The sequence below is a fragment of the Saccostrea cucullata genome, unplaced genomic scaffold (genome assembly GCF_032062105.1).
Source record: "Saccostrea cucullata isolate Sc308-1 unplaced genomic scaffold, CSIRO_AGI_Scuc_v1 ctg297, whole genome shotgun sequence".
NCBI classification, from domain to species: Eukaryota; Metazoa; Mollusca; class Bivalvia; order Ostreida; family Ostreidae; genus Saccostrea; species Saccostrea cuccullata.
Window position 1 is genome coordinate 745,208 of NW_026929962.1, and position 50,746 is coordinate 795,953.

The window sequence follows — 50,746 nt, forward strand, 5'->3', positions numbered from 1 at the left end:
TATCGTTTTTATGGTTCATTTATGAAATATACAATCCGTTGTAAAGATTTTATCACACTGTCGAGATTTGTATTCGTTATGTGCATTTTAATCATGCAAGTCCTGTTACGAAATGTGGAGTGATATTTTCTCTTCATCGATATTGGTGAGTACTAGAGGCTTTATGCTTTTGACAAATTCTGAATTCGGTATTAAAAATAAACTCCGGTTAGAGACGGCAAAATTACCCGTTTTCATAATGGCACCGGTTCTGACGTTTTACTGGCACGTTAAATTTGAAAATCATAAAATAAAAAAAGCCTGGAAAACGTCAGATATTTCGGACTACATGCATACATGTACGAAGGTTGACCGGTAAAATCGTGGACAAGTTGTCTAGTGTGAAAAATAATCATCACTGAAATCATTCTGAAATTCTCACTACTCTTTTGTACATATATTATGAATATACACAGCAAATTTCAAATAGATATATGCATAAATAAACAAATTATGAGGTTTTACGTTATTCATTATATCGACCTATGTCGCACGGATGATAACGTCAAAATGTCTAAAACAGCGTCACGTTTCATCTTTGCTAAAAATAATCCCTTTGATTCACATACTTGAGTTTCCATAAACATTTCCTGATGAACCAATCTGGCACAAACATGCGATCTTTCAAAAGAATTTGGTAAGAAATTTTTATAAAGACAAGTTCAAAGAGAATTATTAATTTTGCAAAATTTCACAATAATCCTAAGTTTTTGGTCTTAGTCGTAAGTTCTTTTGTAAAACGGGCCCTGACGATTTATTAGTAAGTTACGGACAGTATTCTCACCATCATTTAACTGATAGAGAATCTTATATCGACAGGCGACAGCGGCTTTTGCTATAACAGTAGCAGTTTGTCCGTATGTTTTGTACTACCAGGGTACCCGATCAAAGGAAACTTCCATTTCATTCGTATACTAAAGATCTGGTGATATTATATATATATTTTTTCTTCTGTATTCATTTAAAGTCTCTTAAGGTGTCATTACAACATCTAAATCAAACGTCGCCATTTTTCGTGTATTGAGTTTACCTTTTTCCCATTTCGAATGCTCGGGAAACTGCTTAAAACCAACCAAATGCCTTTGAAAAAGACGACAAAATTTATTGTGGAATTGAATTAGGATAATTTTCATCCCAATCTTATGTTTTTAAAACTTTTAATTCGAATTAATACTTGTGTATTCTCTAATATAACCTTGGTTTTCTGACCGTGCGCCGTAGGACCGTACCCTGTGCACATTCAAGCATAATAAAATCTTTATTTTTGTCTACGGAAGGGTAAATGGCTCTACACTTGTTGTGTTATAGCTTTGTATATTGTCTTGTAGTTTATCGACTTATCAACATATAAAGTGTTATACCTCCTTATTTATATACATATTTTAAATTGTTTTAAGATTTCTTAACATAATAGAAGGCAACTTCTTTTGTTCAATAGATTTTATTGCTTTAAGTTTTATCGACTGAAATAATATATTGATTTTCAGATATTGATTAAAACAAGATATTTAATCATATCGATATAATATTGTTGATAAGATAAAATATAGATATAGTTATATCAATTTTAATTAATGAATATCTGCGATAAAGAAGTCAGAATAAAGTGTTTTTGAATTATTTTGGCGGGGGCGGGAATTCCAATGAACCTTCACTTCACTCAGGATTCAGTGAAAGCTTATGTATCATGTCAGCATGTACGATTAAAGGCTGAATCAAATTTAAAAGTATAATAAAAAAGGGAGATGGAGACAAATTGAAAGTTATAGATCCATAGTGGGCTATTGCATCGATCACCACTTTGAAGAGGGGGAGACAAGAGTATCTTTGTGCCCTTCATCCAGCTATAACTCCCCCCCCCCCCCCCCCAAAAAAAAAAAAAACAACTGAGTACAGCAGAGGAGGTCCACTGATATGTCCCCAAAGTTAAGAAAATTCTCGCAGTTAGATTATTAAATCCCTTGGGTGTTTTTCTTGTTATAAATTTATTTTGGCTGAAACTACACTTTCCTCCTTTAAACTTTGTGACTAAGCTTAAACAGATTGGCTGAAATCACAAATTATTTTATATTATTTAAAGCAATAAGAAGTTAGATCTGGTGTTATTATATTTTTATGCAGGGGGGGGGGGGGCTGGGAGGTTTCAAGACTGTGGAGGTTCGCATTCATGAGTCAGATCCTATGTATATCACAGAGTGAAACATCAAATATTTACAAAGTACATATATAATCAGTGTTACTTTATAATAGTTTTACCCGGTACTTTCTATTTTCGCTTCATTAGCGATTTACAATCCCCATTGAAATCAAGAGATATAAGCAGTGAACCATGATAGAATATATCAGATTCCCTCTTCAAAATGATGGGTACAATAATTTCCTATGACAATGCATATAATTTAATTGTTGATGTCTCTCCATCTCCATTTTTCAAATATTTTTGAATTTTGTTTCATCCTATAATCGTACACGATAGCAGATACATGGTACATAAGCTTCCCAAGTGAAGTGAAGATTCATTAGAATTCCCGCCCCCGCCAAGTTACTAGTAATTTAAAAACACCTTTTTCTGACTTCTTCTCGAAAATATTCATATATCTATATGGATATAATTTCATATCTATTTCTTCAAATCGACAATACTATACTGACATGAATAAATATTTTGTTTATATCGATGTTTGAAAATTAGTATAATATTTCAGTCGATAAAAGTTAAAGCAATAAAATCTATTGAACAAAAGAAGTTGCCTTCAATTATGTAAATACACCTCAATACAATTCAAAATATGGGCATAAATAAGGAGGTATAATACTTTATATGTTGATAAGTCGATAAAATATATAAGACAATATACAAAGTTATAACACAACAAGTGTAGAGCCATTTGAGCTTCCGTATTTGTCTATGTTTTGTCTATATCTTATCAAAATTATTGTGATGCACTTAGATATCATAAAGTAACATTTACTGATAATTTCAGTTTAGTGCGCCCAATACTTTTCGAGAAAAACGCTTTGTTGACGATTTTACCGGACATCCCTCGTATATATAGTTTACTCCGGAATCAAGTTTGACCTAGGCCTTACAGGAAAGTACGAAAGACGAATAGGGCCACATAAAAAAATATTTTTATCTCGTAATTACGAGAAAAGATCTCGTAATAACGAGGAAAGATCTCGTTATTACGAGTTAATTATCTCGTAATTACGAGAAAAGATCTCGTAATTACGAGAAAAGATCTCGTTATTACGAGTTAATTATCTCGTTATCACGAGAAAAGATCTCGTTATTACGAGTTAATTATCTCGAAATTAAGATTTAATTATCTCGTTATAACGAGAAAAGATCTCGTTATTACGAGTTAATTATCTCGTTATAACGAGAAAAGATCTCGTTATTACGAGTTAATTATCTCGTTATAACGAGAAAAGATCTCGTTATTACGAGTTAATTATCTCGAAATTACGAGTTAATTATCTCGTTATAACGAGAAAAGATCTCGTTATTACGAGTTAATTATCTCGTAATAACGAGAAAAGATCTCGTTATTACGAGTTAATTATATCGTTATAACGAGAAAAGATCTCGTTATTACGAGAAAAGATCTATAAAATATATATATATATATATATATATATAGCCCTCGGTGTTTAGCCAAAACACACTAATGCACCATTTATGTTCTAAGCTTAAATGACTGACATCTAGAAGTTATAAGATTATAATAGATCTTTAGAATATCAAAACGTATAATAATCCTATATGAGACTTTTTGAAGAAGCTATGACGTAGCATTACACAAATTTTCGGTCTTAAGGCAGTTAAACAATATTCATCTAGTTAATTCAAATAGGTGAAAAAATTCAATTAGTACTGTCAAAACATACACTGTACATGTACATGTAAATAACTTCAAAAAGTATATATGTAAAGAAGATGGTGGATAAGGCGGACAAAGTGCCTAAAGTTCGACAGATAAGAAGTGAAAAAATTAATCTCAATTAAATCAAAATTTTATTTGATATTTCGCAATAACGAGATCTTTTCTCGTAATTACGAGATAATTAACTCGTTATAACGAGATCTTTTCTCGTTATAACGAGATCTTTTCTCGTTATTACGAGATCTTTTCTCGTAATTACGAGATAATTAACCCGTTATAACGAGATCTTTTCTCGTTATTACGAGATCTTTTCTCGTTATTACGAGATCTTTTCTCGTAATTACGAGATAATTAACTCGTAATAACGAGATAATTAACTCGTAATTACGAGATCTTTTCTCGTAATAACGAGATCTTTTCTCGTAATTACGAGATCTTTTCTCGTAATAACGAGATAATTATCTCGTAATAACGAGATCTTTTCTCGTAATTACGAGATCTTTTCTCGTAATAACGAGATAATTATCTCGTAATTACGAGAAAAGATCTCGTAATTACGAGATAAAAATATTTTTTTATGTGGCCCTATTCGTCTTTCGTAGGAAAGATTTGCACAGTAATGGAAGAATTTTAATCGTGTAACTTTTCCTCTTTTTCTTGTTTGTTTGTTTGCTTGTTTTGTTTGTTAAAAACTATCAATTTTTTTTAAAGCGATTACTATTGAAGATAAAATTGAAATTGAAATATTTTTCAATCTACTATATAGGTATATTGTACCTAAAAATTGTATCTTAAAAGCATCATCTGGATAAAAACTTTTAATTGTAGGTGAGCGTTTTGGCCTTCCACTCAAATATCACTTTCGCCAGATCGGTCTCCCATCGACACGAGGCAGAGATGGAAAGGTTCTTTTCACAGGAATTAGGATCTCAACACCAATGTCGTGCTGATTTTATTCCAGCTCTCCAGTGTCCTGCTACAACACACGAACAGTCGCCATTTTACGACAACGAATTTCTAGGAAAGCGCTCCACGTGTCCCTGGATTATGTGCCGAGATTCGGACTCACTTCGTCAACCACGTGACATTTATTATGCCAAGTGCTTGTGTACGGGATGCAAAGGACAGTCAGGCGAATACTCTTGTCAATCAATATATACATCTATGGTTGTTTCCAGGTTAACTAGAAGAGATTACCATGAGAGTATAATTCGTGTTCCCGTGGGATGTACTTGCGCTAAAAACAGGTAGCTGAAACTCAGCCGATCTTACTTTGTCAATAGGGTATTTCATAAAATGAAAAAAAAACTGTATTATCAGTATTAAGATTTCGGTGTAATATGTTTTTATATTAATAATCAAATTTACAAATATGTACCTTGATATTATCAAATATTATTCTTACAAATTACTGTACAATCATTAAAACACATGAAAGAATTTTTTGCTTGCCTTGTTGGTGAATGCTTATTTTTTAAGCTCATTCAAAAGATATTATTTCAGTGACACTTTTTCTTAATTTTTCGAATTTGAATACAATTATTTTATTCAAATTCATTTAACTAGGTACACTTGCTGACTGTAAATCAAGGTAAAATGTTCTGTGAATCTACTTAGGTATTACATGTACTTTTTTGTGCCAATAGTGTTTTTTGTAATGTAAAACACATGTAAAATAGTATTGTAAATCTTTTCATAATTCATTTCCTTTCTTTAATTTCATAAATCTCCTTCTACAATTTCATAATTTATCTCCTTCTACAATTTCATAATTTATCTCCTTCAACAGTTATACAATTTAATAAACTGATCGAAATATAAAGATGTATAATTCTGTTAATCTATGACATGTACAGAATCTCTTCAACATTCATTTCTATCCGATATAAATGAGAGTTATTATTGTGCAGTAAAATGGAGGAATAGGTTAAACTAATTCTCAGAGTTTAATTTTTAAACCATTGAAAAAATATCTAATCAATATTTGTAAAGAGCAAAGTGCAGACCGCCTTTAAAGCATTTCGATCTGATTGGAGGGGAGGGGATTTACATTTCTAGTAACTTTGTCATTGGTTGAAGACCTTCCAACCAATGATTTCGAAGGAGGAAAAAAATTTATATGGCCACTTATGTGAGATGTTTAATTTCTCTCTTTCTTTTACCTATTTCAATGTAAAGCAATGTCAGTTTTTTTCCCCCGGGAAAAAGTCAACAATTTCAATAAGAAAATGCAGATATATATATATTGATATAATTATACTGAAAGAAAAAGGAAACGCACTTTTGACTTTTGAAGTGAATTAGAGCCATAATTTCGAACGTATTTTTCAGTATTCTTATCATTTTAACATTTAAATTTATCTTTAATCAACACGATACCAAACTGATAATTCTTCAGTTATTGAAATTCTTATGACAGTACCCCCAAAATTAAGTGAAAATAAAAATTCTCATAATTTCCCTTGCGCATCAGTAACAGCCTTCAGTCTCCTGTGCATTGAGTTCATTAAATCATCTATCTTTCTCATAGGAATACTATTCAACCCTTCCGACAGGGTAGTCTGAAGTTGGTCAAAAGTTGTTGGACGATTCTTAAACCTATTAACCCCAATATTCAGTAAATCCCACAGATTTTCGTTTGAGGAAAAAAATAGAATTTACAAGAATTTAGCTGATTTGGTAAAGGTAAACGTTTTTAAGAAATCTTGACAAACCCTGACTACATTTTCCTGGGTTGAGCATGCTTAAAGAAAAACAAAACAAAGAACAAGAGGCCCACGGGCCTTATAGGTCACCTGAACATCATGTAACAACTTTCAAACAATTTGGTTCGTGTTTTAAGCCAGAGGCCATGAAATTCACAATTTTGAAAGAGGCACCTTGCTTATCATAACTATACACTTAGCATGCTTACTTTGGTTACTTAATACCCAAAGGTAAATAACAAAGAGAAAATGCATTTCTACTTTATAACCAGTTGTGCATCCCATCCCACAGGATCCACTAACCCTGGGAGTCAATTAAAATTTTTTGAACTATTATCATAAATTTTATTTCATCATAAATGGTTGATTAATACCAAAGAGCAGATTTCAACACACGTATTTTTTTCTGACTATGTACCCCCGCTCCTCCAGTACCCCTGACCCAGGGGCCCTGAAATTAACAATTTTGGAAGAGGCGCTTTTCTTCAATATGTGAATCTTTTTTTTTTTTACCTTAGATCATTGGCATAATATCCAGGAGCGAAGGAAAATATTTTGAAAAAAATCATGCATTTTCACTATATCATCATAAGAGCCCCGCCTTTACAACAGAACCCCTAACCCAGGGGCCCTGAAATTCATAAATTTGAAAGAGGCATCCTTCCTCATCATAACTATGTACATAGTGTATTAGTTTAATTCCAGGCGCAGAGAAGATTTTTTAAAGAATCAATGTATTTTCACTATATAATTAGAGCCACGCCCTAACACCAGAGCCCCGACCCAGAAGTCATAAAATTCATAATTTTAGAAGGTGCATTCTTACTTATCATAACTATGTACTTAGTAATTTTGTTTAATGCCCAGGAGCAGAGAAGAATATTTTCAAAGAATTTATGCATTTTCACTTTAAAATCAATAGAGCCCCGCCCTAACTTCAGAAACCCCGACTCTGATGAAATTCACAATTTTGGAAGAGATAGCCTTATATAACATAACTATGTACTTGGTTGGTTTATTAAAATTCCAAGGAGTACAGAAGATTTTCAAAGAAATAATGCATGTTCACTATATAATCTGTATAGCCCCGCATTAGCACTAGAACCCCTGACCCCGGGCCAGGAAATTCACAATTTTGGAAGAGGCACTGAGCCTTATTCAACATAACTATGTACTTGGTTAGTTTATAAAATACCCAGGAGCAGAGAAGATTTTCAAGGAAATAATGCATTTGCTCTTGACTAGATAATCTATATAGCCCCGCACTAGCACTAGAACCCCTGACCCTGAGGTCATAAATTTCACAGTTTTGGTAGAGGACTCAATGCTGATTACAATCATGCAAACAGAATGACAGCTTGATGTCCAGGAGTAAAGAAGAAGATTTAAAGATTGCATTCATTTTAGTGGTTTTGGCCCCACCCGTCAGGCCTTGGGGTGGCATTTTTGTTCCCTTTCACCAATAGATGCTTTCTGAAAAAATTGATTGAGATTTTTGAGCGGTAGCAAAAAGAACCCGAAAATAGTCACATGTTAACGTACGACACATATCGAACGACGACGGACGAAAACATATAGCAATAGGTCATCTGAGTACTCAGGTGACCTAAAGATTAAGCATGCGCCATACGTGCGTGAGTGAGGGTGATACCGACGTACAGTTGCCGAGCTCATGCACTAAAATAGAGCTAAACTGGATAAGAACTGAGTTTTAGGGTGAACGTTACGAATATAATTGCCTGCTGAATAAGATGTACTTTCGGATTCATTGGTAATGCCTTTACCATTACAGTGGTGGTTTGATGAAAAACCCTGTCTCGATATATGACGTTATTACGCGCCAACGTCACGGTTGGTTGAAAAATTTCAAGTTACTATCTGACAACTGGAAAAATGTTCTTTGGTAGTAAAATCAATAAAAAACTGCACAGTAACATGCTCATGGTGTTGGTGCCTTTTTATTCACTTGTGCAATTCAATTACTGGACCCACTGAAACTTCCGTCAGCCGTGCCACGATTGAAAGAAATTAATCCTGACTGCAAAGATGCAAAAACAATGTCTGTACCTCCAGTGAATCAGTTGGGCCTATGAAATGTGTCCACAAAACTTTCTTCATCAATATGCTGACTTTCTGACTTTTTACCACGTTTCCTACGTGACGTCATATATTTCACGGTTGAGTAGTTTTTGAACACCGATTTTCGCACAGAATAACCAAGATACACCCCCGACCAGTTTTCATAATTTTTGTCCACATAGTCAAAAATATTTTGCATATTATGTTTCCATGTGTGTCCAACACAATTTCATACTTAGTGATGTGATATTTATATCGTAAATGGCACGATTAAGTAAGTTTGTGCTGATCAGAAGTGTGTACATGTAATACATTTCCCCTTGATTATATTGATGATTTTGTCAGTTTACTGGCAGGGTACAAGCGTTGTGAATAAGTAATGACAATATCAGCACATTAATTTGATAAGGATCCTTAGTAATAATGCCAGGTTATACATCAATTTACAAATTAAACTATCAACCTTTACCAATCTGTCTCATATCTAAAAGCATCAGCTATGGAAACTGAAATTTAATAAAAAAGAAAATTCTTTGTCATGATTTTATTAACTTTAACTATACAATGAATTCGACACCCAGCATTGGTGATGAAATGCGATGAAGAGTATTTTCCAAATATCGGTGAATGTCCTGCATAATCAATATGCACACAAAATGAGGATTGCTTTAGTACACAGGGTTTGGATTTCCTTAGTAGTATGTGACATGATTCGTGAGCTTTGGCTTTTGTGGAAATCTTACCATTACACTTGTATGATATCTGCAATTAATTTATTTCAATTGAGTGAAAGTAATTGTAAGAAACGGATTACGTACAGAGTGTTATGGCATTGTTCAACAAATGGAGGAAACTTTATTCGAGTGCTCATTTTCGTAAAATACACCATTGAACCTTATATTAAAAGATCTTGTTTGGGTACGTATTAAAATGTTGAAATACTTTCCATTTTGTGGCTCTTAAGAGTTTGTCACTTCACAACATTTGACATCTTTCATTGAAAATGAAATGTTTATCTTATTGTTTTAAAATACGCCAGCAAGTCAAATGGAATGAAATTAAATTTCAAAAGATTCATGGTTACGTAAACAGTGTATTGGCCTTTCGTACAACACGGAGAGCAAATCTTTAAAACTCTCTGTGAGTCATCTGATCTTCCGAAGTTGTCGATCATGTTGAGATACTTTCTCTTTTCGATATTTTTTGGATATTCATTTGCACAAACTGGAACAAATATGAATAATCTTTATATGCACTTATTCTCCACATTAAACTACAACAAAGCAATCCGACCTGCTCTTGACCATACCGTTCCCACACAGGTAAGCATAGATCTGACATTGAACGGACTTCACTTCATCGACGAGGCGAAGCAGCAGATGGTCTCGGTAGGAACTCTGACAATAAGATGGAAAGATGAGTTTTTAACTTGGAATCCGTCTTTATATGGAGGAGCAAACTTTATAGATGTTCCACAGGGGAATGTTTGGAAACCGAATATACAGCTTCGGAATGGATTTACCGATTTTGTTGAGTTAGGTGGAAGTTTCATGTTTCTTAGAGTCTTTTACACAGGGGATGTGATTTGGTCTCCATACAAAGTGTTTGATACCAAATGTAAAATAGACGTAACTTTTTTCCCCTTTGATCAACAGATGTGCTCTATTGAATTGATGTCTTGGAACAGTGACTTGTCCACTGAAAATATCACTAATGGTGCCTATGGATTAAGAATTGATGACGAATTGAACCACGGACATTGGTTGGTTTCCTCTCATTATTTCAGTACATTTATTGACGATACAAACTCCGTTATATCTTTTAGCATAACACTGGACAGAAAACCAAAAATCTACGTTCTTAATATAATCCTTCCCTTTGCTTTACTCGCAATTCTGAACCTTGCTACATTTATTTTACCAAATAGTTGTGGGGAAAAAGTGTCTTACTCAATTACCGTTTTACTTGCCTTATCAATATTCTTAACAATTGTTGCAAGCATGCTTCCAGCTAATTCCGATTCTACATCGTATTTAGAAGTGTATATCGTTACGATTGTTACAAAAGGAGTATTTATTCTCATTGCAACAGCAACGTCACTAAGAATTCACAGTAGAGCAGACGATATGGAAATACCCGGATGGATACAAAATTTGACACGGCTCTCATGGAGGCTAAAGTGTCATTGCAAGAAAAGTATAAGCTCTAATGCAAATAATTACAAAACTAAAGTTGAAAATATTGACAAGAAACTAGAAGACAGGGAACCGTCAAAAGGCGAGCTAGAAGTAAAACCTGTCCACTGGAAAGACGTGACATCAGCGCTTGACTTCTATTTGTTCTGGATTTGCTTAATTGTAATGCTGATATTGACATTTATTTTTTTAGGTTTGTTTTCATCAAAGTAAACGATTAAGAATAAAGATGGAATAAGTAAAAAAAGAAGTTTTACCGAAAAAAAGCACGTGAATATAACAAATACTGTAATTTATAGTACCTGTTTTCCTTATCTTAGTGATAGACACAACTGAATGTTCAACTGAATTAAATCAGGAAGTAGCCCAATCTAGAAAATCATTTCAAAAAGTTTTGAATGCAAAGTCAAATAAAGATGTACTTTTCATATACCAAAATATTTATGAAAATTCAAGTTAGAATACATGTATATTGATTTTGATTGTTTGACCTATATATTGTCACTTGACGGAGGTGTTTGCGTTAACGAAATGTATGTATATGGAGATAACGAACAGTATTCAAGCTTTAAAAAATCCATTAAAAAATACAAATTAGGAAGAGGACTACAAACAGACCTCTAAAACATAAGAGGTGGAATCAGATGTCACGGTGGAGAGAATATCCCTTGTCGACTTCTATTAGTAAATTAAAAAAAAAAGATCATAAGGCGCCTTTGCATTTTTCATATGGACTATGAAATATAATTCACACGAATCGAAATTAAAGCATAATGAATGTAGTATTCTTAACATGATTTATATTGGAGGAATATAATATATTATCCTAACCGATTCTCATATCCTTATTCAAAAGTACATTCGAGATTTACGTAAATTTGATCTTTTCTTTTTGTCTTTCTCTATGTTAATCATAGATTTATACCTTCGACCCTTTAATAACGTGGGAATTTTATTTGTGATTATTTGTTTATTATATCATTATAATTTTTTGGCAAGCATTCTTTTCATTGTTGTGGCAAATCACAATCACATGGAAATCTTCTTTTACAATTTATTATGACGATTAAAGATAAATAACAAATCCTCAAGGGTTAACAATCACAATACCACATTGGCTAAGATAATGAGATGGTTTCTGATATGTACTTAGTCTTTCTTCTATTTAAACTCAATGTAAACTCAATCAACTGAATGAATCAAGATCACAAAAACTCTCATATACAGTGGACCCTCATTTATCCGGACAGTTTGGTTCCAAGTCAATTTGTCCGGATATTTGAAGCGTCCGGATACCCGAATCACCAGTTAAACAAGACAAAATAACATTTCAAAATTCTGTTCCGATGAAAAATCGTCCGGATATTGAAGCATCCGGATATCTGAAGGTCCACTGTATATAGTATTGAAGAAAAATCTGGAAATAGAAACTTCTATAAAATTCTAGGTTATTATATTCAAACATATTCTACAGACTTCTTGAGAATTCATTCATGAAACATATAGAACATTCTAGATTATACATGTACACCATTAAATTTCTACATTTATAATTGCAACAGTTCGCAACACTCCCAAGACCAAGGAAAGTCAATCATGAATTTAATTGTTCTTTTATCAATTTTGTTGCTCTTTCAGCGGCCTGTCTTTTTACTCTAGGCAACGGAGGAATAACATCAACTGCTGGCTCTTCCTTCGTCATATCACTATCACCATGGTCAGATTCATCGGTGCATTCTATAGGATAAAGTAAATTTAACGGTCGGTTTAATGTTCTTTTGTCAGGTAACATTACCTTTCCGGACCCGCATTGTCCATCTTGACTCTTTGTCAAATCGCAAATTCTTCCAATCTTCCAGCTTCCTCTAGGGAGATCTTCTTTGATGAGAACAACATCACCAATTCTTACCGGCCTGTTGTCTTGAATTCTTTTCCCTTTTAATTTATAGGATGTTCTTTCTCTTAGACTTAAAAGATACTCATCTCTCCATGTCTTCCAGAATGTATCTAAAATTCGTTGACCTTTCTTCCAAATTGTCAATAAAGTGTTTACAGAACTTGCAACGGGTACATAGTCTGGGTCCATGGGATCAAAATTTTCACTATCTTGAAGTCCTATTTTTGGATTCAAAGTGAGGAAATGCGCTGGAGTTAGGGTGATGTTTGAATTAATATCGTCTCCAATATAGACTAAGGGTCTAGAATTCACGACTGCCTCAGCTTCTGCAAGCATCGTTCTCATTTGCTCATTTGTTAAACAGAGTTTTCCTATAGTTTTTCTTAAGCATCGTTTGACAACACCAACCAGACGTTCATAAAATCCTCCCATCCATGGTGCAAGTTTGGACATCATTATCAGACGTAACCTTTTCCCAACTTTTATCCAAAACCAGGCTTGCAAGTTTCAATTGAGTACCATTATCAGAGATAATTTGTTTTGGCTTGCCCCAACGCGCAATAAATCTCCGTAGTCCTAGTAGAAACTGCTCTGTGGACATGTCCTGCATGAGTTCAAGATGTATGGCCCTTACTACCAAGCAGGTAAATAGACAGACCCATACCTTTTTATTGCCAGTTTCTGTTTTGATGAAGATTGGTCCAAAGTAATCCACTCCTGTGTATGTACGAGGGTTGTCCCATAAAATCGTGGACAAGTTGTCTAATGTGAAAAATAAACATCACTGTGTTCTGAAATTTTCACTATTTTTTGGTACATATTTTAGTAATATACACAGCAAATTTCAAATAAATATATACATAAATAAACAAATTATGAGATTTTATGCCATGTATTGTATCACCTTACGGCGCATGGATTATAACGTCAAAGTGTCTAAAACAGTGTCACGTTTTATCTTTGCTGAAAATGAAGTTGGATGAGTCCGACTTAAATTTAGGAATTTCATTGATACACATTCTTTAGTCTCCATAACCGAAGAACAAATTGGCATCCTCATGCGATCTTCTGAAGATTTATTAGTAAGTTTCGGACAATATTCTCACCATCATTCAACTAATAGAAAATCTCATATCGGCGGTCTACTGTGACAGCGTCCTTTGCTATTACATTAGGAGTTTGTCCGTATGTTTTGTACTCCCCAGGGACTCGATCAGAAAAAAAAAACTTCGCTAAGAAAACTCCTATTTCATTTGTATACTTAAGATATGGTGATATTTTTATAATCTTTTTTCTTCTATGGTCATTTCAAGTCTCTAAAGTGTCATTACAACATCGAAATAAAACTGAACTGTTCTCCGGTGCGCCGTAACGTCATAAAACGTCGCCATTTTTCGTGTGTTGTGTTTACTACTTTCCCATTTCGAATGCTCGAGAAACTGCCAAAAATTAAGCAAATGCCTTGAAATTTTTACAAAGACTACAAAATTGATTGTGGAATTGAATTAGGATAATTTTAATCCAAATCTTATGTATATTTTAAACTTTTATTTTGAATTCAAACTTGTGTATTCTTTAGTAAACCCTTGGTTTTTTGACCGTGCGCCGTAGGACAATACCTCGTGCACATTCAAGCATAATAAGATCTTTATTTTTGCCTATATTTTATCAAAAAAACTATCATGCACTTGAATATGATAAATAAACATTTACTGAAATTTTCAGCTTAGTGCGCCCATTACTTTTCGAGAAAAACGCTTTGTCCACGGACAACCCTCGTAAATGGTGCTGATTCACTCACACGTTTCTTTGGTAGTGGAGGCATCAGTGGCATCTTGTATGGACCACCCTCAAACCGCTTACAGATTGTGCATTGGTGAAGTATTCTTTTTACTTCTGCTCTTCCCTGCGGAATCCAGTAGTCTTGACGAACCAATGACAGTGTTTGGGAGACTCCAACATGAAATGATTTTCTGTGGATGTAATCAATAATCAGTCCCGTCACATGGTTCTTTCTTGGAAGGAGGATAGGAGATCTTGGACCTTCTGTCAACTGAGCATGCTTGAGTCTTCCAATGCATCTGATAATCCCTTCCTGATCCAATACAAGTCCTAATTGACTAATTAAATTATTTCTCTTATTTTCCTTGAGTGAGGTTTTGACATCACCATAGGTTTGAGTATGGATATTCTTGATTATATGAATTTTAGCATTCTGTAGTTCTGAGTAAGTTAGATGGTTCCAAGGCATTGGAATTTTCTTCACTCTTTTGATAAACCTGAGAGTCCATGCTAAAACTCGAGTAAGGTTTATAAATGATGAAAAATTTTGGTAGTCAATGATGTTTGGATATCCAGTTGAGTCAGAATCTGAGTTGGTTTTTTTTCCGTTAGGACTCTCCCCAGCCACCAGTTTTGCTTCATAAACTATCTTTGGAGTCTTGCATTCTGATTCTATGACACTCTGCATTTCTTTACAGGTTTGTTGACTGTTCCATGAAGGCCATTCATCTTTCCTTTTAATTAACCATTCTGGACCATTCCACCATTGTTCAAATTCTTGAAGAGTTTTAACTGTTGTTCCTCTGGTTGCAATATCAGCTGGATTATCCTTTGTAGACACATATTGAAAAGTGATATCCTTGTTGTTTCTGATTTCTTTTACTCTGTTTTCCACAAAAGTTTTCAGAGGTCTCTTCATTCTTATCCAATGTAATACACATTGGGAATCGCTCCAAAGGATCTTTTCTGTGACAGGTAACTTCAGTTGTTGTTCAACAAAGTTAATGCATCGGACTCCAATGACAACAGCCAATAGTTCTAATCTAGGCAGTGTTATTTTCTTGAGTGGCACTAATCGAGTTTTTGAAAACAGCAGGTTGACAGTACTTCTTTGTTTGTTGCTCTGGTGTAAATAGACCGCACAGGCGTACGCTTTAGTTGATGCATCACAAAAGCACATTAAATTGTATGTCACTGTACCAGTGAGTCCTATAAAACGAGGAATAGGGCAATTGGGAATATCATCCAGGTCTGCGGATATATTTTCCCGGCGCTGAATGTCTTCTTTGGTCAGTTCTTCATCCCACTCTTTCTTTTGGTTCCATAATGTTTGTAGAAACAACTTTCTCAAAGTAACTGGGGTGAAGAATCCAAGTGGATCAAAAACAGAAGCAATTCTTTGAAGGACTTTCCTCTTGGTGATAGGTGGAATATGAGTTTCATCTTTTGGACTGTTTATGAATAGGGAGTCCTCAGAAAGTTTCCAAGACAAACCAAGAATTTTTATGGTTTCTCTGTTTGCTTGATCAGCTTGAGGAATACACTGGCTAAACTCTGTGGAGTTAGATGCCCAGTCTCGTAAATTCATTGACATGGTACTGAAGATTTCTTTGGCGTCTGTATATAGTTTCCTAGCCTCTGAGACGGACTCTACACCAGTGATAACATTATCCACGTAGATATTGCTTCTTATGTTTTCAGCTGTTGCAGTGTTGTAGTTTCCAAGATGGTAATCTAAAGTTGCAGCCAATAGAAAATGGCTTGATATAACTCCAAATGGAACTCTCGTAAATCTGTATACTTGAATATTGTTCTCTGTGGATGGAGTTTCAATATTCTTTAACCAAAAGAATCTTGTCACATCTCTGTCTTTTCCTTGTAATTCAATCTGTAGAAATGCCTTTTCTATGTCAGCAATAATTGCAATCCTTTTCATTCTAAATCTCAACAACAGTCCACACAAATCATTTAGCATCACTGGTCCTCTGTAAAGACATTCGTTAAGGCTGTTACACTCTGGTTTGACCTTTGCCGATGCATCATAGACGATCCGTACTTTTGTGGTAGGCTTTGTTGGATCAATGACAGCATGATGGGGTATGTAGTGTTTGACACTATTCTTCACTTCACTACTCTTTGTCACCTTTTCAATTATGCCTTGCTTGCACTGGTCCTGAATTATTCCATCATATTGGTGAAGCAGCTCAGGGTTCTTTTTTAGTTTTTGAAGTAGAGATTTCAACCTTCCAAAAGCAAGTTCTCTGTTCTCTGGGAGTTCAGGTTGCTCATCCTTCCAGGGCCAAGTGACTTTATATCTACCATTGACTAGTTTTATTGTGTCGTTAAAGTTTTTTAAAGCCTTGTCATCATCTGATGAGTGGGGCTGATCCTTGATTCCAATAGTTTCCAAGTTACAGTACTCGTCTAGTGATGGCTTCAAGGGCAAACATTCAAATATCGACAGAGGAATGAAGACAATATTCTGTTGTTAGATTGTTTCCATTTACAATCAGCATTTGGTGTAGATTATCTCTGGATACCTCAAAGTTAGCTTGTGTTCGTCCAGTGAGAATCCATCCTACCTTTGATGAGAGCAAGTAAAGTCCATGGTCAACTTCAATTTTTTCTGATGATACCAAATCAAGATAATAGTCATTCCCAATAAGGATGTCTATGGTTGAATTCTCTGTAGTTTTTGGTAAGGTATCTGCAAACTGTAGATGTTTCCATTGGCACTGTACCTTTTCAATGATGTTAGGTGGTAACGGTCTTCTGTGTATTGGTCCGGTTATTTGAGGCCCAACATTTGCTTCAATTCTCATGTAGTGTCCATCCTTCAGTTTAATTCTTAAAGATACATTTGGAGTTTTTACTATTTTTGGTTTCGTGGATCCAAAGGTGACAAGTGATATTTCCTCTGTTCTTTTTCTTTTCAAATTCAATCTTGAAGCTAATTCCTCCGTAACATACGTTCTTTGAGATCCAGAGTCCATGAGAATTCTGATTGTTTCAAATATCGATCCAATCAGATCTGATGCATCAATTTTTGCAGTTTGCATTAGGACCATACTTCCTGATGACAGTAGGCTGTTTTCTCGAACATTGTTAACTGTTTCTGAGTCACATAGTTCAGAGGATTCAACAAAGTGTGAGTTTTCTTGTTGCAGAGACTTCGGTGATGTTTTTTTGTCTGATGGCAATGGAAACATGGTTTGTCGACTTTGCAGTCCTTGCTAAGATGACCTGGCAAAAGACAAATGTAACATCTTCCCTTAATCTTCTGTTTTCTGTCTTCAACTGTCCTGAATTCTTGGCATTCATCACTCCACTGATTTTGTTCACAGAAGATACAAATGGGATACTTTCTTTGAATTTTGTTTCTTCTTGGAGATTCTTTAAATGATGTTGTTAAGGCTTCCGCAGATGTATGTTTTCTTTCATGTTCATATACCATTCCAGGTGATGGGGGTATTCTAGCAGGTTGTTCTTCACGACCGGCTAGGTTTTCCATATCTGTAGACTCTCTGGTTGCTATGAGTTATCAAGAAACATTCTCAGCTTTTGCACAGTCCACTTCTCTTTCTTTCCTTTCTGTATTTCTAATTGTAATCTGGCTTCTTTTGGTTACTTTGTTATAATCATGGAAACAAAGACATCCTGGTTTACGTCCTGTTTCGATGCTTCTAGGCTGCGCATATGCTTTTCTAAATCATCAAATAGTCTACGGAGACTGGAAGTATTATTGAGTGCAGGCTTAATGTTTATAAGGTCCACGTAATGTTTGTTAATTACAGACTGCACATCGTTCCGAATCGTTCTTTCAATATGGAGAGAGCTACATCAAAATTTTCATGGGAGAGCATGAGGCCGGAAATAGCAGATTGTGCCTTTCCTTCCATTCTACTTTTCAAGTAGTTGAACTTCTCAATACTGGAAAGTCTTGTGTTTTTGTGTACTGAAGCTTTAAAGGAGTCCCAGAACTCTTTCCACTTTAACTTGTCTCCGTTGAATGAAGGGAGCTCAAACTTTGGTAGTTTAACTACTGGAGTCTCTTTGCAAATCTTTTCCTTTCTGTGCAGTTCCTGAATTTGGAGTTCTTGGAAATGCATCAGTTGTTCCTGCATTTTTGTCTGCAGATCTATCATGTGGTCGATTCGTGGGTCATTTGGTGCTTCACTTTTCATATATGGAATGTCCACTTGTTCGTCTTTTTTCCAATAGTAGAATTTCTTCTGAGCGCTCTGTAACATCTGTGAGCAATTCAAACAACTTCTCACTATCTTCTGTAAATTTTTCAATTTCAGACTCATTGTCTTGTTCTGATTCCAAGGCAATAGAAAATTCTTTCATCGATTCTTCTAATTAGCACCAAAGTCCTTTAACCGTCTCAAGGAAGATTGAATCTGCCTTATCCTGGTTGTCAAATCCTCTTCTTCAGCTTCTGAAGAAAGAAATGTCTTACTTTTGATCATTTCCTTCAGCAGTAGATTCTTGTACCTTGTACAAAGTCCTTTCAAGTATGAGGTTGACATCTTCTTCTTTTCCGTGATAAATTCTTGATTTCAGGCTCCAATTCCCGGGTTCCGGCACCAAACAATGTGGCAAATCACAATCACGCGGAAATCTTCTTTTACAATTTATTATGACGATTAAAGATAAATAACAAATCCTCAAGGGTTAACAATCACAATACCACATTGGCTAAGATAATGAGATGGTTTCTGATATGTACTTAGTCTTTCTTCTATCTAAACTCAATGTAAACTCAATCAACTGAATGAATCAAGATCACAAAAACTCTCATATATATAGTATTGAAGAAAAATCTGGAAATAGAAACTTCTATAAAATTCTAGGTAATTATATTCAAACATATTCTACAGACTTCTTGAGAATTCATTCATGAAACATATAGAACATTCTAGATTATACATGTACATCATTAAATTTCTATATTTATAATTGCAACAGTTCGCAACAATTGTGTAATCATTTACATGCATCATAATACACTCATTAACTCTGAACCTTTATTAAGTGTCTTTGAAATATTTTTTTATATAGTTTAATTTGCATTGTAGAATCTAAATTCAATGTTAAAACTTAAAAATGATGCAGAATTTTAGAAATAAAGATCCAGACTAAAATCGACTCAAAAGCACAGGATCGAACGTCCTTAAATGAATGGAACAAAATTTTATTTTTAATGAGTCATGTACATTACTGAATACTCATGACACCTTTTTTTGCAGGATTACCGGTATTATATGGTAATATATTACAAGACAATTTAAAAAAAAAAAAAAATTTCAGCTATTGCTGTATAGAAACTTTAGCAATATATGTACTTATATTTAAGCAAGAATCACATTTTTGCAAGCAGGCAGTTCAATTTTTTCAAGAAAATAAGGTTATCTCAAACAAGAGGCCCAGGGGCCACATCGCTCACCTGAGCACATCGGCTAAGAAAAAAAAAGTACAAATCAGATCAGAATTGAAAAGATTACTGAAAAGGGGGGGGGGGGCTGAATTCTAATACTACTTGAGAATGCCTCCATGTCAATACAGCATATAACTTTGCTGTTCTTGAGCAAAAGATTTTTATTTATTTTTTAAAACATTTTGTTATATGGATCTTGAGAAGATTTTTAAAGATTTTCCCCATAAATTCTTGTGTAAAACTTTGATTGGCCATTGTGGCCCCACCCTACCCACGGGGGTCATGATTTGAAGAAACTTGAATGTACACTAACTGAGGATTATTCAACATTAGTTTCATCTTTCCTGACCCTATGGATCTTGAGAAGAAGATTTTTAAAGATTTTCCCTATAAATCTCTATGTAAATCTTTGATTGGCCATCGTGGCCCCACTCTACCCCAGGGGGTCATGATTTGAAGAAACTTGAATGTACACTACCTGAGGATGATTCAACACGAGTTTCATCTTTCCTGTCTCAATGGTTCTAGAGAAGAAGATTTTAAAGATTTTTCCTATATATCCCTATGTAAAACTTTGATTGGCCATCGTGGCCCCACCCTACCCCAGGGGGTCATGATTTGAACAAACTTGAATGTACACTATACCTGAGGATGATTCCACACGAGTTTCATATTTCCTGTCTCAATGGTTCTAGAGAAGATTGATTGATTGTATTGTTTAACGTCCCTCTCGAGAATTTTTCACTCATATGGAGACGTCACCGTATGCCGGTGAAGGGCTTCAAATTTAGACCTATACTCGGCTCTCAGGGCCATTGAGCAGTGAGGGTTCTTTATCGTGCCAGCGCCTACCGTGACACGGGACCTACGTTTTTAAGGTCATATCCGAAAGACCCGTGACTTTCACTTCTGATGCCGTCATGCCGAGCGCTTGGTGAAGGAACAGTCACTACCTATTTTTACGTCTTAGGTTTGACGCGGCGCCGCGAACGGGAATCGAACCCCGGGCCTCCCGATCACAAAGCGAACGCTCTACCACTAGGCTACCGTAAACGGTTTCTAGAGAAGAAGATTTTAAAAGATTTTTCCTATATATTCCTGTGTAAAACTTTGATTGGCCATCGTGGCCCCACCCTACCCCAGGGGGTCATGATTTGAACAAACTTGAATGTACACTATACCTGAGGATGATTCAACATGAGTTTCATCTTTCCTGTCTCAATGGTTCTAGAGAAGAAGATTTTTAAATATTTTTCCTATATATTCCTGTGTAAAACTTTGATTGGCCATCGTGGCCCCACCCTACCCCAGGGGGTCATGATTCAACAAACTTGAATGTACACGACCTGAGGATGATTTCACATGAGTTTCATCTTTCCTGTCTTAATGGTTCTTGAGTAGAAGATTTTTAAATATTTTTCCTATATATTACTATGTAAAACTGTGATCGGCCATTGTGACCCCACCCTTGCCCCCGGGGGTAATGATTTGAAGAAACTTTAATCTTTACCACCAGAGGATGCTTATACATGAGTTTCATCCTTTCTGCCCCAGTGGTTCTTTAGAATAAGATTTTTTTTTTAAAATGCCATTAATTTTTCTCTTATTCATAATTATTTCCCCTTGGAAGAGGGCGTGGTCCTTCATTTGAACAAACTTGAATCCCCTTTACCCAAGGATACTTTGTAGCAAGTTGAAACTGGTCCAGCGGTTCTTGAGAAGAAGTTGGAAATGTGAAAAGTTTACAACAACAACGACAACGACAACGGCGACAAACAGCAGACAAATTTTGATCAGAAAAGCTCACTTGAGCCTTCGGCGCAGGTGAGCTAATAAAAAGTGATTTAGAAATTGAAAAGTACAAAAAAAATATAAGACCTGTATTTAAAAATGTGTGTCAAGTTCGTGAGTTAGTCGAGGCCTATTACCATTGTCCACTTAACACCTTGATATTTACACGTACATTTTGTCCAGTGTGCCTGTTAAAAATATTTTTAAATATTGAGATGTTCTATAAATTACCCTGAATGATTAAAGCAAAGGTGCAGAATATTAAAACCTTCAGACACATAAATTTTGTTTCCCTTGAATCAATTCAAAATTATTTCGTTATACCTGGATTCACATCTTTAAATTCCATAACATTGAATTGCCTGGAGGAAATGAGAAATGTAGTGAATGATACAATGTGTAACAAAATTATAATCTGTCTATACAGAAAATCAGTACTTTCTGATGTGACCCTCGTTCAGAATACGTACACTGATGAATAATTAACGTAGTGAGCAGTGGACAATATGGTCATTTTTTTTCAACGTAAAATGTTGACAAATTGCATTGTTATGTATACCAATCAGCTAAACACACAATCGATGGATTCTGCACGTTTTTTTTTTCAGTGATTAAAATACAGAGGATTTGTCAATACTAGCTGTTAAATAAGAGAACATGAAGGCTTCAGATTTGACCGTGCTGGCGATATTTTACACAATTATTGGACGTGTATCAGGACAATCGGGGACAGACATGAGAAATCTATATACCTACCTCTTTACGACTAGTGGCTACAACAATAACATACGTCCGGTTGTGAACCAGAGTGTACCTACACAGGTATCAGTAGACCTTCTGTTGACAGGTCTTCTTGGGATAGACGAAGCTAAGCAGCAAATGGGATCTGTCGGTACTCTAACTATAAAATGGCGGGACGAATTCCTCTCTTGGACCCCGTCATCTTATGGAGATGCAATGTATTTTGATCTTCCACAAGATCTTATTTGGAAGCCGGATTTACAAATTTTCAATGGCCTGACTGACTTTACTAACTTGGGTGGAAGTTTTATGACATTGCGGGTGTTTAGTACAGGAGATGTTATTTGGGTGCCATATAAAGTATTTCAGACTAAATGTAGGATTGACGTCACCTACTTTCCCTTTGACCGACAGAAGTGCCAGATAACGATGGTAGCCTGGAACAGTGATGCATTGTCAGTGTCTCTTACAATAGGGACAAACGGCATGCAAATAGATGAAGATATAAATGATGGACAATGGACCTTGTCGAATCCAAGAGCTGATGTCAGAATAGATGATAACCAGTCCTTGATTACGTTTGAATTAATGTTAAAAAGAAAACCAAAAGTCTTCGTTCTCAATATAATGATTCCTATGTTTTTTCTTATAGTTCTAGATGTGTTTACTTTCATAATCCCTAACGATAGCGGAGAGAAAATATCATACTCTGTTGCTGTTATGTTGGCGTTATCTATATTTATGACAGTAGTGACTAGTATACTTCCGCCTACGTCATATTCTACGTCATATCTGGAAATGTATATTATACTTATTTTGGCATTAGGAACTTTGATACTTATTATAACGGCAATCTCTTTAAGAATTCATGAAAGGGGCCAGGATAGAGAAATACCTTTTTGGCTACAGAAATTGATAGTGCTTTCTTGGAAATTAAATTGTCGGTCTCGAAACAATTCAGTTCGGTTTATTTATCCGAACAAAATGGACAGTATAAGTAACAACGAAGTAGAGATGGATGTTAAAAATACGAAGGACACAATGAATATAAATAATAAAGAAAATGAGTCTGTTTTCTGGACTGATGTTACATCAGCGGTAGATTTCTTCATGTTTTGGATATTTTCATTTATTATTTTGATAGCATCTGCTTCTCTGCTTGGACTTGCAGCCTTCAGTTAAACTAACGAAAAATGTATTACAAGTCAGTTTTAAATTAATTCTGGATATCCACCTGATATAATGATGTATTTTCATCTCTCTGATTGTCCTTTGCAGAAAAGTTTTTTTTCATTTAGGATTGAATTAGCTACGTCTTGAATGATATTTAAATTTGTTGTATTAAATCATATTAAACTCTGAATTGAAACCTGGAAAAGGTACGGTGAAGCACAGTACCTTTTTATTTTGCTGTCCCTTTAATGTACATGAAATGTCTTCAATTCTTACAACAATTGTTCATGTACATGTGTATTTTATATTAAATATAGACCGAGTCTTAGGATTTTCTGAGTTAACCAATAAGCTGAAGCATCCATGTATTTCAATCGTTACCAAGTGTTGCTATGAATCTGTGCAGTAAATATTTGCAATATCAACTGGGTTAACATAAAAATCATTACAAAAAATTAGTACTGCTTGCATAACAAATAAAGAAATAAAAAGTTAAATGCATTTTGAATTTCCTTTTATGTTTGTAATTGTTTGGTGAGTTGAGGTTCGAGGTCATTAATCGACTTCAAGATCTTTCATTATCGGAAGGATTTACAATTGTAACCACTCTAATGTTAGTAATAGATAACCACATTGTACCAGTATTATCATTAACAAGCCGTAAAAGGTTACAATTTTCTTGCATTTAGAACCAATTGTTTGTATCTAATTTTCCACCAATGTTTTATTTTATTTTATCATTACTCATTCCTAACTTTAGAATGTACTTTTAATTATATGATAATACTTTGTCTTTAGAAATTAATATGCTTTTACCTTTTTATTAAATGACGATTATTTGACACTATGTCATGATAATTTGAAATTAAGAGCTGATACTTTTTATTAGTTGAGGACACTATGACATAAGTCGATGATACTTTGATAGTTCCCCTGTATTCTAAATATAGTGTATTTACAATTAAAATGGAAACTAAGCAACAAGCAACACAGGATAAACGTTTCATTTATTGAGGTAAAGCAGAGAAATCCACATTCACCCGATAAGATTTCCAATGACGTTTCTGCAAAAGGAACAAGGTAAGTATGATTGCATTTGTAATTTTCTAATCACACTATAGGAACATATTATAACCCAATTCTTTATTCACTCAAAACCAGATTACTGGTACAAGAGGTACATATATACAAACAAAAATTACAGTCAAGGGTCAAGAGATAGAGAAGTATATAAAGAAAAAGAAAGGAGTGAGGAAAACATATAGTCAGTTATATATAAAACACATGGAGGATTCAAGAAGGACAGACAGTTTTAAAAATTTTCTTGATAAATTTTGACAATGATTTTTGTATTTCTACATTATTACTGTTCATTACTTCATTAAATTTGAAAGTGTTGGGATTGTTACAATATCTATTTTAGAGAATTATTTTTCTGTCATTCGAAAAGTACTTGCATTCCATAACATAATGAAATTCATCACCAATAGTTTTACAATCACAAATGGTACATATTCTTAAATCCCTGTCAATATTATGCCATATACCCTTTTCAATTAGCAAATGGTGATTACAATTTGCAGTTTTGTAAGTGTAACTCCTAATTTTTTTTTGGTAAATTCAGCAGATAATTTTCTAAAACAAAGTTTGTTTTAAAAATTCTATAATTAATACACTTGGATGAACTATTAACAATGCTTCTCCATTCTTGTTCAGATTGACATTTTAGGATATCTTTAATGATTGACTTAAGCCAGTTAAAGCTACGAAATGTCTGACTTGTCCATATATAGGGCAATCCACAAGAATTAAGTACATCTTGTACACATATTATTCATGGATATTCAAAAGACCCATCAATATAACATCTATTAAAATATGAATAAATAACATTTGTGAGCTTACTTCCATCGGCTGTTAAAATTTATGCCCAGTACATAACCATTTTTTAATTTTATTAATATTGACAGTGGATATCTACCTGTTTCTCCATACACCATGCAATTTGGGGTACTAGATTTAAAACTAAGCATAAATTTCAGAAATTTTAAGTGTACTTTTTCTGTTATGTCTAAATTTTCATATCCCCAAACTTCCAAAGAATAAAGTAAAATTGGGTTGATGACTTTATTAAATACTCGTAAGTCTTTAGCTGACAATTAATTGATAAATTAAAATATCGAATTTTACGTAAGACTCCTGCTTTTGAAGTTTATTCTGTTAATTTTTTTTTGCATTATTAAACTTTCCACTTCTTGACAGGAATAAACCCAAGTAACAAAATCCTTTCACATTTTCGATAGCCACATCATCATCATGATTATATAAAAAATTACGTTTTATCATTTGACCTTTAGAAACAATAAGGACTTTTGTTTTGGCTATGTTAACACGGAGTTTCCATAAATCACAGTATTTGAAGCAAACACTTCAAGTGACTTTTGTAAATCAGAAGCAGATTCAGACATTAAGACCGTATCATCAGCTTAAAAAATTCATTACAAATTATTCACGTTCTTACTATCGTTGATACCCCGGCATATCAAAAAAAACTAGACAGTGATTCCTTAAATACATGAACCGTCATAATCATCAATTATATATGTATTGATTTCCGCTAATTATCAGTATTCAAATAAGTACATGTATACTCAACTCACTGCTTCTCGCAAATATAATAAGCATCGGTGTCGCAGTCCTCATCATTCCATTGGTAATATAGACTCTGCTCCTTATCCAAACAATTTTCACCGAAAAAGTTGTTCGGTTTACCTGGCGCAAAGTTGGAGTACTGTAGTATTTTACCATCTGGTTCCCAAACCCACGAACCTTCAACTGCCCAGTCAGAGCCCCCGAGCCATGTATTTCTGACTAAAGAGGAAGAAATTAATACATATAAGTCGTGGTCACCTAAAATCTGATTTTGAATTTTATTACAAATTAAAAAAAAATCAATTTTTTCTTATTCGCTACTTGCTGATTTGTATTTTTGTAATAATATTACAGTACTAGCGGAAATATTCAAATGGTCTGTTTACTTATTGAATGTGTTTAATAATGAAAAAAGGTTTAGCAACGAAGCAAAAACAATATTTTAGATCTCCACATCTACAAAGCAGTATGTGTACAGTTGGATAATATCAATTGTTAGTTGAAGCTTAAAAACGTTCCAACAAAATTCTGCAGATGTATGCCAGCCACCATAAATATATATACCGATGTAGTGGGCCCTTTAGCGTGTTGAACTTTTTCATATAAAGACCCTTACCTCAGTTTTTTGCTGTCAATTATTTACGGAAGCGTATTAGTGCCACTTGCACACTTCACTTTTTTTTAATTTCTACACTTTAATCTGTAAATTTTACACTTTAATCTGTAAATTTTACACTTTAATCTGTAAAATTTACACTTTAATCTGTAAATTTTACACTTTAATCTGTAAATTTTACACTTTAATCTGTAAAATTTACACATTAATCTGTAAATTTTACACATTAATCTGTAAAATTTACACATTAATCTGTAAAATTTACACATTAATCTGTAAAATTTACACTTTAATCTGTAAATTTTACACTTTAATCTGTAAATTTTACACATTAATCTGTAAAATTTACACTTTAATCTGTAAAATTTACACTTTGATCTGTAAATTTTACACTTTAATCTGTAAATTTTACAGATTAAACTGTAAAATTTACACTTTGATCTGTAAATTTTACACTTTAATCTGTAAAATTTACACTTTAATCTGTAAAATTTACACATTAATCTGTAAATTTTACACATTAATCTGTAAATTTTACACATTAATCTGTAAAATTTACAGATTAAAGTGTAAAATTTACAGATTAATGTGTAAGTAAAATTTACAGATTAAAGTGTAAATTTTACAGATTAAAGTGTAAAATTTACAGATTAATGTGTAAATTTTACAGATTAAAGTGTAAAATTTACAGATTAATGTGTAAAATTTACAGATTAAAGTGTAAATTTTACAGATTAAAGTGTAAATTTTACACTTTAAAGTGTAAAATTTACAGATTAAAGTGTAAAATTTACACTTTAAAGTGTAAAATTTACAGATTAAAGTGTAGAAATTAAAAAAAAGTGAAGTGTTCAAGTGGCACTAATACGCTTCCGTAATTATTTGACGAAGGAACAGTTACCATTTTTTTTTTAATTTAAGGTCTCGCTAAGAATCGAAAATGAATTTCGAAGGAGAAAAATTATACGTTAATATCTGTCAATCTCATTAAAATTATATCTGTTTTGAAAGTAGAATGAACACTAGCGCATCATAGATATGATTTTGATAATTAACAGGGAATAGCAGTGATCTTTCGAAAATGTACCTTTCATTGTAGTAATATCAGACAATGATAGTCGAAATAAAATGATTAATCAATCATTAAGATATTGAAAACCCGTGAAGTTTTATTGAGAAGAAATGATGACTGGTTGCGTAATTATTGTTCTCTAGAGCTTGATCACGAACTGCAAGAAGGTTAACAAATCTATTTTTTATTGACGAATCTGAACGGAAAAATTATCTCATGAAAAAGGAATAATATCTCGTTTTCGTGAGATAATATTGCTTGAAAACGACTTATTATCTCGTGAAAATGACTAATCTTATTTTCTCGTTCTCACGAGATGTTATAATTTCTGTTCTGACATCATAATTTTTCATAAGCTAAAGAGTCGGCTCACTCTTCTAGAATTATATTTTCAAAGTCATTTCAAGAGTTGAAGTCACTGCCCACAAACACGATTGATAGTGAAACTGAATCATTTTTATACATTTTGAGTGTATAGAATCACAATAGAACTCACTTGAATGTATACGCATTTGTTGAGCTATAAATTCATCTTCTTCTGCTGTCTCTATTTGAACCAAAGTACCACCATGTATTTCACACATTTTCTGTCATAGATAATTAAAAGAAAAAGATATAAATTGCCTGAGCATTATGTAATTTATTCGTTTAGTATCAAGATCAAGTCTTTCCACAATAAAAACATAACCTGAACAATAAAAGGCATATTACCATCCCATCCATCCACGATTCCTCCTCTGATGACACATGATAGCAGGAGTTCTTGAATAGCTGCCACCCTGGTGGACATCCCTCAGCTAAATATAGTTAATATTGAAATATTGAGAGAGAGAGAGAGAGAGAGAGAGAGAGAGAGAGAGAGAGAGAGAGAGAGAGAGAGAGAGAGAGAGAGAGAGAGAAATGTACCTATAGAAATTAGAACTGTGTAAACAAGTATTTTCCTGTAAGCTGACAACATGTTTGTTACGTATTATATCCTATCTTATGATTGCCAGGTCAAAGACAGTGTACTTGCGATTGAAATAAGATAATAATTTAGAATGACTTTTTAACCCCATTTGCGACTCGGAGTGGTAATTTAATTTCTGAAACCTTTTTTGCATATCTATTGAAACCTAACAATAACATAAACAAATAATTTTTGAAACCTCTTGGCTACATAAAATATAAAAAGAGTTACCACGTGGCTGAAAAACGAAATTCCGAAACCTTAATGCACATGTACAGGATCATATTCCAAAACATGAATGGCCAACTGCGAAAAAAATTAGTAGAAGTTCAAGGGAGAACGAGTACGATTTCGTAGAAAACCCTGTTTTGACATGCTTTACCTACATAATTGTCTACAAATTTTCCATTATTTCAAGAGAATGACAATAAGCACAGTGCGGTTGTGACCAGTCGGTAAAATATCCTCACACCTATTCGATCTGATCCAACCCCTTTTATTTTTTTTAGGTCCAAGCTTGCTGTAATCGCGTTTTGTAAAAATGGACTTCGAGTTTTTTTCTAGATAAAAGTAGAGATGTCATCAGATATTGATGCGCGGGCTCCACGATCCCACCTCCGATGTTTTGAAGGTCTGTTCCTATGAGGGCTTCTTGATCCCACCTCCGATGTTTTGAAGGTCTGTTCCTATGAGGGCTTCTTGATCCCACCTCCGATGTTTTGAAGGTCTGTTCCTATGAGGGCTTCTTGATTCCACCTCCGATGTTTTGAAGGTCTGTTCCTATGAGGGCTTCTTGATCCCACTTCCGATGTTTTGTAGGTCTGTTCCTATGAGGGCTTCTTGATCCCACCTCCGATGTTTTGAAGGTCTGTTCCTATGAGGGCTTCTTGATCCAACCTCCGATGTTTGAAGGTCTGTTCCTATGAGGGCTTCTCGATCCCACCTCCGATGTTTTGAAGGTCTGTTCCTTGAGGGCTTCTTGATCCCACCTCCGATGTTTTGAAGGTCTGTTCCTATGAGGGCTTCTTGATCCCACCTCCGATGTTTTGTAGGTCTGTTCCTATGAGGGCTTCTTGATACCACCTCCGATGTTTTGAAGGTCTGTTCCTATGAGGGCTTCTTGATCCCACCTCCGATGTTTTGAAGGTCTGTTCCTATGAGGGCTTCTTGATCCCACCTCCGATGTTTTGAAGGTCTGTTCCTATGAGGGCTTCTTGATCCCACCTCCGATGTTTTGAAGGTCTGTTCCTATGAGGGCTTCTCGATCCCACCTCCGATGTTTTGAAGGTCTGTTCCTTGAGGGCTTCTTGATCCCACCTCCGATGTTTTGAAGGTCTGTTCCTATGAGGGCTTCTTGATCCAACCTCCGATGTTTGAAGGTCTGTTCCTATGAGGGCTTCTCGATCCCACCTCCGATGTTTTGAAGGTCTGTTCCTTGAGGGCTTCTTGATCCCACCTCCGATGTTTTGAAGGTCTGTTCCTATGAGGGCTTCTTGATCCCACCTCCGATGTTTTGTAGGTCTGTTCCTATGAGGGCTTCTTGATCCCACCTCCGATGTTTTGAAGGTCTGTTCCTATGAGGGCTTCTTGATCCCACCTCCGATGTTTTGAAGGTCTGTTCCTATGAGGGCTTCTTGATTCCACCTCCGATGTTTTGAAGGTCTGTTCCTATGAGGGCTTCTTGATCCCACTTCCGATGTTTTGTAGGTCTGTTCCTATGAGGGCTTCTTGATCCCACCTCCGATGTTTTGAAGGTCTGTTCCTATGAGGGCTTCATCCAACCTCCGATGTTTGAAGGTCTGTTCCTATGAGGGCTTCTCGATCCCACCTCCGATGTTTTGAAGGTCTGTTCCTTGAGGGCTTCTTGATCCCACCTCCGATGTTTTGAAGGTCTGTTCCTATGAGGGCTTCTTGATCCCACCTCCGATGTTTTGTAGGTCTGTTCCTATGAGGGCTTCTTGATACCACCTCCGATGTTTTGAAGGTCTGTTCCTATGAGGGCTTCTTGATCCCACCTCCGATGTTTTGAAGGTCTGTTCCTATGAGGGCTTCTTGATCCCACCTCCGATGTTTTGAAGGTCTGTTCCTATGAGGGCTTCATGATCCCACCTCCGATGTTTTGAAGGTCTGTTCCTATGAGGGCAAAATCCCAAAAATGTTTTGATGGTCTGTTCTTTGAGGGCTTCTTGATCCCACCTCCGATGTTTTGAAGGTCTGTTCCTATGAGGGCTTCACGATCCCACCTCCGATGTTTTGAAGGTCTGTTCCTATGAGGGCTTCTCGATCCCACCTCCGATGTTTTGAAGGTCGTTCCTTGAGGGCTTCTTGATCCCACCTCCGATGTTTTGAAGGTCTGTTCCTATGAGGGCTTCTTGATCCCACCTCCGATGTTTTGAAGGTCTGTTCCTATGAGGGCTTCTTGATCCCACCTCCGATGTTTTGAAGGTCTGTTCCTATGAGGGCTTCTTGATCCCACCTCCGATGTTTTGAAGGTCTGTTCCTATGAGGGCTTCTTGATCCCACCTCCGATGTTTTGAAGGTCTGTTCCTATGAGGGCTTCTTGATCCCATCTCCGATGTTTTGAAGGTATGTTCCTATGAGGGCTTCTTGATCCCACCTCCGATGTTTTGGTGCTCTGTTCCTTTTTTGTATTGTTTAAAGGACTTCTGATGTTGAATATTGTTCGTTATCTCCATATGTTTCAATTAGACCTTAACACGGCACTGATGGCCACAGAACAATGAGAGATCTTGGTTTTGCAAAGAAATGGTCTCTTAAAAGTACAGTTTACGTCCATCTAAACAATCGATCTGTTATCAAATCTGTGTCCATAATGACAATCATTAATTTATTTGAGTTCTAATTATTTAGAGATTCGTTACTGAGAATGACTATATATAATTCATATATATAAATAAAAAAAAATGTTACCCCTTTCATAACTTCACAAAAATATATTTCGAACGAGTACAAAATTTGAGGTCAATTTGAATTTGAATTCGATTTACCAATAGATGATTGAATGTATAGGCTCAAATTTTTCTTAAAAAGAAAGAGCAACTGGAAAATAATTGAATCATGTAATGCGTATTTTCAATTTTTTTTCAACACCAGGAGATTAGAGATAAAAATAAAGGAAGATTTTTGAATTTTAGCGATTTTAAAGTAATTGTAAATTGTGCCAAATCAAAAGGCTCAAGTAAGAAAAAAATCATGTATAACTGAGTCAAAATCCACTATCAACATACTGAGAGTGTCTCTTTACTTGCAGAAATTATTTTTTTAAAAAATAAACGCATTATCTGGATATAACACATAATGATATTTTCTATCATCAACTTCCCTTACTTATGCAGCAATATGCCTTCATCACCTCCATACAGAGTTTATATATATCTCAGTTGATTCGAAACGCAAGAGCATGCTCTACGTATGAACAATTTCTAAAACGAGGTAAATTATTGACAAACAAGTTGATAAAACAAGAATTTCAGCTGTCTCATTTAAAGTCATTTCATTTCGTAAATTTTATGGTCGGTACAATGACCTTGTCAGCTAATTCAATTCATCATTGAGTCAAATGCTGCTTACTTTCATACTTATTGCAAGTCCATTATTTATGCACTGAATTGACGATGGATTTTTTCCGTTTCCCGATCATGACAAGGAGCACACTGCGGGTGTGACAGGTCGGCAGGGGATACTTACTCCTCCATGGCACCTGATTCCACCTCTGATGTGTTAGAGGTCCGTATTTGCTCTGCTCATATTTTGTATAATTTTATAAACTTTTTTCTTGAATACAGTTCGTTATTTCCATATGTTTCATATTAGATATAGCAATATCCTCAATAATTTTCATTTTGTTACATAGACCTTGATATATTAAAACAAGCAAGTATCAAGTATAATACTGCCTCAGTAAATTGTGTACCTATAAACTGAAGTGCTTTCAACATCAATGAAGTGCTTTCAACATCAATGTTGTTTATTCGTGTTTAATTGTTTGCTAGGAATTTCTAATATTTGTAATTGAAGTATTAACTACATGAACGCGGAATTCATTACAAAAAAATTACCTAACAGAATAAAAGCTATTGGAAAAAGTTAATTGATTTTTTCCTGGTTTGCTGATTATATATTTGATGAATTAACGTTCGAGTCTCGTAGTAAATATCAAATCCATTGTCTTTTGAGAGAACATTAAGAGTTTTAAATCATCCTTTTGGAGGAAAGATTCAAAATTATTACTTTTGTCGTAAATCAGTAGTAAGATACTAGTACATTGTGTACTGTGGTGTCATCAATTGTCGATGCCATCAATTTTGTAAAACAGACGTTTTCTAGGATACGTAATTTCATGGACTAAAGCATGGCCTATACAAATGAATATCGTATTTTTCTCAATTCAGTGAACATTGAATTTCTTGGATCTGCTCAACAACGAATTCCTCGAAAATTGGTGCTCAACGAATATTGATGAAACCACAGTATTATGAAATGTATCCAGTAATTAGAATTGATAATCAATATTCAAATATTCTGGCAACCGATGATTTTAATTAACAACTGTTCTTATTATTTTGTTCAACATAAAATTCAGTTTTGTTAACTTAGGATATCCGACCCATATTAGCTTCAGATTCAATAAAATTTAATTTATAACAGATATGTTGAGCTGAATACTCAATATATTTTGTCATTGGTTTCATGTTTTAGAATATGTATGAAGATGCCCTAGTTAACGACCTGAATATCACGATAGTTTTTAATCGTTTCTCTATTGATACTACTCAAATACTTCTTCCCATCACGGTATTTATTGATATTTGAATTTTTTTATTTTAAAAAAAATTACTTGTTTCCATAAACTGCAATGTAATCTTCAAAAATTAATTACTGTTTAGAAAATATTTTTAAAAAATCTCTTGATTGATCATTTTCTATTCTAAAATGCTTTAAAATGACATCAGAAAAAAATGTCCTTGTATAGATAATAGGTCGGATACATTAATAAAACTTTTTTTCCAGTTTTAAACATTGCCTGCAGGGTTTCTATAGCCGATTTAAAATGAGTGAAAACATGATAGGTTAGAAAACAGGACGGTAACAAAAACCTATCTTACGGATGTAAATGAACACATTCATCATCCTCAGTGTTCAATAACATTTCACAAGAAACATACTGAAGTACAATATAATTAATATTACTCGTATCATACATTTTTTTATGTGAATATAAAATGTATTGTTAATAATTATATGTTTTCCTGCTGCATAGGAGAGTGTTCTCTAAGACAATAATGGACATGTTATAACGTCAATATCAATGAACAATAAAAGTAATTGCAATTAGACGTATCTCTGAATAACAAGGTAACAATTTATTGTTTGATTGTACAAACAGATCATCCGACAAGTGATCCTTTAGTCGTAAAAACTTCACCATCACTGAAAAAAATATTTATAATGATAAAAAACATGTATAGACTACAAGTGCTCTTTAGTCATGTTCAAGCTAAATGCAATTATTATAGCCTTGTCAACAAATAAAATTTATCATTGAGTTAATGCTGACTGACGTTTTTCGTACTAACTGTTAGTCCATTATTTATACACTGAAAAAAAAATGTTTATTATGATAAAATATATGCATAGACTACAAGTGCTCCTTAGGCATGTTCAAGCTAAAAGCGATTATTATGGCCTTGTCAGCAAATACAATTTGTCATTGAGTTAATGCCGATCATGTTAATCCATTATTTATACACTTTGAATTGACGACGGATTTTTATGTTATTTCCCGATCATGACAAGGAGCACACAACGGTTGTGACTGGTCGGCAGGGGAGGCTCACTCCTGCATGGCACCTGATCCCATCTCTGATGTTTTGGAGGTCCGCGTTTGCTCTGTTCCTATTTTGGACTGTTTTATGGACTTTTGATCCTGAATACCTTTTGTTTAGTCCATACGCTACAGGTCCCGTAATGCAAAAAAAATATTAACAAACAAGTTGCTAAAACAAGAATATTAGCAGTCTCGTTTAAAGCCATTATTAAGTTTTATGTTCGATACAATGGCATTGTCAGCAAATATAATTTTTCATTCAGTCAAATGCCGACTGACGTTTTTCATACTAATTGTTAGGCCATTATATACACACTATTTTCCCGTTATTTCTCGATCATGACAAAGAGCGTACGGCGGGCGTGACAGGTCGGCAGGGGATATTCACTCCTCCATTGCACCTGATACCACCTCTGATGTTTTGGAGGTTCGTGTTTGCTCTGCTCCTATTTTGTATTATCAAATGTACTCTTGAGCTTGAATACTCTTTGTTTTCTCAATACGTTTCATTAGTAAAAAAAAAATTCCGAAAAAAAATCATGTTTCTATGATGCAAAGTGCAATGATTTACGGATCCTAACAACTATGAGTAAGAAATAATGAGGATTTCTGTTTTTTTTAATTAGAGATTTTCTCAGGCCGTGTTGTTATGTCATATATTTTCCCAAGTGAAAGTGTCACTAAAACTTGATATTTTACATAAAACTTCGTTCAAGTTATATCACTCAAACATGACGCTAATAATTAATTGCAATCAAATACAGTTTACAAGATAACTCAGAAAATATCTTGATACAACTTAAGAATCTTTGAAATCAATATTGAATTTCTCTTTAACTAATGTGCAACAAAAAGGCATAAAGAAACGATTTAAAAGATTACAAACAAAGTCTAAAAACTTTCATAATCCTTTTAAGGTATTCATTGTATAACGACCATATTTTGTACCTAATCAATAAAAAGTCCGAAGTAAGTAATCATTTTAACATTTTGGTGTTATGAAATAAACGTACTCCACCAAACAATTCTTCAATTACAAAATCTTCATTACTGTCCGAATAATTTACATTAACGTCCATAATGATTGTCAATTTTGACAAAATTAAATTTTATTTTTTTTCATAAAGGGCAGATAACTCTTCAACACTTATTTGTTATCAGTCATGTGAATTTGGTCCATTTGACTTTCATCACTAACAGGCAATGTGTTTTTAACCAATTTAAAGGTGCATAGACACAGATTTGAAGTTAATATTTTCTGAATGATATCACAACTTCTGAATTGTAAAAGCATTTCACACGAAAATATATTAATATTTTTCATTTATACACCACAAGATTGCCACTTTTCCTAAGTATTAAGAATAGAACTAAAATTTGTGAAAGTGCAAGGATGTGTCTATCAAACCCGTCCAAAAATTTGAAGTTTCAGTAACTTTTCGATGAAATAAGCATTTTAATAAATTTTCGTGTGAAATGCCATTGCAATAAATATAAAAATATTAACTTCAAATCTGTGTCTATATGCACCTTTAAAAGGATTCAAAATTGTTAAAAAATCCCGTCGTTATACATTGAATATCTCAAAAGGACAGTCACTTATTCTTACGGATTTTCACAGATATAGTGAATAGCATCGTGACAGTCTCTATCGAACCATCTGTAATGGGATTGGGTGTCCAGATACAGACAATGTTCTATGTTATGGGAGTTATCGGGCTGCCCATGTTGCCAGTTGGTGTAACTGATTGCTTTTCCTGTAGTTTCCCAAACCCAGGCCCCCTCAGTTGTCCAGTCACTTCCTCCCAACCAGAACGTATGCCCTGTAACATAGCATCTTATGGCGAATTTTTACATTGTACACTTTTATAGCACACACTATTCTAAAGATGTTATTTACATACAACTCTTATAGTTATCTTCTCAAAATCATTAGATTTTATACCGTTTTGTCGTTGAACCATGCTTTCTATAAAAGCTTGTTCTTCAGAACTGGAAATGTCAGCTAAAACACCACCGTGTAATTCACACATTCTCTGTTTAAAAAATGTTCAAGAAAAAAAGGACATTTAAGGAATTTGAAGAGTTAAATGCTTTCGAGTCTCTTTCTACGCCACCTCACTTAAGTATTAGCTGCAATGACTGAAGGAAAACTCCAGGAGCTCTGTTTAACACTACATTCAAAATTCGGAAAGGGTGTAAATCAGACGTGGATTCCATGGAACGTTTGGAAAATTTGAATTTACAAAAGTTTACCAAATTGAATAACAAATATCACAACTTTTCATATCCTTTTACAAGAATTCCTCAAGATAAATTTAAGTTAAAGTCCAGATTTTTTGAATTATTCACAGCTGCTTTTTCAACAAAAAAAAAAATGAAATCGTAAATTTCATTATCTTGTCAAATGTCATTTGCATTTTTAAAAATAAATTATGATTGTATACACAAGTACTCAGAGGTTGAAATTAAAAAGATGCTCGAGTTTCTGATTGAAGACCAGGCCATTTTCACAAAAAAATCTTAAGACTAAGTCAATAATTTTTCTACCCTGTAAGTTTAAGATTGAAAGAGATATTTTTTCAAACATATTTTTTGAAATTATTTTTTACAAAGATGAAACAAATGGAGATAACGAGCAGTATTCAAGATCAAAAATCCATAAAACAATACAAAATAGGAGAAGAGCAAACACGGACCTCCAAAACATCGGAAGTGAGTCGTATAATGTAAAAGAAAATAAAGAGTTTTTGTGATCTACTACGATGTATATACGTGTTGGAGATATGTAAAATTTTGTTCTTAGTCGTGAGACGTTTTGTGAAAAGGGCCAGGTCTTCCGACAGTCTGTTGGAATTCCCGTGGGTCCCAGTTGATGGAAGTTATCAGCAGACATTTGTTTGTATTCATATGAAGCAGAATTTGCTATGTTTATGGCAAGAAGAAAATACTTGATGTGGCCTTGAACTCGACATGAACAATTAAAAAGGAGGTAAGCTACTTACAAACAAGTTAATGAAACATAAATTCCAACAGTCTCGTTTAACGTTATTATATAGTTAGTTTTATGAACCATGAACCGTCAGCAAATACAATCTATCATGAAGTCAAATGCGGACAACATTTTTCATACTAAGTTTTTAGCCTTTATTTATATACCGAGTAGTCAAAATTTTCGTTATTTCCCGATCATGACAAGGAGGATACGGTAGGGGAGACTAGTCGGCAGGGGATGCCCACTCTTCAATAGCAATCCAACCTCTGATATTTTATAGGTCCATATTTGCTCTGCTACTGATAAATATTATTTGAATGGACTTTTGAGTTTGAGTATTGTTCGTTATCTCTATATATTTTATTTTTTTCTTTTTACTTTGACATGATCCTCTCTTTTAACTTTGTGGTGTCAAAGTTAAAAATGGTGATAGGGGTAAAGATTATATATTTTTGTCTTTTTTACTATTGCTCGATGTATAACATACCATGGCCTCCACCCAAGAAGCCTTATCGCGACTGACATGATAACAGGAGTTCTTGTTCACCGTCCAACCATTCGGACAGCCTAGGACTACGAAGGAAAAAAAAAGGGTATGTTATAACTGACCAAGCATCCGATATTAATGTTGCTAAATTCTACATCTTTAATTGGCAATAAATTTCAAAAAAAGTTTATGTGTGTAAATTCTCTTACCAGCGGTACTGTAGAAAAACACAGACACTAGAATCAAACCTTTTCCCATGCTTACGTAGAAACGATACCGTAACGAAATTTTAATCCACCAGGGTCAATGCTGATAACCTAATTCTTACTTGGCTGTAACTGTCCACAACTTGATTCTTCTAATATTCTACTAACTTAGAAATTGTCCTCTTCCTAAAAGCTTCAACTACAGCATTCATATGAAACTCTTATCGATGTACTACAGGGGCTGACTCAAAAGTAGTATCCAAATCGTTAAAAATCACTGATAATTGGATTGTATCAGTATAAATTTATGAACATGTGCCTACATGTAAATATACAGTATATATGATATTAATTATTGTTTAAAATAATAATAATTTAAATATGTAGATTTTTCATACTTACCATTTACTGAGTAATCAGCATTGATTATACCCCCCGCTTGAAAAGTGGGAGGGTATATAGTAATCGGTATTTCCGTCCGTCCGTTAGTCTGTTACGTTCATCACGTTCATCATAAAGTGTGTCGTTATATTCCAATCAACATTTTTTTTCTTGTATAATATCCAAATATCAAACAGATGTGTTAGACTTACCCACCGAGGGAGTCTTTGCTACGGATATTTTATAAACAAAATAAACGCGTGAGAGAAAATTGTTACATTTGTATAACAGAACATTAGTGACGAAAATTCAAACTAGAGGTACTGTGAGCAATGAGCTCACTAAATGATACCCCCCGCCTCCCATATGAATATAATGGCAGTGTCCATGTTTTGCTCTGGAAAATCCAAAATATATGTCAGATCAAAAAGTAAAATAGGAGGTGCACAATGGCAATATGTAATGAAGATTCTGTGAAAGTTTCATTAAATTTCCTTCAGTGGTATGAGAGGAGTTGCGGATAAGAGATGGGTACCCCAAAGCGTAACAGACGGACGGAAATACCGATTACTATATACCCTCCCACTTTTCAAGCGGGGGGTATAAATATTCACTGATCGTCCATATTCTTTCTTCGCCGTATCGGTATGGACGGCGGGATGAGTATATAGTATATAGACTTTAATACGAAACTAACAAATATTTTCGAAAAAATCCTTCGTAACTTTATTTAAAAAAAGCACCCTACAATAAAGCAAACAGGCTCAATCACAAAATCAACATACCCCGCTGCAAAACCTACGACAGCCGATGAAAAAAGCGAAAGTCTTACTAAATTGACCCTAAATGGCGCGTATAGTTAGTTACATAGCTAGATAAATGCACGTTCTGTAATTAAGCTTATTATTAATTTGTAGTCTCTTAATTTGCAATACTTCTGATTTAAACCTTCACGTCTTTTTAACACTATCCCGTATGGGGCGCCGTTTTAATATTTTTAATGTATTTTCTGATATCAAAAAATCATTTTGTGATATCAGAAATTCGATTTTTTGATATCAAAAAATCATTTTCTGATATCAGATAATGTATTTTTTGATATCAGAAAATAAACAAGATTTTTTGATATAAAAAATTCGAATTTTTAATATCAAAAATTCGAATTTTTAATATCATTTTTGATATCAAGGATTCGAATTTCTGATATCAAGAAATCATTTTCTGATATCAAAAAATCGATTTTCTGATATCAGAAAATGATTTTTTGATATCAGAAATTCACATTGATTTCTTGATATCACAAAATATATTTTTTGATATCAGAAAATAAAATAAAATGACGAAGAATCTTCACATAAATAATGAATACTCCCTTGTTTTTAAAAAAAAACTGCCGAACTTCGGTGCCAGATTTGCTTTCTACTAAAATTTGTTAAATTAAATAAGATTTTTAATAATATTTTTTTAATGGAAGAATTTAATAAGTGTTTTTGATATTTTTGGTCATATTTATTTGCATGGAATTCAAATATATTACTTTTTAGTTTTTTGGGGATAAATCCGAGTAAATAATCCATGTTTCATTGTTTGGGGATCGGGTTCGGGCTACAGCAAATGTTTAGAAAACGCATTCGTAACTACTCGGCCATTTTCCGAAAGAGAAATAACGTTCACGGAAATGGCCAAGTAGTTACGATTGTTAGAAAACGGTGTGTATTCGTTCAGAGACATATAAAAGATTTCTTATATGTCTCTGATTCGTTAACCACATGTCCAGACATTAAAGTGTAAAACAGAAAGAAATCGTTGTTTATCGGCAACAATCTAGATGCGCTGTAGGTCGGGCTTAGACTGAGAATTTCTCTGTAACCCCTATCAACAGCAGCCATTAGCTTTTCCAATTGCATATTTCATTATTTGTCAATATGTAAAGTGATGTAACATTAGAGCTGACCAGCAAGTACTCGTTGTGTGGTATTCAAGGTGAAGGCGGAGTTATCCGTTAAGTTTGTGCTTAAGTTGTGTGTGCACAATGAATACTTAAAATATAGTCAATAGTGCAAAAGAACGACGGCATCCTTATAACAAGACAGGTCTTAAACGTATTAGAATCCTGTACAAAAGACGACGGCATTCATGTCCTTAACTTGTTTGAACCCAACAAAGTTCGCAACAATTTGGCGGGAAGCTGAAAGTTCATAACGGGGATCATTCATTAAATCGATCGTAATTTTACTTGGTTCTTATTTTCTGATATCAAAAAATCGATTTTGTGATATCAGAAAATACTAATCACTTTTTGATATCAGAAAATGATTTTCTGATATCAAAAATTAGAATTCTTGATATCAAAAAATGATTTTCTGATATCAGAAATTCGATTTTTTGATATCAAAAAATCTTGTTTATTTTCTGATTTCAAAAAATCGAATTATTTATATCAGAAAATAAACTAGATTTCTTGATATCAAAAATCGAATTTCTGATATCAGAAAATGATTTTTTGATATCAAGAATTCAAATTTTTGATATCAGAAAATCATTTTCTGATATCAAAAAATCTATTTTTTGATATCAAGAATTATTTTTTGATATCAAAAAAATATTTTTTGATATCAAGAATTCGAATTATTGATATCAATAATTTCTTTTTTGATATCAGAAAATACCTCAAAAATATTAGAACGGCGCCTCATAATCCCGTGCAAAATGGTTGAGAAAGCTCTGTCGATATAAAATTGTTTCATATTTGATTATGCTTTTGCTTATTAATCGTTCGTTTTGTAAAAAAAAAACAAAACCGTTTTACTCTTTTGGTCGCCCATACATCTGTCTATTATTTGATTTCAAATGACCCTTTTCAAAGTTTTTTTTTTTTATTTTAAAAACTTTATCCTTTACCTTCTTTTAAGTCATAATAAAGAAAATCAATGCGGTTCGAAGCATGAAAATCAATAAGAGTTAGAGTAAGTTTAATATCATTTGGATATTGAACTGAAAACGACTGCCGAAGAGTTACACATAAATAATGATGAAATTGCATCATGTTTAGAGGGATGTACATCTGAAGAGTTTTTTGTTGTTGTAGAGATCGTTGTTAGTTTTTAGCAACTTAGACAACTTTAAAACGAAACAACACTCTAACAAAAACAAATAACTGAGCAATGGATACAAGTGATATTTATATTGTACTGGTGTATGACAGAACATCTCAGGAGATACTTTTATCCAACAAGACTGCCTATTACGATGTTTCTGCAACAGGAACAAGTAACACAGTTTAAAACAGCTTATATATGAATATCTCATACTGTATAAACGGGCAATCTAAAACATCCAATACACACAAACACACCCTCTCATGTACACACACACACCCTCTCATGTACACACACACCTACACACACACAATATTATATATCATGTATATATTCAAACTATCTCAAATATTATGATTGTTTTCTATTTAATAGAATAGAAATATGTATCGCTGACAGCCAATTGTTTAAACTCACTTTTTCTCACAAATGTAACATTTTTCCTCATCGCAGTCCTGATCATTCCATCTGTACTGCTGACTTTGTTCCTTATCAAGACAATTTTCACCCAAAAAATTGTTTGGTCTTCCAGGCGCCCAGTTTGTATACTGTATTATTTTACCTTCAGGCTCCCATACCCACGTTCCTTCAACTGAACAATCCGAGCCACCAAGCCAAACTAATGGAACTTCAATATTGTACATAAATGTACTGTAGATGTTTAAGATATGACACTTTCTGGGGGGAAATTGACAAAAACCTCAAACTTCAACAATATGTATTTTAAATAAAAATAAAATGAATAGTTTATGGATTTTTTAAACTAATAATTAATATATGTTTATTAATCAATGCAAATTTAGCATAATTCAATTCTAAAACTGCTTACAAAATCAAAAAATTACATGCATTATCAGGCCAAAAATAATGTACATGATTAAGACTTCAATATCTTGTCAATGTCTGTTGAGTTTATGTTTAAAACTATTTAAACTTGTGTTTAATTTTCCTAGCATTTGGTAAAAAAAAATCTCTGCGTAAAATACTCAGAACTTAAATTCTAAGTTATTAAAAATTCAACAAATGTGTAAGTTTGAAGAATCTTCCTTTAGATATCGTTCCACTATAAAATATTAACTTTATCTTAGCTTATCATATTTGGCCTGATACTGCATACATGTATATTCACCAATTTCTTAAAACTATCTAGCTGCAGTGTTGTAGCTTTATATTTCAATATTCTAGTCTTTGACCTTTACGCTGCAGATCCAGTAATGCAACAAATACTGACAAACAATTTGCTGAAACAAGAATATCAGCAGTCTCGATTTAAGTCATCATAAGTTCTATGGTCGATACAATGGCATTGTCAGCAAAAATAATTTTTCATTCAGTCAAATGCTGACTGATGTTTTTCAAACTAATTCTTAGGCCTTTATATACACACTGTTTTTTCGTTATTCCCCGATCTTGATAAGAAGCACATGGCGAGTGTGACCGATTGGCAGGGGATGCTCACTCCTCCTTGGCACCTGATCCCACCTCTGATGTTTCGGAGGCCCGTGTTTGCTCTGCACCTATTTTGTATAGTCAAATGGACGTTTGAGCTTAAATACTGTTCGTTATTTCATTATATTTCATAACAAACATTTTTAAAAGAAGAAAACGCTAATTGTTATTGTTTAAAGTAAACAGATAAGGATGTGTATATCTATTACTGTTCCTAAACTAATTGCAGAATTTCTAAGTATTTCTTCATGCATAAGCCAATAGTTAAACTATCAGTATAAGATACTTTTTGGAAATGTTAGACGTGAAAAATTTAATATCCCCGGCCCTTGCTTGTGCGGGATTCCAACAAGTTATTTCGTGACATTGGACTAAGACAATAACAGAAACAAACTTGATCAGATTAACCCCAGTAAAAGGTTTAAGAAGTCTGAAAATACAGTCAATAAAAAAAGACTTTATTTATTTTGGCGTGCTTGTCATGGCCATTTAATAATAAATTAGATATATCACAATGTATGCGCCGATCATTATGATTATATGGCAGCATAGGTAAATGAATATAGATGATGAGCAAGAGAAATACCACCTTGATCCAAGGAGTCTGGAAAAAACAGTACCCCCCGGAGACAGCATTCTTTGCAAAATTATGCCTAACAAAGTCAATAGCCACACGCAACTGGAACATCGAAGGTCCGCAAAGCACATCAACAAGCTGGTGGATCCTATTCAGGATTCGATCCATGCCATGACGCTGAAACGAGAAATTAAAAGAAAACGAAAAAACAACCGGAAAAAACCGTTATAATGAAAATGCATTAGAAAAAATGGCAGAGGTGCTAAAGGGGGATAAAATATAAAATTAAGGGGAGGGTGGGTGGTTTTAAACAATCTTTGCGTCTGCTTCGTTCAATTTACAGATTCGAAAGGAATATTCTAGAAGACATGCGCATACAAGAATTATCAAGAATTTTTTAAGCACCGAGCCCGATGATTTATGACGTTCAATGTTAAGAAACTAAGAGTTATCTATCTTTGAATATAAAACATTAAGCTGCACGAAATAACCAGGTTTATCCATACTGGATAAACCCCATTATTTCGTGACATTGGACTAAGACAATAACAGAAACAAACTTGATCAGATTAACCCCAGTAAAAGGTTTAAGAAGTCTGAAAATACAGTCAATAAAAAAAGACTTTATTTGTTTTGGCGTGCTTGTCATGGCCATTTAATAATAAATTAGATATATCACAATGTATGCGCCGATCATTATGATTATATGGCAGCATAGGTAAATGAATATAGATGATGAGCAAGAGAAATACCACCTTGATCCAAGGAGTCTGGAAAAAACAGTACCCCCCGGAGACAGCATTCTTTGCAAAATTATGCCAAATGGGTCAAGGGACAAAGTCACGTGACCCATCCGCCACAAACTAAAATTGGGGCGGCAATTTTGCGGCCCAAAGTAACAACAGCACAAATCGTGCACAAATTAGGTACAAATCGCACCAATTATATGTATTATGCCAAATGGGTCAAGGGACATAGTCGCATGACCCATCCGTCTCAAACTAAAAATTGGGGCGGCGATTTTGCCGCCCAGATCAACAATAAAAGCACAAATCGTGCACAAATTAGGTACAAATTGCACCAAATAACCAAATTGGTAAGTGAAAGGCACAAATTGCGCTTTAAGATTGAAATTTTAAAATAAATGCAAATTGCATTGAAAATAATAAATGTGCAACTCGCACACAATGGGGCTCATGACAAGCATCGCAGAAATGTTCACAAAACAAAATTACACAATTGATATAGTTTCTCAAAGTACAAATAAAAATTCTGTTTCCCAAATCTGAAAATTGAACTCCATTATCTCCCTTGCAATGCGTCCTAATATGTGGATAACTGATTGATGCACCACGACCCTTAAACTTACTTACCACAAATGTAGCACATGCACAATTAATCCTATGTCTACACTTCTGTCATTCTGCATTTGCAAGGCAATTTATCAATTATTTTGAGGCAAAATATGTGACCATATATGTAATAAAAGTTTGTGGGAATACTCAGTAAATGTCAAAGCAATATTTGAATTGCAACATTGTGTCATAATATAAAACAATATTATATAAACAGAAGGTAAATTTACGACAATGGTCTTATGCAAGATTTGTAGGCTGCTGACTGTAGGGTTTTATCAATTTATCGGTACGTATCAATATACAAGAAACATATCGTATTGAAAATTAACTTCCAATACGTATCGGACAGGCATTTTTTCTTCTAATTCTGTTAAAAAGATGGGAACTTCAATCACCAAAGATCATATTTCACTTTTTTGAATTAAATCTGTTCAATAATCATTCAATTTTTTAAGGCAATAACACAGTGTTTAGAAATATTACTAAAGCATAGACAATTTTAATTTAAAATGTTGATTTTACAGTCATTAAAAGTCTTGATTTGATAGTCATTAAAAGTTTTAATTTGAGGTGTAAGTTGTAATGACAATGAAACACTTAATTTTTTTGAAATTCATACGTTAAATGATTTTTAAGCCTTTTATGATTGACTTGTTTATAGAATCCAATATATCGCATATATCTTAAGAAAAAAAATAAATTATTGTATCGTATCGTATCTAAATTTTTTGCTCAATACACAGCCCTGGCGCCCGACTGCCACCTTCCCATCTGCGTAATATTTTCATCTGAAAACACTTTTGTATACAAGTGGGTTGCAACCCCAATGTGAAAAATCAGTGCGTCTTAACTTCAGTTGACTGAATATTCAAAAACTGCAAAGTTTTGCTTAAAGTTTATTCAATGTATAACGACCATATTTTGTACCTAAGAAATGAATAGTCCGATATGTTAAATCATGGTAGCAAAATATTTTGATTGATTAATTATTATTGTTCTACGCCAAGTCGGCAATATTTTAGTCATAATTTGAAGATGTTGTAAAACAAAAATGTTCCAATAAGGAATTTACATGTTGATTACTAACCAATTAATTGCACCTTGATTTTAATATTCAAGTCTATGGACAGCGCATATGTTTTTGTAAGATATTTTAAGAAGTAGTCTGAATTTCAAGCTAATCCAAGTATTATCTCTTGGTGAAAATATGCGTTTGTTTGTTTATTAAAATATGATATAAAATGAACTTTATACCGAAGAAATTTAGATAAATTAATTTTTTTCAATCAAGGCCAGATAACTCTTAGAAACTTTCAATGTGCAAAATGACCGTCTCTGTACATGCTATTAGTCTTGCGAATTTTGGTTCATTTCACTTTTATCTTTATCTAAAATCGTCGAAAATTCCTTCATTATACATTGAATACCTTAAGATGGACGGAAACTGATATTGGGATAAGGGTTTTGAGTTTAAATGTGAAAATTGAGACGCCAATTTAATATTTGTACATAATACAGCAAAAATCTGCAAAGATTGAAACAATCACATTGTAATATTTTTCAACATGCAAACATGTCCCCGAACCAGTTTGGCCAGTCTAAAATGTTGTAACAAAAACTTGAATGGTATCACAAGAGACAATTATATGCTTGATACCCAAAGCCACTATTTTACTCACTCTTTAATAGTAATGCAAAGAAAGCTCATGTAAAAGCAGGCTTAAATAAAGCCGCTTCAAAATCATGTAAAAGCAAACTTAAATAAAGCCACTTCAAAATCATGTAAAAGCCGACTTAAATAAAGCCGCGCTTCAATGTACATTAAACTTAAAAAGTCTGCATAACTAACATCCCGACTAATGCCATAATTCTTTTGTTTTTAGACGATTTGCGATTAAATTGCTGTAAACCAAAGAAAAAATCATCAATATATGAAGGTTTTTTGTTTTTGTTTTTTTTTAAATTTAAAATTTCAGCCCAGATCATAATCCTTAATACAACAGATACAAGTTCTAGGTAGGCGATATCCCTGTATTACTCCTCAGGCCAGTCAACAGCTAGGTCAATGTGGGCAACACCAATGTTTACTAAACACCACACGGTAACCATTGAACTATCTAAATAAAATTGAAGTGCATTAATTATATAGATTATTCCTGCCATACACGACTAGGAAATGGTGTGACATGTCCTACAATTGAAATTCCCAAGAAATAGAATTAATATTAATTACACATCAATAAGTCTAGATAACTCATTTTTATTTATTTATTTAATTATTTTGGGAGTCGTTTAGAAAAAAATTGTTAAACGTTTAATTATTCGATTAATTCAATTTTTTAAAAATAAATTCTATGTACATGTATATCTAAAGAAATTGAATGTTTACATGTACATGTAATGGGACGATTTTTTTTTTTTAACAAACCCTGATATTTTCTTTGAAAATTATATAAAAATGGCATTACTAGATCACCGTAGAAAACATAACAAACGTGGGAAATCCCAAATTATTACTATGTGAAGGTGGCCAGTGGATAGATGGATAGTTTACAGACTATTATGCAGGGTCTTGGTTTTTGAAAGCAAGTTTGTAATTCTGGTTTAAACCACGACGGATACACGTGTATTAGATTTAGGCAAATTCCCAAATGTGCAGAAACACACAACTCACTCGATATTGGTTTTGGCAAATGGCAATGGTGGAAAAAGGGGTCATATTTTGTCAGAAAACATGCATAGGGTTCCCCTTGATAACAAGTATGACGTCATTTGAATCTCGCATTGTATGGAAATTCGTAAAAATTAAAAAATATGATAATTAATAAAAGGATTTGGGTCAAATTGAACTGTACCTCGATTATGTTGAGCTGGAATAGCAGGTAACAGGGAAACTAAGGAAGTTACAGTGACTCTGAGTCAGGTGCCTGCTCGACAATGGCGACATCATGTTCAGAACGTGGCGGTGCATGAGTTGCTACAGCTAGGCCTACTCTATGTTTTAGGTCTGGATACGGAACTTCTTGTGATTTCTCTGGAATAAGGTCTCCTGGCCTTCGAAGCTTTTGATACACGTAACATATTTACTTGTATTTGACAATAAATCAGCAGATGATGATCGATTAATTCTTTAAAAAAATCTTTGCGTCTGCTTCGTTCAATTTACAGATTCGAAAGGAATATTCTAGAAGACATGCGCATACAAGAATTATCAAGATTTTTTTAAGCACCGAGCCCGATGATTTATGACGTTCAATGTTAAGAAACTAAGAGTTATCTATCTTTGAATATAAAACATTAAGCTGCACGAAATAACCAGGGGCCCGTTTCACAAAGCCTACTTAGGACTAAGTTATATCTTAGGAAAGAACTTTTTCCTAAGTTCATTACTTATCCGTTTCACTAACCTCGTCTTATCTTAGGATATTCCTAAGTTATGTCGTAACTTTAGGAAAGGTAAATCGATGTCTTAAGAACAAACTAAATATGGCGGCTGCTTATGTTATTATAAACCATAGGAATCTCTTTCGACGAGAAAGAATATTTCGCGACAGAAATGATCCAATGGATTATATGGACGATGATGAGATTATCTCAAAGTTTAGACTTCCTCGCCATTTGATTCAGAGTATCTGTGGGGAGATCGGAAACGATATCAGAAGGCCTACAAGAAGGTCACACTCACTTCCACCATCCCTCCAAGTCATGGTTGCTTTGCGGTTTTTCGCCACAGGGAGTTTTCAAACAGTTACTGCTGACTTGCATGGTATAAGTAAAGCAAGCATATCAAGAATTGTTAGGGATGTGTCTGAATCCCTAGTAAAAATCAGTCCAAGATATAAAAATGCCCACTGATGATACTGCAATTACTAATACTATGTTCAATTTCTCAAGAATAAGTGGCTTTCCGAATGTCATTGGTGCAATAGACGGAACACATATTGGAATTAAGTCTCCAAGTTTTGAAGAAAATGTCTTCGTGAACAGGAAAAATTATCATTCAATTAACACCATGGCTGTGTGTGATGCCAATTTAAAGTTTCTCAATGTAGTAGCAAAATGGCCAGGGTCATCACATGACTCATTTGTTTGGAACAATTCTACACTCTGTCAAATTTTAGAAAATAAGATAATATCAAGAGGGTGGCTATTAGGTGACAGTGGTTATCCCCTTAAACCATATTTACTCACACCTGTTCTAAATCCAACCACCGGTAAAGAAAATGCCTACAATACGGCTCATATGAGAACAAGAAACGTCATTGAAAGATGCTTTGGTGTATGGAAAATGCGATTTCGTTGTGTGGACACATCAGGTGGTACACTTCAGTTCTCACCTAAAAGAACCTGCAATATTATAGTTGCAACTGCAGTTCTACATAATATATGCATTGACAATAGAGTCCCAAACCCAGTTGGAAGAGCCGTTGTTAATGACGGAAATGACAATGTGTATCGTGGGACATTGAATGACGGATCAGAAGTTAGAAGACGATTGATTGATGCTAGGTTTTAAATAACAATATCTTCTATTCTTATATGTACATCAACTCATATAGAGTAACCTGTGAAAAGTATTGTGTGCAAAGTAAATAAGAATAAATAGATATAAAGTAAATATTTATTGTTGAGAAGAAATAGTGGCATTGGAAATAATGCCCAGCTGACAGAGTTTTATGCTGTGTTTTTCCTGCTCTAGCTGTAGTCGTGTCCTTTCTATAGTTAGCCTTTGTTCCTCGACATTTAGTCTTTTAATTTCCACATCAAGTCTCTTCTTTTCTATATCCAGTCGCTCCTTTTCAATATCAATCAAGTCCAGCGAATGTGATTTAATGTCTATCTTACGTTTTGCTGTTGATAAATGAACAGAAATTATATATATTTATATGCATCTACATGTAAATCCTGACAAGTGAGTACATGCACAATGAAATGACGTTAAAATATAATTTTAGATTTTAAAAAAATAGCTCTTATTTGAAAATAAAATAAAAATGATAATACTAATCAATAATGTAATAACATTCTATAGCATACTGTATATGTAATTATTTTTTAGAATACCCCTTCCCTCCTTACAGACTAGAAGACGAATACATGTACATATTTACCGCCCACTGTAGAGGTCTGTCTGTTTGAAGATGTAGATGAATCTATAGAATCCGTTGATCCATCAAGTGACTGGTCGGTCGCTGGGGTGATCAGTGTCCCCTTTCCTGCCATACCATTAGACTCCTCTAGAAATTATATTAACCACACATTTATACCAAGTTTATGAATAAATTACATGAATATTTAAACGATATCTCATTATTCTATTGACTGCTTG

At 33.9% G+C, this 50,746-nt stretch overlaps 5 protein-coding genes across 5 annotated transcripts; 3 read left to right on the forward strand and 2 right to left on the reverse strand.

The window, feature by feature from the left end:
- The first annotated feature begins 9,882 nt into the window (after positions 1-9,882).
- Positions 9,883-11,118, forward strand: LOC134282533 (neuronal acetylcholine receptor subunit alpha-3-like). Its single transcript, XM_062764936.1, has one exon. It carries the CDS (start codon positions 9,883-9,885, stop codon positions 11,116-11,118), a length of 1,236 nt encoding a protein of 411 aa, XP_062620920.1.
- An 11,263-nt stretch (positions 11,119-22,381) lies between these two features.
- LOC134282534 (neuronal acetylcholine receptor subunit alpha-3-like) lies at positions 22,382-23,738 on the forward strand. Its single transcript, XM_062764937.1, has one exon. The coding sequence runs from the start codon at positions 22,473-22,475 to the stop codon at positions 23,736-23,738; it is 1,266 nt and encodes a 421-aa protein (XP_062620921.1). The 5' UTR covers positions 22,382-22,472.
- Positions 23,739-24,731: 993 nt separating this feature from the next.
- Positions 24,732-28,859, reverse strand: LOC134282535 (perlucin-like). The gene is made up of 4 exons (XM_062764938.1): positions 28,758-28,859; positions 28,566-28,656; positions 26,390-26,600; positions 24,732-24,793 (listed from the first exon to the last, which is right to left on the reverse strand). Exons 1-4 carry the CDS (start codon positions 28,857-28,859, stop codon positions 24,766-24,768), a joined length of 432 nt encoding a protein of 143 aa, XP_062620922.1. The 3' UTR covers positions 24,732-24,765.
- A 7,612-nt stretch (positions 28,860-36,471) lies between these two features.
- On the reverse strand, positions 36,472-38,634 carry LOC134282537 (perlucin-like protein). The gene is made up of 4 exons (XM_062764939.1): positions 38,558-38,634; positions 38,349-38,434; positions 36,812-36,902; positions 36,472-36,689 (listed from the first exon to the last, which is right to left on the reverse strand). Exons 1-4 carry the CDS (start codon positions 38,604-38,606, stop codon positions 36,472-36,474), a joined length of 444 nt encoding a protein of 147 aa, XP_062620923.1. The 5' UTR covers positions 38,607-38,634.
- A 10,625-nt stretch (positions 38,635-49,259) lies between these two features.
- On the forward strand, positions 49,260-50,250 carry LOC134282576 (putative nuclease HARBI1). The gene has a single exon (XM_062764979.1). It carries the CDS (start codon positions 49,262-49,264, stop codon positions 49,931-49,933), a length of 672 nt encoding a protein of 223 aa, XP_062620963.1. The 5' UTR covers positions 49,260-49,261; the 3' UTR covers positions 49,934-50,250.
- The last annotated feature ends 496 nt before the right edge of the window (positions 50,251-50,746 follow it).

Excerpts from the sequence above, each read along its gene's own strand:
- LOC134282533 (XM_062764936.1), top strand. The coding sequence starts at position 9,883 with ATGTTGAGATACTTTCTCTTTTCGATATTTTTTGGATATTCATTTGCA.
- LOC134282537 (XM_062764939.1), bottom strand. The coding sequence starts at position 38,606 with ATGGGAAAAGGTTTGATTCTAGTGTCTGTGTTTTTCTACAGTACCGCT. Across the intron at positions 36,903-38,348 it reads CTTCTTGGGTGGAGGCCATG|AGAATGTGTGAATTACACGG; the intron begins GTATGTTATACA and ends TTTTTTAAACAG. Across the intron at positions 36,690-36,811 it reads CATGGTTCAACGACAAAACG|GGCATACGTTCTGGTTGGGA; the intron begins GTATAAAATCTA and ends GCTATGTTACAG.
- LOC134282535 (XM_062764938.1), bottom strand. The coding sequence starts at position 28,859 with ATGTCCACCAGGGTGGCAGCTATTCAAGAACTCCTGCTATCATGTGTC. Across the intron at positions 26,601-28,565 it reads ACAAATGCGTATACATTCAA|TCAGAAATACATGGCTCGGG; the intron begins GTGAGTTCTATT and ends CTTCCTCTTTAG. Across the intron at positions 24,794-26,389 it reads TATTATATTTGCGAGAAGCA|AAACGTCATTGGAAATCTTA; the intron begins GTGAGTTGAGTA and ends TTCCTTTTGCAG.
- LOC134282534 (XM_062764937.1), top strand. The coding sequence starts at position 22,473 with ATGAAGGCTTCAGATTTGACCGTGCTGGCGATATTTTACACAATTATT.
- LOC134282576 (XM_062764979.1), top strand. The coding sequence starts at position 49,262 with ATGCCCACTGATGATACTGCAATTACTAATACTATGTTCAATTTCTCA.